This window comes from Arachis hypogaea, chromosome 17 (genome assembly GCF_003086295.3).
Source record: "Arachis hypogaea cultivar Tifrunner chromosome 17, arahy.Tifrunner.gnm2.J5K5, whole genome shotgun sequence".
In the NCBI taxonomy this organism is placed as follows: domain Eukaryota; kingdom Viridiplantae; phylum Streptophyta; class Magnoliopsida; order Fabales; family Fabaceae; genus Arachis; species Arachis hypogaea.
In genome coordinates this window covers 99993420-100065508 of record NC_092052.1, presented here as the reverse complement: position 1 = coordinate 100065508, position 72089 = coordinate 99993420, and the positions used below count along the sequence as shown (strand labels likewise).

At 39.2% G+C, this 72089-nt stretch overlaps 3 non-coding genes across 3 annotated transcripts; all 3 read right to left on the bottom strand.

The window, feature by feature from the left end:
• Positions 1-6456: 6456 nt before the first annotated feature.
• On the bottom strand, positions 6457-6564 carry LOC112767666 (small nucleolar RNA R71). Its single transcript, XR_003185107.1, has one exon. It is a non-coding gene; the product is annotated as a small nucleolar RNA R71 (small nucleolar RNA).
• A 19017-nt stretch (positions 6565-25581) lies between these two features.
• LOC112767899 (small nucleolar RNA R71) lies at positions 25582-25690 on the bottom strand. Its single transcript, XR_003185338.1, has one exon. It is a non-coding gene; the product is annotated as a small nucleolar RNA R71 (small nucleolar RNA).
• A 4551-nt stretch (positions 25691-30241) lies between these two features.
• Positions 30242-30345, bottom strand: LOC112767915 (small nucleolar RNA R71). The gene has a single exon (XR_003185355.1). It is a non-coding gene; the product is annotated as a small nucleolar RNA R71 (small nucleolar RNA).
• Between the last annotated feature and the right edge of the window lie 41744 nt (positions 30346-72089).

The following is a 72089-nucleotide window of genomic DNA, read 5'->3' as shown; positions in this document are numbered from 1 at the left end:
TGAGAGTGTTTATCATTTGGGTATGGGAAACTTGGACATTGGTTGATGTAAAAGTGTAAATTTTATTTTTGTTGGAAATTTTGGGAATTGGGTACATGCTTATGCATTAAATATGTAAAACCATATGCATTGATATGTTTGTATATACTTTAAGGAAAAAAATGATAAAGAAAAAGAAAAAGAACATATATATATATATATATATATATATATATATATATATATATATATATATATATAAAAGAAAAAAATATATAGAAAAAGAAAAAAGAGAAAAAGAAATAAAAAGGGGACAAAAATGCCCCAAGGTAAAGTTCAATAAAAATCAATGCATATGGAAGGTGAATTAAAAAGAATGCATGAGTATGTGAAAAAGTGGAAATCATGGGTAGCTAGTTTGTGTATTAGAATTGCATAGGTTGTTATATGTGTTTGGTGAGAGCTTAGGATAATCAAAGATTCAAATTTCAAGCTCACTTGACCATATGCATCCTACCTTGACCCTAGCCCCATTACAACCTATGAATAAGTCCTCATGATGAATGTATGCATGCATTGAATAAGTGTTGATTGTTAGATAAAAAACAAATCTTGGAAAGCATGAGTAGAAGAGAACTGAGTGATCAACCCTATACACTCGAGCGACTAGAGTGCAAACACTTCCAGTGAGGGTTCGATGCTCAATTTCTTGTTCCCGGCTTTTATGAGCTTTCTTCTTGCAAGTCTACTTGTACTTCATTTTGATATTTGAATGGGTAGAGTTTGTGAGTCGTCATATGACCTTTGCCCTACTTGCTTATATATGTTCTTGGGGATTGATATACTTTTAACCAAGTAGGTAGAATCATATTGCATTTAGTTGCATTCATATAGATAGGTGCACATAGTTTATTTGCATTGAATAAATGTTCATACCCCTTTTCTTGTCCTTCTTTATTCTTAGCATGAGGACATGCTTGGTTTAAGTGTGGGGAGATTTGATAAACCTCGATTTTGTGGTTTATCTTGTGCTTAATTTGGGAAATTTTATCACCTTTTCTCACATTTATTCAATGAAATAGCATGGTTTTGCAATTCTCCCTTGATTTGTGCTTAAATGTGAAAACATGCTTTTTAGGCCCTAAAATTGGTGATTTTGATTCACTTTAATTCTATTCAATGCCTTGATATGTTTGTTGAGTAAATTCAGGTTCATAAGGCAAGTATTGGATGGATGAAGTGAGGAGAAAAGCATGCAAAGTGGGAGAACTCATGAAGAAATGAAGGAACCGTAAAGTTGTCAAGCTTGACCTCTTCGCACTCAATCGACCATAATTTGAGCTATAGAGGTCTAAATGAGGCGGTCCTAGTTGCGTTGGAAAGATAACATCCGGAGCTTCGAAATGATAAAAAATTTTCCATATTTTGCTTTGCGTATAGTGGCGCGCACGCGCCATGTACGTGTGCGTGCCGATGCTGCACATGGCCCATTAAAAGTGAAATGGTGGTCAGCGATTTGTAGCTCATTTTGGGCCCAATCCAACTCATTTCTGATGCTATTGAACCCAAGGATTGAGGGGGGAATGAACCAAGTGTCATAGTTTAGTTTTCATCATGTTTTAGGGTAGAATTTTAGAGAGAGAGGCTCTCTCCTCTCTCTAGATTTAGGATAGAAATTAGGGTAAAGTTAGGTTAATCACTCTCAAATTTCTCTTTCAATTCTTGTTTTGATTTTAATTCTCATTATATTTTAGTGTTCTATTGTCTTTGCTCTTCTAGTTTTACTTGTTAATTTCTTATTTTGCTCTTTTATGTTGATGAACAATTGTTGGATCTTGATTTCTCTTAATGCAATTTTATATTTCCATGTCTCTTTTATGTTGATCTTGATTTTTATTATTGATTTCTTGCTTATGTTAGTTATAGGTTTCCTTAATTCTTGCATTTTATGATGCTTACTTTCCTTGCACACTAGGTGTTTGTTAAAATGTTTCCTTAAGTTTTTGAGTAGTTTTCTTTACTCTTGGCCTAGGCTAAGGGAATTAAGTGACCTTGAGTTATTGGGTCTCAATGAATTGGTGATTTGAGAACCCTTGGTGATCAATTGATACTCATTGACACTAACCCACTACTAATCTAATTAGTAGATAGGTTGTGACTTATGGGTTGATGTGATCAAAGCCATTTGATGTACTTCAAGTCTAGGAGTAGATATTACGTACTTAAGGCTTTTGGAAGTAGACTTAATGATCTTGGCCCCTCATAATTATCAATGTATAGTTTGTTGACAAGGATGGTGATCTCAATTACCTATTGATGAGCGGATAATTTATACGCTTTTTGACATTGTTTTTAGTATGTTTTTAGTAGGATCTAGTTACTTTTAGGGATGTTTTTAATAGATTTTGTGTTAAATTCACATTTCTGGACTTTACTATGAGTTTGTGTGTTTTTCTGTGATTTCAGGTATTTTCTGGCTGAAATTGAGGGACTTGAGCAGAAATCAGATTCAGAGGTTGAAAAAGGACTGCTGATGCTGTTGGATTCTGACCTCCCTGCACTCAAAGTGAATTTTCTGGAGCTACAAAACTCGAAATGGCGCGCTTCCAATTGCGTTGGAAAGTAGACATCCAGGGCTTTCCAGAAATATATAATAGTCCATACTTTGGCCAAGAATTGACGACATAAACTGGCGTTCAACGCCAGTTTTCTACCCAAATCTGGCGTCCAGCGCCAGAAAAGGATCCAAAACCAGAGTTGAACGCCCAAACTGGCACAAAAACTGGCGTTCAACTCCACAAATGGCCTCTGCACGTGCAACACTTAAGCTCAGCCTAAACACACACCAAGTGGGCCCCGGAAGTGGATTTATACATCAAATACTTACTCATGTAAACCCTAGTAGCTAGTTTATTATAAATAAGACCTCTTACTATTGTATTTTGACATCTTTGGACACCTGGTTCTTAGATCAGAGGGGCTGGCCTCTCGGCCATGCCTGGACCTTCACTTATGTATTTTCAACGGTAGAGTTTCTACACGCCATAGATTAAGGTGTGGAGCTCTGCTGTTCCTCAAAGATTAATGCAAAGTACTACTGTTTTCTATTCAATTCTTCTTATTTCGCTTCTAAGATATCCATTCGCACCCAAGAACGTGATGAAGGTGATGCTTATGTGTGACGCTCATCATCCTTCTCCCTTATGAATGCGTGCCTGACAAACACTTCTGTTCTACATGAAATAAGCTAGAATGAGTATCTCTTAGATCTCCTAACCGGAATCTTCGTGGCGTAAGCTAGAATGATGGCGGCATTCAAGAGAATCCGGAAGGTCTAAACCTTGTCTGTGGTATTCCGAGTAGGATTCAATAATTGAATGACTGTGACGAGCTCCTAACTCGCGATTGCAGGGCGTTAGTGACAGACGCAAAAGGATAGTAAATCCTATTCCAGCATGATCGAGAACCGACAGATGAATAGCCGTGCCGTGACAGGGTGCGTGAGCATATTATTCACTGAGAGGATAAGATGAAGCCATTGACAAGGGTGATGCCTCCAGACGATTAGCCGTGCCGTGACAGGGCATTGGATCATTTTCCTGAGAGATGACCGAAAGTAGCCATTGACAGTGGTGATGTATCACATAAAGCCAGCCATGGAAAGGAGTAAGACTGATTGGATGAAGATAGCAGGAAAGCAGAGGTTCAGAGGAACGAAAAGCATCTCCATTCGCTTATCTGAAATTCCTACCAATGATTTACATAAGTATTTCTATCCCTATCTTATTAATTAATATTCGAAAACCACATAACTGTTTTATATCCGCCTGACTGAGATTTGCAAGGTGACCATAGCTTGCTTCATACCAACAATCTCCGTGGGATTCGACCCTTACTCACGTAAGGTATTACTTGGACGACCCAGTGCACTTGCTGGTTAGTTGTATCGAAGTTGTGACAATTTATGAATGTGTAATCACGATTACGCGTACCAAGTTGCTCACGTGCCAGGAATAGTTTGAGCCTGGACATCACAATTTCGTGCACCAAGTTTTTGGCGCCGTTGCCGGGGATTGTTCGTGTTTGGACAACTGACGGTTCATCTTGTTGCTCAGATTAGGTAATTTTCTTTTTGTTTTGTTTTCAAAAATTTTTCAAAAAGCTTTCAAAAATTTTTCTTTTGTTTTCGAAGAAAAAAAAATAAAATAAAATAAAATAATAAAAATAATGTTTTCAAAAAATAAATTATTCTATGGCTTCAAGATTTTTAAGAATGAATTCTAGTGTTTCATGAAACATGTTGAATCCTATCTGGCTGTAAAGCCATACCCAAACTGCTTTGGGATTGGTATTCAACTAATCACTCCAGTCCATGTAATTATATGCTAAAGCTTGGCTGGCTATTAAGCCATGCCTGACCCTTTGATTGGAGCTTTAGAGCATAAGATTCCTGGAATTCATATTAAAAATTTTGGAATCCTTATTTTTCTTTTTCAAAATAATTTTTCAAAAAATATAAAATAAAAATCCAAAAAAAATTTAGAAAATCACAAAAATAAAAAATATTTCATGTTTCTTGTTTGAGTCTTGAGTCATATCATAAGTTTGGTGTCACTTGCATATGCATTTTGCATTTTTCGAAAATATCATGCATTCATAGTGTTCTTCATGATCTTCAAGTTGTTCTTGGTAAGTCTTCTTGTTTGATCTTGATGATTTTTTGTTTTGTGTCTTTCCATGTTTATCATATGCATTCTTGAATTCTTAGTGTCTAAGCATTAAAGAATTCTAAGTTTGGTGTCTTGCATGTTTTATTTGCATTAAAAATTTTTCAAAATTATGTTCTTGATGTTCATCATGACATTCATAGTGTTCTTGGTGTTCATCTTGACATTCATAGCATTCTTGCATGCATCACATGTTTTGATCTAAAAATTTCATGCATTGCATCTTTTTTGTGTTTTTCTCTCTCATCATAAAAATTCAAAAATCAAAAAAATATCTTTCCCTTTTTCTCTCATCAAATTCGAAAATTTGGATTGACTTTTTCAAAAATTTTTAAAATCAAATTGTTTCTCATGAGTCAAATCAAATTTTCAATTTGAAAATCTTATCTTTTTCAAAATCTTTTTCAAAAATCAAATCTTTTTCAAAATTCTTGGTTATTTTCGAAAATTCCAAAAAAATATTTTTCAAAAATCTTTTTCTTATTTTTATATCAAATTTTCGAAAATAACATAATCAATTAATGTTTTGATTCAAAAATTTGAAGTTTGTTACTTGCTTGTTAAGAAAGATTCAAACTTTAAGTTCTAGAATCATATCTTGTGATTCCTTGTGAATCAAGTCATTAATTGAGATTTTAAAAATCAAATCTTTTTCAAAACTAATTTCAATTATATCTTTTCAAAAATATCTTCTTATCTTATCTTTTTCAAAAATATCTTTTCAAAATATCTTTCCTAACCTCCTAACTACTTATCTTTTCAAAATTGGTTTTCAAAATTTGTTTCAACTAACTAACTAACTTTTTGTTTGTTTCTTAACTTTTTCAAAATCACCTAACTAATTCTCTCTTTCTAATTTTCGAAAATATCTCCCTCTTTTTTCAAAAATTTCTTTTTTATTAACTAATTATTTTTATTTTTTATTTAAAAAAAAATTCGAAAAAAATACTAACCTTTTTCAAAAACTATTTTCAAAAATCACTAACTCTTTTTCAAAAATTGTTTTCGAAAATTCACTTCCCCCTCTCATCTTCTTCTATTTGTTTATTGATATACTAACATCTTTCCTTCAACTCTCCAAAAATCCGAACCCCCTCTCTCTCTGAGTTCAGATTTTCTTCCCTTCTTTTCTTCTACTAACACAAGGATCCCCATATTGTGGTATAAAAGATCCATATTATTATTACTATTTTTTCTGTGCCATCTTCTTTGTCATATGAGCAGGAGCAAGGACAAGAACATTCTTGTTAAAGCAGATCCAGAACTTGAAAGGACTCTGAAGAAAAAATTAAGAGAAGCTAAAATACAACAATCCAGAGATAACCTTTCAGAAATTTTCGAACAGGAAAAGGAGATGGCAGCCGAAAATAATAATAATATAAGGAAGATGCTTGGTGACTTCACTGCACCTAATTCCAATTTACATGGAAGAAGCATCTCCATTCCTGCCATTGGAGCAAACAACTTTGAGCTGAAACCTCAATTAGTTTCTCTGATGCAGCAGAACTGCAAGTTTCATGGACTTCCATCTGAAGATCCCTTTCAGTTCTTAACTGAATTCTTGCAGATATGTGATACTGTTAAGACTAATGGAGTAGATCCTGAAGTCTACAGGCTCATGCTTTTCCCTTTTGCTGTAAGAGACAGAGCTAGATTATGGTTGGATTCTCAACCCAAAGACAGCCTGAACTCTTGGGATAAGCTGGTCACGGCTTTCTTAGCCAAGTACTTTCCTCCTCAAAAGCTGAGCAAGCTTAGAGCTGATGTTCAAACCTTCAGACAGAAAGAAGGTGAATCCCTCTATGAAGCTTGGGAAAGATACAAACAGTTGACCAAAAAGTGTCCTTCTGACATGCTTTCAGAATGGACCATCCTGGATATATTCTATGATGGTTTATCTGAGTTATCAAAGATGTCATTGGATACTTCTGCAGGTGGATCCATTCACCTAAAGAAAATGCCTGCAGAAGCTCAAGAACTCATTGACATGGTTGCTAATAACCAGTTCATGTACACTTCTGAAAGGAATCCTGTGAGTAATGGGACGCCTATGAAGAAGGGAGTTCTTGAGGTTGATACTCTGAATGCCATATTGGCTCAGAATAAAATATTGACTCAGCAAGTCAATATGATTTCTCAGAGTCTGCATGGAATGCAAGCTGCATCCAACAGTACTCAAGAGGCATCTTCTGAAGAAGAAGCTTATGATCCTGAGAACCCTGCAATAGCAGAGGTGAATTACTTAGGTGAACCTTATGGAAACACCTATAACTCAACATGGAGAAATCATCCAAATTTCTCATGGAATGATCAAAAGCCCCAGCAAGGCTTTAATAATGGTGGAAGAAACAGGTTTAGCAATAGCAAGCCTTTTCCATCATCAACTCAGCAACAGACAGAGAACTCTGAACAAAATGCTTCTAATTTAGCAAATCTAGTCTCTGATCTATCTAAGGCCACTGTAAGTTTCATGAATGAAACAAGGTCTTCCATTAGAAATCTGGAAGCACAAGTGGGCCAGCTGAGTAAAAGGATCACTGAAACCCCTCCTAGTACTCTCCCAAGCAATACAGAAGAGAACCCAAAAGGAGAGTGCAAGGCCATTGACATAAGTGCCATGGCCGAACCTGTGAGGAAAGGAGAGGACGTGAATCCCAAGGAGGAAGACCTCCTGGGACGTCCAGTGGTCAATAAGGAGCTTCCCTCTGAGGAACCAAAGGACTCTGAGGCTCATCTAGAGACCATAGAGATCCCATTGAACCTCCTTATGCCCTTCATGAGCTCTGATGAGTATCCCTCTTCTGAAGAGAATGAGGATGTCACTGAAGAGCAAACTGCCAAGTTTCTTGGTGCAATCATGAAGCTGAATGCCAAATTATTTGGCATTGATGCTTGGGAAGTTGAACCTCCGTTGTTCATCAATGAACTAAGTGATCTGGATCAACTGACATTGCCTCAGAAGAGACAGGATCCTGGAAAGTTCATAATACCCTGTACCATAGGCACCATGATCTTTAAGGCTCTGTGTGACCTTGGTTCAGGAATAAACCTCATGCCCCTCTCTGTAATAGAGAAACTGGGAATCTATGGGGTGCAAGCTGCTAAAATCTCATTAGAGATGGCAGACAGCTCAAGAAAACAGGCTTATGGACAAGTAGAGGACGTGTTAGTAAAGGTTGAAGGCCTTTACATCCCTGCTGATTTCATAGTCCTGGATACTGGAAAGGAAGAGGATGAATCCATCATCCTAGGAAGACCTTTCCTGGCCACAGCAAGAGCTGTGATTGATGTTGACAGAGGTGAAATATTCCTTCAATGGAATGAGAACTCCCTTGTGTTTCAAACTCAAGGATCTCCCTCTGCAACCATGGAGAGGAAGCAGAAAAAGCTTCTCTCCAAGCAGAGTCAACCAGAGCCCCCACAGTCAAACTCCAAGTTTGGTGTTGGGAGGCCACAACCAAACTCTAAGTTTGGTGTTGAACTCCCATATCCAAACTCTAAGTTTGGTGTTGGAGAGTCTCAACAAAGCTCTGCACATCTGTGAGGCTTCATGAGAGCCCACTGTCAAGCTATTGACATTAAAGAAGCGCTTGTTGGGAGGCAACCCAATGTTTATTTATCTAACTATATTTTTCTTAGTTATGTGTCTTTATAGGTTCATGATCATGAGGAGTCACAAAATAAATATAAAAATTGAAAACGGAATCAAAAATAGCAGAAGAAAAATCACACCCTGGAGGAGCATCTGTCTGGCGTTCAAACGCCAGAACAGAGCATAGTTCTGGCGCTGAACGCCCAGAATGGGAGCATCCTGGCGCTGAACGCCCAGAACAAGCATGGTTGTGGCGTTCAACGCCAGAAATGGCAGCAAAGGGGCGTTCAACGCCCAAAATGGGCACCAACCTGACGTTGAACGCCCAGAGTTGTGTGCAAGGGCATTTTACATGCCTAAATTGGTGCAGGGATGTAAATGCCTTGACACCTCAGGATCTGTGGACCCCACAGTATCCCCACCTACCTCATCATCTCTCTTCCCATTCATGATCATCCCTTCTACTTTCCATTTACCACTCACATCCATACACCCACTACCTTCAAAATTCAACATCTCTCTCCCACCCAATCCCACCCATATGGCCGAATACACACTCCCATCTATCTCCTCCATATTTTCTTCTTATTCTTCTATTCTTTCTTCTTTTGCTCGAGGGCGAGCAACATTCTAAGTTTGGTGTGGTAAAAGCATAGCTTTTTTGTTTTTTCCATAACCATTGATGGCACCTAAGGCCAGAGAAACCTCTAGAAAGCGGAAAGGGAAGACAAAAGCTTCCATCAAGGGTCTATAGCTCAGTGGTAGAACATTTGACTGCAAATCAAGAGATCCCTGAGATACCTCAGGGGATACATTTTCTTCCACACAATTATTGGAAGCAACTAAGGGTGGAACATCAAGAGCACTCCATCATCCTTCATGAAATCAGAGAAGATCTAAAAGCAATGAAGGAGGAGCAACAAAGACAAGGAAGAGACATAGAAGAGCTTAAGGACATCATTGGTTCCTCAAGAAGGAAACGCCTCCATCACTAAGGTGGATTCATTCCTTGTTCTTATTTCTTCTGTTTTTCGTTTTCTATATTATGTGCTTATCTATGTTTGTGTCTTCATTACATGATCATTAGTAGTAGCAACTATGTCTTAAAGTTATAAATGTCCTATGACTCCATCACCTCTCTTAAATGAAAAATGTTTTAATTCAAAGGAACAAGAAGTACATGAAGTTTTGAATTTATCCTTGAACTTAGCTTAATTATATTGATGTGGTGACAATGCTTCTTGTTTTCTGAATGTATGCTTGAACAGTGCATATGTCTTTTGAAGTTGTTGTTTAAGAATGTTAAATATGTTGGCTCTTGAAAGAATGATGACTAGGAGACATGTTATTTGATAATCTGAAAAATCATAAAAATGATTCTTGAAGCAAGAAAAAGCAGCAAAGAACAAAGCTTGCAGAAAAAAAAATAGGCGAAAAAAAAAATAGAAAGAAAAAGAAAAAGCAAGCAGAAAAAGCCAAAGCTCTTAAAACCAAGAGGCAAGAGCAAAAAGCCAATAAACCTTAAAACCAAAAGGCAAGGGCAAATAAAAGGATCCCAAGGCTTTGAGCATCAGTGGATAGGAGGGCCTAAAGGAATAAAATCCTGGTCTAAGCGGCTAAACCAAGCTGTCCCTAACCATGTGCTTGTGGCGTGTAGGTGTCAAGTGAAAACTTGAGACTGAGCGGTTAAAGTCAAGGTCCAAAGCAAAAAAAGAGTGTGCTTAAGAACCCTGGACACCTCTAATTGGGGACTTTAGCAAAGCTGAGTCACAATCTGAAAAGGTTCACCCAATTATGTGTCTGTGGCATTTATGTATCCGGTGGTAATACTGGAAAACAAAGTGCTTAGGGCCACGGCCAAGACTCATAAAGAAGCTGTGTTCAAGAATCATCATACTGAACTAGGAGAATCAATAACACTATTTGAAATCTGAAGTTCCTATAGATGCCAATCATTCTGAACCTCAATGGATAAAGTGAGATGCCAAAACTATTCAAGAGGCAAAAAGCTATAAGTCCCGCTCATATGATTGAAGCTCTGTTTCATTGATAGTTTGGAATTTATAGTATATTCTATTCTTTTTATCCTATTTTGATTTTCAGTTGCTTGGGGACAAGCAACAATTTAAGTTTGGTGTTGTGATGAGCGGATAATTTATACGCTTTTTGACATTGTTTTTAGTATGTTTTTAGTAGGATCTAGTTACTTTTAGGGATGTTTTTAATAGATTTTGTGTTAAATTCACATTTCTGGACTTTACTATGAGTTTGTGTGTTTTTCTGTGATTTCAGGTATTTTCTGGCTGAAATTGAGGGACTTGAGCAGAAATCAGATTCAGAGGTTGAAAAAGGACTGCTGATGCTGTTGGATTCTGACCTCCCTGCACTCAAAGTGAATTTTCTGGAGCTACAAAACTCGAAATGGCGCGCTTCTAATTGCGTTGGAAAGTAGACATCCAGGGCTTTCCAGAAATATATAATAGTCCATACTTTGGCCAAGAATTGATGACGTAAACTGGCGTTCAACGCCAGTTTTCTACCCAAATCTGGCGTCCAGCGCCAGAAAAGGATCCAAAACCAGAGTTGAACGCCCAAACTGGCACAAAAACTGGCGTTCAACTCCACAAATGGCCTCTGCACGTGCAACACTTAAGCTCAGCCCAAACACACACCAAGTGGGCCCCGGAAGTGGATTTATACATCAAATACTTACTCATGTAAACCCTAGTAGCTAGTTTATTATAAATAGGACCTCTTACTATTGTATTTTGACATCTTTGGACGCCTGGTTCTTAGATCAGAGGGGCTGGCCTCTCGGCCATGCCTGGACCTTCACTTATGTATTTTCAACGGTAGAGTTTCTACACGCCATAGATTAAGGTGTGGAGCTCTGCTGTTCCTCAAAGATTAATGCAAAGTACTACTGTTTTCTATTCAATTCTTCTTATTTCGCTTCTAAGATATCCATTCGCACCCAAGAACGTGATGAAGGTGATGCTTATGTGTGACGCTCATCATCCTTCTCCCTTATGAACGCGTGCCTGACAAACACTTCTGTTCTACATGAAATAAGCTAGAATGAGTATCTCTTAGATCTCCTAACCGGAATCTTCGTGGCGTAAGCTAGAATGATGGCGGCATTCAAGAGAATCCGGAAGGTCTAAACCTTGTCTGTGGTATTCCGAGTAGGATTCAATAATTGAATGACTGTGACGAGCTCCTAACTCGCGATTGCAGGGCGTTAGTGACAGACGCAAAAGGATAGTAAATCCTATTCCAGCATGATCGAGAACCGACAGATGAATAGCCGTGCCGTGACAGGGTGCGTGAGCATATTATTCACTGAGAGGATAAGATGAAGCCATTGACAAGGGTGATGCCTCCAGACGATTAGCCGTGCCGTGACAGGGCATTGGATCATTTTCCCGAGAGATGACCGAAAGTAGCCATTGACAGTGGTGATGTATCACATAAAGCCAGCCATGGAAAGGAGTAAGACTGATTGGATGAAGATAGCAGGAAAGCAGAGGTTCAGAGGAACGAAAAGCATCTCCATTCGCTTATCTGAAATTCTTACCAATGATTTACATAAGTATTTCTATCCCTATCTTATTAATTAATATTCGAAAACCACATAACTGTTTTATATCCGCCTGACTGAGATTTGCAAGGTGACCATAGCTTGCTTCATACCAACAATCTCCGTGGGATTCGACCCTTACTCACGTAAGGTATTACTTGGACGACCCAGTGCACTTGCTGGTTAGTTGTATCGAAGTTGTGACAATTTATGAATGTGTAATCACGATTACGCGTACCAAGTTGCTCACGTGCCAGGAATAGTTTGAGCCTGGACATCACAATTTCGTGCACCACCTATGTCTAGCCAAGAGTACCTTTCCTTTATTTTATTAGTTCTTGTGTTTACTTTCTTGTTATTATATTTTCTTGTCAATTATCAAAATCAAAACCCCCCTTACATCTGCATAGCCAATAATTGATCATTTTATTGCAATTCCTTGTGAGACGACCCGGAGTTCAAATACTTTGGTTAATTCTTATTTGGGGTTTGTTACTTGTGACAACCAAATTTAATTTGATTCGAGGATTGACTATTAGTTTGGACTATACTAACAACGGAATTATTTTGTGGAATTCCAAACCGGTATAAATCATTGCATCAAATTAATGGCGCCGTTGCCGAGGAGTTGCAATGGTGTTATGTTATTGGCTATTGTATATATGTTAATATGCTTCTTTGCTAGTTTTTGCTTGTTTTAGGAGTTAGTGTTTATTAGTTCTTACTAGTTTGGTTTTTATTTTCTCTTGCTATTATGAATTATCAAAAGATAGAGAAGTTTGCTTATGCCCTTGTTCTTACATCCCGAAGGCTCTGACCCTACTTCCAAGCCCATACTATTAAAGTCCGCACTAATCAACCAATGAAAAATATCCTACAAAAATGGACTTGGTTAGGAGAATTTTACAATGGGCAGTAGAACTGCCTGAGTTTGATTTAAGATAAATAACTCGGACAGCCATAAAATCACAATATCTTGCTGAATTCATCAAGAAATACACCGAAAGTCCCAAAAACCCTTCTACATAGAGTCTGTATGTAGATGGGTCATCTAACAAATTTGGAAGCGGAGCTAGTGTCATTCTAGAAAGTGATCAAGGAACTCGAATAGTACTATCCTTAAAGTTTGAGTTCCCTGCTTCTAATGACCAAGCAGAATATGAAGCTCTACTTGCTGGCTTGAAGCTGTCTAAAGAAGTAGAGGCAGAAAAGGTGGTGGTGTTCAGTGATTCGCAAGTAATAACTTCACAAATTAACGGCACCTACCAAGCTAAGGACCCCACTATAAAAAAATACTTGGATGAGACACGAGAACGACTAACACACTTTTTAGAAAGTGAGGTCCAACATATAACTCGGGAATCCAATGCCCGAGCTGATGCTTTATCAAAGTTAGCCAACACCAAGCTAGGAGGCAACAATAGAAGTCTCATCCAAGAGACTCTACAAACATCATCCATATCAAAGGAAGAGGAAGTACTGACTGTATACAATCAACATTTAGGGTGGATGACCCCCAAAGTCAATTACCTCAAATTTGACATGCTCCCCAAAGATGAAAAGGAGGCCAAAAGGCTCGCAAAAGAGTCACAAAATTATACACTAGTCCACAACATCCTACACAAAAGAGGAATCTTAACACCCCTCCTAAAATGTGTCCTGACCTCCAGCACAAAGGAAGTCTTGGAGGATGTACACAGTGGCATATGTGGAAACCACATAGAAGCTTGGTCACTAGCCAAAAAAGTGATCCAAGCTGGCTTTTTCTAACTGACTTTACAGAAAAAGGCGGCTGAGTTTGTCCAAACATGCCCGCCTTGCCAGAAACATGCCAATTTCCATGTGGCGCCCCCCGAAGAGCTTATCAGTGTTACCTCACCATGGCCATTCATGAAATGGGGTCTTGATCTACTCGAACCATTCCCACAAGTATCAGGCCAAGTCAAATATTTCATAGTAGGGATTGACTATTTTACTAAATGAATTAAGACAGAGTCCTTAGCAACCATCACTGCCCAAAGAAGTCAGAAATTTTTGTATAAGAACATTATCACAATGTTTGGAATTCTATACTCCATCACCATGGACAATGGAACTCAATTTACCGACTCAACATTCAGAAATTGGTGTTCGACTTGAAAATAATATACCAGTTCACATCCGTGGAGCACCCCCAGACCAATGGACAAGCTGAAGCTACCAACAAAGTCATATTAGCCAGGTTAAAACGCCGATTGCAAGATGAAAAAGGAGCTTAGGCAGACGAGCTTCCTCAAGTCTTGTGGGCATATCGAACCACTCCACATTCTACACTGGGAGAATCACCCTTTTGACTTGCATACGGAATGGAAGAATTGATCCCCATAGAAGTCGCTGAAGAATCACCTAGATTCTTAGTTTTCAATGAAAGAGCTAACACCTAGGCTCAAAGAGAAGAGCTCGACCTCTTCTGTAAATTCTGAGAAAGAGCTCGGATTAAGGAAGAGGCTCTGAAGCAAAGGATGGCTCAAAGATACAACAGAGAGGTGATCAAGAAAAACTTCACCACCAATGAGCTCGTCCTAATTCGAAACGACATTGGAGTACAGAAGTCAGGTGAAGAAAAGCTAGCTGCAAACTGGAAAGGACCTTACAAAATAGTAGAGATCCTAGGCAAAGGTTCCTATAAGGTGTTCGACCTCCAAGGGTGAGAGCTCCCAAGGTCTTGGCACGCTTGTAACCTAAAAAGGTACTATAGCTAAAAGCCTTGTACCTAGGTGCACTCTTTTCCCAAATAAAAAGGGTTTTTTAATGAGGCACCAATGCAAGGGCTAGGGGCACCCAAGCCTTTAGTAAATGATTCTGTAAAGGAATTTCTTAAACATTAATAAAAGATTCCTGCTTTATTTCTTTTCAAAGTTTCCTATTTCAAACGCATCAACTTAAGCTTGACAAACTGCAAAAATCATTGCCCAACCTAAAGTTGTCAGCAAGATAAAGCGATGAGGTACAAGTTAATGTAATAAGTTATACAAATAACTCGTACAAAGCAACCTTAAACAGGTCGGATAAAAAACAGAGTTGTAAAAATAACTTAAGTTAGGACCGATTACATAAAGTCGAACACACGTAAGAAAATTAATAAAATCGTCAGGGATTCGAGGGTCAAACCAAATCGTGCCTTACCATAAGTATTCACCAAAAGGATACTTTGATGAAATTTCGAACACTGCTTAATAAAAGTTGTAAACTACAACTAAACAATAAAAGTAAAGTGTCCAAAAAACTACCAACTATTACATAAAGAAAAGTGTCATAAGTCCCCAGGCCGGGCTACCAAACAAATATAGAAGGCAACAAAACTCAAGACTTCTCACCCATAAGAGGATTGAGGGCCTTTACTGTTATAGCATTTTTTCCCTCAACAGAAGGAGAGGGAGGAAGCATGGAAACTGGCATAGCTTAAATGATCTCCGGCGCAGGAGTCAAAGTCTCCACATTAGCTGCTTCGAGTTGAGCTCCCAAGGCGGATGTTTAACCGACCTGTGTCCCCGACGTCTTTGGCTCCACGGGAACCTCCTCCTCATCGTCTAAGTCAGGCATAGGAACTATTTGCCATCCACTATAACATTGTTCACACTGAAGAGAGAAAGATCAAGGTCGGGAGCTAAGACCCTGACTTGAGACTCTAAGTTGTTGAACATCTCATCCAAACCTAAAGCAGCTAACTCCTGGGACTCGTCAAGCTCCACCTTCAGCTTCTTCACCTCTTCCTCCAGTGCTAGTCTCTTCCCAAACACGCGAGTATAACTCTCTTGATATTTCTTGGCCTTCTCTTCGGCCAGAGCGGCAACCGCTTTCGACTTGGTGGTCCTCTCCCGGGGTTTCTCCAGGTCGGTCTTCAAGGTCTCTCATTCTTGCTCCTGCTCCTTTTTTTTCTCACTGAGCCGCTCCACATCTGCCCGAGCAGTCTCTAAGGCACTGGTAGTAGCTTGAATAGGAGATTCCCTCAATTCCTTAGCAAGCTGAAAATAAACTCCTACAGTGCGAAGCTCCCGACGTGCCAAGGTTTGAAGGTGGTTTTGGATTGCCACGTCATCCATACTCACGTGGTGACGAGGAAGTAGGTTCACTTCGGCCCAAGCAAAAGCATCAAAGTTTTTTGTATAAATGATTTCTACTTCCTCCACCCTCTGTTTCTTGGAAGGAGGCTCATTAAGGGATGGAGGAGAAAGAGTGGACCTGGATGATATAAGTCGGGAAAGAGGAGTAGGGATATCGACTTGTGGGCCGAAAGACCTTACTTTGACTTTTTTCTAGGAGAAGATTAGACTGAGATCCTGACCTCTTTCTATGAGGACCTTTCACCGACTTCTTTCTGCTGTTGAAGACTCTGTGCCACCACTGACTTTTTTGTGTTTCGCAGATATCTCATAGAAGATTTAGTAGCCATACTTTCTGCAAGGAAAAGTAGAACACAATCTGAAACAATAAAAGTATAAACAGCAGAATTAACCAAGTAAAGGAAAGAAAACTACCAAGGTCGGACTTTAGAAGACTGGGGTCTCCCAGGTATCTTTTCGTATCCAAATGGGGAATTTGACCCCAAGTACCCAACAAAAAATCTATCACACCCCTTTCTATATCATCTAACTCGGATATGTCTACCTTTACCGTTATGAGTGTATCTTGCCAGTACAAAGGAAATTAAGGTTCTTGGTTTTCAGAAAGAAAGAAAGGTTGGGTATCATCGGCAGCTCAAACCTTAAAGAAATGATTCTTGAAATCATGAAAAGATTCATCAAAGATAGAAAAAATCTTCCGACTTTGCACAGCTCGGAAGGATACCCACCCCGACTTCTTTGTGGAGCTATATGGCTTTGTTGCTACAAAAAGATAGAAGAAGACATTCGAGCTAGGTCGGACATCCAGCTCCCGACATAGGATCTGGTACATTTTCATGAAAGCCCAAGAATTTGGGTGCACCTAACTAGAGGCAAAGTTGAAAGACCGCATCACCTCCTTCTCAAAATCGATAAAGGGAAACTGGACACCCAATCTAGTAAAGAAGCAATCGTAGATGTAGAAAAAAGGTTGTTCGGATTTCTCCAAAGGAGGGAAGCACACTCTCTAAGAGGTTAGAATCTTAATGGTGCAAGAGTTCTATGCTAATGCATGGGTTACAAAAAACCATAACACTAGTATGAACCCACATCCCAAGAATTGGAGCACTATGGTCTATGGGAGAATCTTAGATTTCAGCCCAGAAAGTGTGAGGTTGGCGTTCAACTTGCCTCTAATGTAAGGAAACCCACATCCTTACACTAGAAGAGTCAACTTTGATCAGAGACTGGATCAAGTGCTCTCAGACATCTGTGTGGAAGGAGCACAGTGAAAAAGGGATTTCCAAGGTAAGCCCATAGCTAGAGGATGTTTGGAATTCATCCAACGTTTTATCATCCATACTAGCAATCGGTCAGAAGTGAACCTTGAAAGAGCCATCATGATCCATTGCATCATGATTAGAAGTGAGGTGGAAGTATATGAGGTGATTCCTAAAGATTTATACAAGATAGCTGAGAAGCCTTCTACCCAAGCAAGGTTGGCATTCCCACACCTCATCTGTCATCTATGCAATTCAGCTGGAATTGTCATAAAAGGAGACATCTTCATTGGGGAAGACAAGCCCATCACTAAGAAGAGGATGGAGCAAACTAGAGAGCATACACAAGAGCCCGTGCAACCGCTTCAGCATGAGATCCCTAAGATGCCTCAAGGGATGTATTTTCCTCCTCAAAGCTATTGGGATCAATGGCATACTTCCATGGGAGGATTGAGCTCTAACATGAATCAGTTGAGGATGGAGCATCAAGAGCATTCAACCATCCTTAATGAAATTAGAGAAGACCAAAGGGCTATGAGGGAAGAACAACAGAGACAAAGGAGTGACATTGAAGAGATCAAGTACTACATTGGATCCTCAAGGACGAGTACTAATCGCCACCAATAAAGGTGAATTCGTTCTGTTAATCTCCTTTTCTTTTGTATTTTTCTGTTTTCTATTATGCTGTATTGTCTGTTCTCTTGTTCTTGTTGCATGATCATTTCTATCTATATCTTAAAGTTATAAAATGTTCCATATATCTCTCACCTTGCTTAAAAAGAAAATTTTATTTGAAAAGAATTGAGAGATACATAAATTTTAAGTTTATAATAAAAATAGTTTAATTATCTTAATGTGATGGCATTGCTGTTATTTTCTGAATGTATGAATAAACAGTGCATATTTGAAGTTGAAATTTTAGAATGTTGGCTCTTGAAAGAATGATAAAAAGAGAAAAGTATTATTGGTAATCTGAAAAATCTAAATAAATTGATTCTTGAAGCAAGAAAAAGCAGCAAAAAGAAAAAGAAAAAGCATATTGCAAAAGAAAAAAAAAATATGCATGCGAAAAATAATAAAAATAGTGAAAAAAATAAATAAATAACAGAAAAAGCCAATAAGCTCTTTAAACCAAAAGAAAAGAGCAAAAGGCCAATAACCCTTTAAACCAAAAGGAAAGGGTAAAAGGATCCAAGGCTTTGAGCATCAATGATTAGGAGGGCCTACAAGGAATAAAATCCTGCCTTAAGCGGCTCAACCAAGCTGTCCCTAACCATATGCTTGTAGTGTAAAGGTGTCAAGTGAAAAGCTTGAGACTGAGTGATAAACCACTATTTTATGATTTATCTTGTGCTTAATTGAGTGGTTTTTATCAATTCTTCACCCACTTATTCATATAATTTGCATGGTTTTACAATTCCTTCCTTATTATGTGATACATGTGAAAACATGTTTCCTAAGCCTTAAAAATATTATTTTTAATTATCTTTTATTACCATTCAATGCCGTGATCTGTGTGTTAAGTATTTTCAGGCTTTATAGGGCAGGAATGGCTTAGAGGACAGAAAGGAAACGTGCAAAAGTGGAAAGAACGCACAAAATGGATTTTTGAAGAAAATGGCAGCGATGCGCATGCATGGACGATGCGGACACGTGCCTAGCACAAAGCATGAGTGACGCGTACGCGTGACAAGGAAAACTTCCAAATGGCGCACACGCGTGACCTACGCGTACGCGTGACAGACGCCACGTGCAGAAAGTTGTAGAATTTGCCCCCAGCGATTTCTGGACCTTTTTTCGGCCCAAATCCAAGCCCAGAAACACATAATGGAGGCTGGAGAATGGGGGAATCAAATCATTCATTCAACATTCGTCAATTACAAAGATAATTTTAGAGGTTTTTAGATGTAGTTTTCTAGAGAGAGAGGCTCTCTCCTCTCTCTTAGATTTTAGGATTAGGATTTCTTCGTTTTCTCAATTCCAGGTTTAATGTTCCTTTAATTTAATTTCTCTTCTACTTTCAATTACTCTATTACTTTAGTTTGTTTATTTTCCTAATTTGGTTTATGGATTCCTATGTTTAATTTGATTTTCTATTTAATACAATTCGAGGTATTTCAGATTTATGGTTTCTTTATTCTATTTATGATATAAATAATTTGGATTTTTCCCCTTTTGGCTTTGGTTGAGTAATTGGTGACACTTGAGTTGTCAAACTCAGCTGTTGATTGATTATTGGAAATTGCTGATTGATTTGGATCCCTCTAAAGCTAGTCTTTCCATAGGAGTTGACTAGGACTTGAGGAATTAGATTGATTAGTCCACTTGACTTTCATTTGTTTAGTAAGGGTTAACTAAGTGGGAGCAATGACAATTCTCATCACACCTGATAAGGATAACTAGGATGGAATTTCCAGTTCTCATACCTTGCCAAGAGTTTTTCTAGTTATTAATTTACTTCCTTGCCAATTTATTTCCTTGTTCCCTATTTCAAAAACCCCAAAAATATACATTTTTCCATAACCAATAATAAATCATACTTCCCTCCAATTCCTTGAGAGACGACCCGAGGTTTAAATACTTCGGTTTAATTTTATTGGGTTTACTTTAGTGACAAACAAGCTTTTGTACGAAAGGATTTTAGTTGGTTTAGAAACTATACTAGCAACGAGACTTTATTTGTGAATTTCTTTACCGACAGAAAATCAGTTCGTCACTGAGCAGTTAAAGTCATGATCCAAAGCAAAAAGAGTGTGCTTAAGAACTCTGGACACCTCTATCTGGGGATTCTAGCAAAGCTGAATCACAATCCGAAAGGGTTCACCTAGTTAAAGTGTCTTTGGCATTTATGTATCCGATGGTAATACTGAAAAACAAAGTGCTTAGGGTCACGGCCAAGACTCCGAAAGCTGCGTTCAAGAATAAAAAAGAACTGAACTAGGAGAATCAATAATATCATCTGGATTCTAAGTTCTGAAAGATGCCAACCATTCTGAGTTTCAATGGATAGTGAGATGCCAAAACAATTCAGAAGCAAAAAGCTACTAAGTCCCGCTCATCTAATTGAAACTGAGCTTCATTAGAAACTCTGAGATTTATTGTATCTTATTCTTCTATTTATTCTACTTTATTTTTAGTTTCTTGGGGACAACCAACAGTTTAAGTTTGGTGTTGTGATGAGCGGATATTCTATATGCTTTTTAGCATCATTTTCATATAGTTTTTAGCATGTTTTGTTTACTTTTTATTAAGTTTTCATAGGTTTTAGTGTTAAATTCACATTTTTGAATTCTACTTTGAGTTTGTATGTTTTTGTACAATTTCAGGTATTGTCTGGCTGAAATTGAGGAGTTGGAGCAAAAGTCTGATTCAGAGACAGAGAAAGCACTGCAGATGTTGTCCGGATTTGACCTCCTTACACTCAGAAGAGCTTTTCTGGTGCTATAGAAGTCCAAATGGAGTGTTCTCAATGGCTTTGGAAAGCTGACTTCCATAGCTTTCCAGTAATGTATAATAGTTCATACTTTACTTCAAATTAGAAGGCCCAAAACTGGCGTCCAACGCCAGCCTCCTGCACCATTCTAGGCATCCAGCGTCCAAAGGAGAAGACCAGCATCTAAACACCCAAAGAAGACCCTTATCCAATGTTCAACTCCTTAGAGGCCTCCTAACACGTGGATTTCATCAAAGCTCGGCCCAAACACTTACCAAGTGGGCCCCAGAAGTGGATTTTAGGACTAAAAGACTGTTTTACCTTTTCTTATGCAATCCTTAGTCATTAGTTTAGTATTTAAGGGATATTTTACATAATCATAGAGGACTTTATGCCATATTTTCATGTATCATTGTGTTTTCATATCAGTATGAGTTTTTAAACCTCTTAGGTTGAAGGGAGGAGCCCTGCTGAGTTCTATGAATTAATAAAAGTATTACTGTTTCTCTTTAATCCGTGTTTAATTTAATTCTAAGATGTATATTCGTTCTTCAACTTGATGAATGGGATGATTCGTGACAATCAGCTCCGTACTAAGACCACGTGCCTGACAACCACTCGTGTTCTTCTTGGGTTCGTGTGAATACGTGACTGGAAAGCATCGAACCGCCAGCTTGATTATACATCTCTTAGATGGCTAATCCACGACTTCGTTGGGGACTTCTCGAGACACCAGTTCAGCTGAGGTATTGGGAGATTAGGGTCTCTGTGGTAGAGGCTAGAACCCAAAGGCGCAGCATTCTCTGATCCGGAAGATCTGACCTTATCTGTGGCATTTTGAGTAGGATCATTAAGGAGAATGGAATGCAGAAGCGTCACCCTCAATTAGAATGGATTCGCACTAACCCTGGGGTTCAGATCTGGAAGAGTATTGGCGGCTACTCAAACCAGTGGCAATCACATACAGCCTGCCATTGAAGAAATCATTCCCAATTGAAGAAGACAGTAAGACCAAAGTTAATCCAGAAGGACAAAGCAACTCCAAGCCTTAACCATATTTTTATCCCTGATTATCTTCAATTCACAAAGTATTTTATACCCTTTTTCATTCCTTTTATGCTTTTAACGAAATTTAAACCAATAACTCTTCTATCCGACTGACTAAGATCTGCAAGATAACCATAGCTTGCTTCAAACCACAATCCTCGTGGGATCGACCCTGACTCGCTCAAGTATTACTTGCACGACCAAGTGCACTTGCTGGTACATTTGTACGAAGTGTGAAGATTCGTGCACCAAGTTTTTGGCGCCGTTGCTGGGGATTGTTCGAGTTTGGACAACTGACGGATTATCTTGTTCCATAGATCAGGTATTGTCTTTAATTTTGTTAGAGTCTTTTATTTTATTTTTTCTTTTTTTCGAAAAAATTAAAACCTTTTTCAAATTTTTTTTCTTTTCTTTGTTTAATCTTTGTTCTTGGTTTGAGTCTTTTGCTTTTGTTCTTATTGAGTTTTTTGAATTCTGAGTATTTCTTTCAAAAAATTTTCAAAAATAGTTTCTTTTGTTTGATTCTTGTGTCAATCTTTAAGTTTGGTGTCTGCTTGTGTTTTTCTTTTACAATTTTCAAAAATTTTGTTCTTGGTTTTCAAAAATTTTAAATTTGGTGTCTTTTGCATGTTCTTGTATTCTTTGAATTCTTTGACTTTTGTTCTCGGTGTTCTCCTTGATCTTCAAAGTGTTCTTGTTCTTCTTCTTATTTTGATCTTAAAATTTTTAAGTTTGGTGTCTCTTTGTATTTTTCTTGTTAATTTTCGCACACTAGGTCCCTTTAGATCTAAAAGTTTTAAGTTTGGTGTCTTTTTTTTTTGTTTTTCTCTTTCCTCATTAAATTCAAACATAAAAAAATATCTTTTCTATCTTTAATTTAATTAAATTTTTGAAAATTACATTAAAATTCAGATTTTAATTTTAAATTTTTATCTTGTCTCATCTTAGTTTTCAATTTTCAAAATCAAATCTTTTAAAAAAAATCATATCATTTTCAATTCTTATCTTATCTTTTTATCTGTCTTTAAAATTCAAAAATTTAAAATTCAAAAATCTTATCATATCTTATTTCAAATTTTAAAATTCAATTTCAAAATTCAAAAATTAAATTTCAAATTTTAAATTTCAAGATTAAACCTTTTCAAAAATCAAATCTTTATCTTATCTTGTTTACTTTTTCAAAATTCAAAATTTAAAAATTTAAAAATTTAATTTTCAAATTTCAATTCTTAATTTTCAAATCTTTTTAATTTAAAACTTATCTTTTCTTTGCTTTCTTATCTTATCTTACCTAACTTATCTTATCTTTCTTATCTTATCTTCTTTTAAATTTTAAAATTAAATCTTTTTCAAATCTTTTTAATTCTTATCTTATCTTTTTGACTTTTTTAATTATTTTTAAATTCAAATCTTCTCTAATCTTCTATCTTATCTTGTTTTCAAATCTTTTCTAATTAGTTACTATTCTTCTCTCTCTTCTTTTTCAAAACTTCCTAACTGATTCTTCTCTGTCCTAATTTTCAAAAATCCTTCTTTTATTTCTCTCTCTTATTTTTTGAAATTTATAATTTTTATTTTCAATTCCTTTTAAATTCATTAACCTTTATTTTCAAAATAAATAAATAAATAAATAAAAAACAAAAATATTTTAATTCTTGTTTTTTTTCTATTTCTAATTCTTCTCCTCTCTACTTCTATTTATTCGAATTCTTCTTCCCCTTCTTCTATCTACATTCTTCTATCTTCCTCTTCTTTCTTCACATCTCACTGGAAGTTCTCTAGACCCAAATCAGGCATAGAAGCTTCCTTCCTTTCTTCTTTTCTTGTTTATGACCGGGAACAGGGATAAAGAACCTCTCTTTAATATTGATCCTGAACCTGAGAGGACTTTAAGGAGGAGCTTACAAAAAATTAAAGCACAACACTCCGGAAGAAACCTTTCTGAAAATTTTGAACAAGAAATTGAAGACATGGCCGAACCTCAAGAAGAGGCAAGAAAGGTTCTTGGTGACTTCACCATGCCTACCTTTGACTTTTATGATAGAAGTATGATAAACCACTATTTTATGGTTTATCTTGTGCTAATTTGAGTGGTTTTTATCAACTCTTTACTTACTTATTCATATAAATTGCATGGTTTTACATTTTCCTTCCTAATTTTGTGCTTTGATTGAAAACATGTTTCCTGGGCCTTTAAATTTGCTATGTTTAATCCTCTCTTATTACCATTCGATGCCTTGATATGTGTGTTAAGTGATTTCAGGGTTTATAGGGCAGAAATGGCTTAGAGGATGGAAAGGAAGCATGCAAAAATGGAAGGAATACAAGAAGTTGAAGGAGTTGCTAAGCTGTCCAGCCTGACCTCTTCGCACTCAATCGACCATAACTTGAGCTACAGAAATCCAAATGAGGCGGTTCTAATTGCGTTGGAAAGCTAACATCCAGGGCTTCGAAATGATATATAATTTTCCATAGTTTCCTTGAAGATAAATGACGCGCATGCGTCATTCTGTAGAAATTTCAGCGACCTACACGTATTTGAATTCGCCCCCAGCAATTTCTGGGCTGTTTCTGACCCAGTTTTCGGCCCAGAAAACACAGATTAGAGGCTATAAAGTGGGGAAATCCATTCATTCATTGACACAAATTCATAATTCATAATTTTAGGTCTTAGATGTAGTTTCTAGAGAGAGAGGCTCTCTCCTCTCTCTTAGGTTTTAGGATTTAGGATTTCTCATAGCTTTAGGATTGTTTCTTCTTAATTCCAGGTTCAATGTTCCTTTAATTTAGTTTTTCATCTACTTTTATTTATTCCAGCATTCTAGTTTATCTATTTCCCTTTATTGATTACTTTATGTTGCTATTTGATTTATGAATTCTTATGTTTAATTTGATTTTCTATTTAATATAATTTGAGGTATTTCAGGTTTAAGATTGCTTTCTTTTATTTATGTTATTGATGCTTTCAATTTAATTTAGATTTCTTCTCCCTTTGCTTTGGTTGAGTACTTGGTAACACTTGAGTTATCAAACTCAGTTGTTGATTGAAAATTGGAATTTGCTGATTAATTTGGATCCCTCTAAAGCTAGTCTTTCTGTAGGAGTTGACTAGGACTTGAGGAATCCCATTAATTGCTCCACTTGACTTTCCTTTATTTAGTAAGGGTTAACTAAGTGGGAGCAATAAACAATTCTCATCACAATTAATAAGGATAACTAGGATGGGATTTCCAGTTCTCATACCTTGCAATGGTTTTCATGATAATTAATTTACTTTCTTGCCAATTTATTTTCCTTGTTCACTATTTCAAAAACCCAAAAAAAAAAAATACTTTTTCATAACCAATAATAAACCATACTTCCCTGCAATTCCTTGAGAGATGACCCGAGGTTTAAATACTTCGGTTATCAATTTTATTAGGGGTTTGTTACTTGTGACAACTAAAACTTTTGCACGAAAAGATTTCTTGTCGGTTTAGAAGCTATACTTGCAACGAGGATTTATTTGTGAATTTCTAGACCACACAAAAGTCCTTTCGCCAAAGTATCTCTGCACCTGCCATTGGAGCTAACAACTTTGATCTTAAGCCTCAGTTAGTCTCTCTTCTACAACAGAATTGTAAGTTTCATGGACTTCCACTAGAAGATCCACATCAATTCCTGTCGAAATTCTTACAGATCTGTGATACTGTTAAGACCAATTGAGTGAATCTTGAGGTCTATAAACTTATGCTCTTTCCCTTTGCGGTAAGAGACAGAGCTAAGATATGGTTGGATTCTCAACCAAAAGAGAGCCTAGACTCTTGCGAGAAGCTGGTTAATGCTTTCCTAGCTAAATTCTTTCCCCCTCAAAAGATGAGCGAAATCAGAGTGGAAGTTCAAACTTTCAAACAAAAAGAAAGTGAATCCCTCTATGAAGCTTGGGAAAGATACAAGCAACTGATCAGGAGGTGCCCTCCTGACATGCTCTCAGAGTGGTCTATCATAGGAATTTTCTATGATGGTCTTTCTGAGATGTCTAAGATATCATTGGACAGCTCTGCAGGTGGATCACTCCAGTTGAAGAAAATACCTGCAGAAGCTAAAGAACTCATTGAGATGGTTGCAAATAACCAATTCATGTACACCTCTGAGAGAAATCCTGTGAACAATGGGATCCCTCAGAAGAAAGGAGTTCTTGAAGTTGACACTCTAAATGCCATATTGGCTCAGAACAAGATCTTGACCCAACAGGTCAATATGATCTCTCAGCATTTGACTAGAATGCAAACTGTAACTGGCAGTACTCAGGAAGCTTCTTTTGAAGTAGAAGCTTATGATCCTGATCAACCCACCATGGAGGAGGTGAATTACATGGGAGAACCTTATAGAAACACCTACAATCCTTTATGAAGGAATCATCCTAACCTCTCATGGAAGGATCAATAGAAACCTTGGTTTCAATAATAATCAAGGTGGAAGGAACCATAATAGGTTCAACAACAGGCCACCATTCCCATCTTCTCAAGGGAATATGGAGACTCCTAAGTAGAGCTTCTTTGACTTAGTTACTATAGTCTCCAACCTCTCTAAGACCACCCATAGTTTCATAACTGAAACAAAATCCTGCATTAGAAATTTGGAGATTCAAGTTGTTCAACTGAGCAAGAGGATCCCTGAGACTCCTCCTGACACCCCTCCTAGTAAAACTGAAGTAAACCCAAGAGAAGAGTGCAAGGCCATCACCACTGAGGCTGAGGACAAATTTGGAGAGGCTGGAAAGGCATTGAACGCTAGTGAGGAAGCCTTCACTGGGCGTTCAACACCCAAACTGGCTAAGAGGCTGGCGCTGAACGCCAGTGAGGAACCCTTTACAGGGCATTCAACGCCCAAACAGATAGGGAAGCTGGCATTGAACGCCAGCCAGGACATCCATGCAGGACGTTCAACGCCCAAAATGGTAAGGGAACTGGCGTTTAACGCGAGTAAAGGTATACAGCATGGGCGTTCAACGCCCAAAGAACTATCAGAGCTGGCATTGAATGCCAGTAAAAGCACACCCTCTGAGTGCTTAATACCCACTCAAGAAATCCCTATCCAAGAACTAAAGAAAGCCAAGGCTCATATAGAGACCATAGAGGTTCCTTTACATGCACTTCTACAAAGCATGAGTTCTGATGAACACTCATCCTTTGATGAGGATGAAGACACTAGGGAAGAGCAACTTGCTCAGTACCTAGGAGCTCTCATAAAGTTGAATGCCAAGCTATTTGGTAGAAAGCCTATGGAGGAAGAACCTCCAGTGCTTACCAAAGAACTCAATGCTTTGGTTCAGCAGAAGCTACCTCAGAAGCTTCCAGATCCTGGACGCTTCCTGATTCCTTGCACCATAGGCACCATGACCTTTGAGAAGGCTCTGTGTGACCTTGGGTCAAGAATAAACTTCATGCCACTCTCTATAATGGAGAAGCTGAGAATCTTTGAGGTACAAGCTACAAACATCTCACTAGAGATGGCAGAAAAGTCAATGAAGAAGCCATATGGCTTAGTTGAGGATGTCTTGGTAAAGGTTGAAGACCACTACATCCCTACAAACTTCATAGTCTTGGACATAGGAGAGGATGAGGATGATTCTATCATCCTCAGAAGACTTTTTCTAGCTACTGCAAATGCCATGATTAATGTGGCAAAGGGAGAAATAGTTTTCCAACTAGGAGAGGAGTGCATCTTGTTCAAGATGTCCAATCCCAATTCTCTTACTAAAAAAAAAGAGATAATAGTGTGTCACAACCATCTCTTTCAGTGCTAAGCTGTACTAAACCCCCAAACTTCAATTCTAAGTTTAGTGTTGGACAGCCATTAACAGGCACTGAAAACAAAGGTACTAAGAAGAAAGTACCTAAAGGCTAGAGGGACAATGAAGTCCCAACTGAAGGCCTCTCACCTGGCATGAGAGTTGTCTTCACCAAGAAAACAGTCATACCATATACAGTGAGTTGTCTTCACCTTGAAGCTTCGAATTCACTCCCTCACTATGCTCCTTGATTGCTTCTCCACATTCAACAATGGGAGTGCCTTGATTGCATGAGCTTAGGCGGGAGGAGACCATGTTGCGAATGGCTTCCACCACGATGGCAATCACGGCTTCTATCTTCTTGAACTCCTTTTGTGTCTCTTCTTGCCTTTGGAGGTAAGAGCTAATGTCTCTTTATTGTTCTAGCATGAAGGCATGAAGAGATTCATCCATCGGAGGTAGTGGTGGAAGAGATGGTTCATTGTTTGAGGGAAAGGGCTCATAATTAGAAGGTGGTTCTTCTTGGTAAGGTATGGAGGTGGTGTATGATAAAAAATTATTTTATGGTTTATCTTGTGTTTAATTGAGTGGTTTCATCAAGTCTTCACCCACTTATTCATATGATTTGCATGATTTTACAATTCCTTCCTAGTGTTATTCTATGGTTGAAAACTTGCTTCCTAGAGATCTTTAATTTGTATATTTTAATTCTCCTTCATACCATTCTATGCCGTGATCCGTGTGTTAAGTGTTTCAGGCTTTATAAGGCAGGAATGGCTTAGAGAATGGAGAGAAAGCTTCAAAAAATGGAAGGAACATAAGAAACCAAGGAGATAACCAGCGAGTACCGACGCGCACGCATGGCTTACGCGAGCGCGCAAAATGGAGAAATTTGCAGCGACGCGTGTGCGTGTCTGACGCGTACGCGTGGATTGGAGTTCTGTAAGATGACATGTGCGCGTGCCTGACGCGTACGCGTGAGAAAGAAATTTTCCAAATGACGCGCACGCATTACTGACGCATACGCGTGACATGCGCGATCTGCAGAAATAACAGAAAACGCTGAGGGCGATTTTGGGCCGAGTTTTGACCCAGTTTTTGGCCCAGAAACACAGAATAGAGCTAGGGAACATGCAGAGACTCAACACACATTCTCATTAGCATAATTTTAGGTTTTTAGATCTGAATCTAGAGAGAATTCACTCCTCCTCTAGGTTTTCTTTACATTCATAGTTCTATGGTTTTATTACTTTTGCTTTGGATATTGAAGAGTCATCATCTCCGCTGAAGATACTATTCTAGTTTGTTTCCTTACTCTTTTATTTATTCCATATTCTTAATTCTTGTTTAGAGTTACAATTGGATTATTTTCATGGATTATTAATGCAAAGGATTACTTTTACTTTTAATTAATTTTGAATTCTTATCTTATTTACATTATTATGTCTCTTTTCTATTCCAAACTCCCAATAATGAAGATGGTATCCATGTCAATAGAGTAGATTCCCTACTTGACATGGGGCTGATTAAGAGGAGACACTTGAGTTGGAATGCTCAAGTGATTAGTTAATTTGGAAGTTGTTGGCTAATTCTGTATTTACTAACGCTAGACCTTCCCAAGGGAGAGGACTAGGATTTGTGAATAAGAGTTAGCTCAATCACTTGACTTTCCTTTATTTAGTAAGGGTTAACTAAGTGAAAACAACAACCTCTTATACTACACTTGAGAAAATCCCAACAAGGATAGAACTTTCAATTAATCATTCCCCTAGTCAAGGCTTTTTATTTTGAATAATATAAATTCCTTTTAATTTTCATTACACTTAATTACGATTGTTTATTTTCTGTTATTCAAACTCAAAACCTCTTGGAAAGCTCCTGATAAATAAATTAGCATGCTTTTTAGCAACTCGTTGGGAGACAACCTGGGACTCATAATCCCAGTATTTTTATTCTAAATTTTTGTGACAACCTTTCTAAATTGATGAGGCGGATTTTTGCTGGTTAAGGGTTATACTTGTAATGCTGTTCTTATATTATAATCTCTGAATTGGTCAAACTTACGCCACGCATCAATTTTTGGCGCCGTTGCCGGGGAGTTGCAATAGTGTGCTAAATTATTAATTAGTGTACATATTTTTATTTTTATTTGCATATTTTATTTTATTTTATTACCATGAGTTGTATGTTTCTGTCATTGAATGACGCGTTTGTTGCCTGATCCGAGCTTAGCCGCATTTGGCCCTGAAATTGAAAGAACTATTTCACATATTAGGCGAGCTCGGCATCGGTTAGCCTCTGAGGGTGAATTTGAACCGATCTGAGGAGGAAACAAGCTCCTTTACTACTGATTCAGTTGATTCACGTGCAGATAATATGGCAGCACCTAGGAAGATTACTCTCAAAGAAGCTGGAGCCCCAGATTTTACACTGTAGCCGTATTAAGTGCATCATCCAACTCTGGCTGCAGATTTTGAACTGAAGACTGCACTAATCAACTTGATGCCCAAGTTTCATAGCTTACCTGCTCAGGAGCCTATCAAGCACCTAAGGGATTCTCAGACAGCCTGTTCTACTGTTAGGTGTCATGGTGCAAATGAAACTTCTATTCTATTAACCACCTTCCCGTTTTCTCTTGAGGGAAAGGCGAGGGAGTGGTACTACTCCCAACCTGAAGCAACTGTCACCAACTGGGATATGCTCAGGAGAGAATTCTTGGAAAAATACTTTCCAGTTGAAGTTACAGATAGATTGAGAAAATAGATCTCCTGCATTGTTCAAGGTGAATCAGAGACTCTCTATGAGTAATGGGAGTGCTTCAAGAATCTTTTGGACGCATGCCCCCACCACATGATTGACAAGTTGGTATTGATCAGCTACTTCACTCAAGGCATGAAGCCTCAGGATAAAACTACACTAGATGGCGCTAGTAATGGTTCTCTGAAAAAGTACAAGACCGCAGATGAAGCATGTGATGCCAGGGTATTTTGGCCAGTTTCACTGACCTTTTCTTTACTGTTTTTAAGGTAGTTTCATGCATTTTCTTAGAAAATAAGCTAGTTTTGGGTAGATATTCACTTACATCTTGATTCAAGCATACATTGTGCATTTTACATGATTTCATGAGAATTTTGCATGAATTATATGACAAATTAGAGGATGCATGTCTCATGATTTGGATTAGAACTTTGATGCACTTTATTGCTTGATTTCAGGACAAAGGAAGCAAGGAAGAACCATGTTAGCAGCCACGTTAGTCTAACTAACGTGACCACTAACGTGGAATGGGAGCTAGCTTGCAACGTTAATGAGAAAAGTAATCACCAATAACGCTCTCGAAGCCATCATAACCCACGTTAAGAGTCACGTTAACTAAGTTAACGTGAACTCTAACGTGAAAGAAAGAAAATGGAGCCAACGTTAGTAACACTTACCTTTGTCACTAACGTTGGACCAAGCTCATAAGTGGCCACGTTAAGAGCCACGTTAACTTAGTTAACGTGGACTCTAATGTTAAGAAGCAAAAGAGAAGCCAACGTTAGTGACATTCACCTTTGTCACTAACTTTGGCCAATCCTCCATAAGCCACGTTAACTCCCACGTTAACTTAGTTAACGTGGAAGCTAACATGGAAAGAGTAATTGATAGCCAACGTTAGTGACACTTACCTTTGTCACTAACGTTGGGGTGAACCACCAAGAGCCACCATGAGCAACGTTAACTCCCACGTTAACTTAGTTAACGTAGAAGCTAACGTGGATAAAGAGATGATGAGCCAACGTTAGTGACACTCACCTTTGTCACTAACGTTGGAGATGGCTAGCATGACTATGTTAGAAGCCACGTTAACTTAGTTAACATGGACTCTAACGTGGAAAAGGGGCACATTGGAACGTTAGTGACAAAGGTAAGTGTCACTAATGTTCTCGAAGAATTGGCACTGCTACGTTAGAAGCCACGTTAACCTAGTTAACGTGGACTCTAACGTAGGGGCAAAGGAGGACTCTCCACGTTATTGGGAAAGGTAAGTCCCAATAACGTGTGCGAAGGACTAAGAGGCAACGTTAGTGGTCACGTTAGTGCCACTAACGTTGAAGTCAACATGATCATATTGGACATGAAAGAGAGTCACACTTACCCAATCATATTGGGAAGACCATTCTTAGCTACAGCCAGAGCACTCATAGATGTGGAGCGAGGGGAGCTAATCTTGAGGATCCATGATGAACAGCTCACCTTCACTGTTTTCAAACACTCACAAAAAACAGATCAAGAGAACAAGGAACCAAGGAAGGATCACAGTGAGATACTGAAGGAAGAAACAAGCACTGAAGCACAACCAGCACATCTGGGAACTCCCTTGATTGATGAACAAGGCAAACAGCAAATGCCACAGCTCAAAGAAAATCAGGAGGAACCTAAACCACCAGAATCATATGAGACCAGTAACCACATTTCCTTAGAGGAGGAGGTCACAAAGAGTAAGACAACATCACAAGGAACAAAGAAGAAGGTACCAAGGAGGTGGAGGAACAAGAAGATCCCTACCGAGGAGTTCTCTCCAGGGGATAAAGTGATCTCAGCTTACTTCCCAGATATCCCCCCTGATCTCCCCATTGTACCATCTCAGTTACCTAAGGTCTTCACTATCAACAGAGTTCTCTCCTTGGAACATGTAGAGATCATTGATACAACCAATGGATATAGGTCCACAGCAAGAGGGAAGGACTTGAAGCATTATCAACCTCCCTGATGAAGGAGAAACGTCAAGCTAGTGACGCTAAAGAAGTGCTTCATGGGAGGCAACCTATGTTTTATATGCTTTTAGAAAATAATGAATAAGTCAATATTCATGAATTCTAACCCAAACTTGACAAACACTTGGTGAAATCCTTATTATGCAATATATAATGAAGAATAAGTGGTGTTCAAAGCATGCTAAGAAAGCATGAATGCAATTCACAGCATGCTAGTCTTGGAGCCTTGAACAAAAACTTTTCCATCACAGTGCTACAAACTAAGTTTGGTGTCACCCAAGGTGCCACCAATGTGCATATAAGGATACACAGTTAGTTAGTTAGTTGGTGTTCATGAATAAACAATCTAGTTCTTTTTCTTTATTATTCAAGCCATAAAGTTTAATTTCTCAATGATATTAATTTTTCTTATTTTATTTTTATAGGAAAAAGGAAGGAGCATTGAAGGGGATTGATTGGACAATTAAGTGAGGAAGGAACTTGAGGATTGGAAGCAAGCAAGATTGGCACGGATGCGAGGAAATGCAAGAGGACACAAGGAAGACAAATAAGAAGGGGAGCATGGGCACCCACATGAGTAAAAGGTGGTGGAGTTCCTTCTTTGATCCATCTTTTTCTATGCTTTAAATAAGGAAGATCTTGTATGAAATAAAACATGCTTCCATGTTAGTTTGAACCTTTTTCAATTCTGTCTTTTAAACTTTTTGTTGCTTAGGTCTAGAATTGCTAGTCTGAATGTCATTACTGCATCATTTCCTTACTTAATTGTATGCTTGTCCTTTCTAAATCAAATGAAAAGAGAATGAGTGTTTTATAAAAGACCAGAGTGGAGTTCATACTATGGAGTAAGTTCCTGAGTTTGTGGTGTGGTCATAAGTTAGCTAAGTTGGTTCAACCACAAGGTGGGAAGACAACTATCTGTCATGAATCATATGCTTGAACACACCCCATGAGACTAGCTAAATAACAAGATCCTAATAAGAAAAAGGAAAAGAACAATCAAAGTTGAAGAATAAAAGAAAAATAGCAAGAAAAGAGGCTAGGCACCAAGGGTTTGAGTTTTGAGGGATGTGTCTGTGGTGTTCTTATACCAAGGATCTGCTTGGATTACTAAGCTCTCAGAGGTGCTTTATCACCTAGTAACTTGGGTTAACTAATCCGGTATTATCAGCTGAAAGTCTACTATCAAGAGCAATCTTTGCTACAGAACATTTAGTTGCCCAAAGAGGTGCTGGACACCAAGACCTCAAGGAAAGAAAATAAACAAACCATGTGCCTGTGGTGTGTATATATGGGGGAGAGACTTGAGGAAGTAAGTCCTTAGGGGTGTCTCAACACCTAGCACCTTGAACCAACTGGGTCGGGAGTGTTGGCTGAAAGCTTATTCTAAAGAGTTTCCCTCTTACAGAGCACTTAGCCTAAGAACACAAATAAGCCCTGAAATGACAACAAAAGGATCAATGAATAAAAATCTCATGGGATGCAATCAAGTGAGTATTCTAGAACATGATAAAGGTCTGAAAGCCAATGAAGGAATGAACCTAAGTTGCTATGCATGAAACCACCATAAAACCAGGAACATAACTTCCACAAGAATGACTCATTTCTCTTGGCATTCCATTCATCATTCTCTTGTTCCAGTACTTGCTTAGGGACAAGCAAGCTTTAAGTTTGGTGTTGTGATGCCAGGGCATTTTGGCTAGTTTCACTGACCTTTTCTTTACTGTTTTTAAGGTAGTTTCATGCATTTTCTTAGAAAATAAGCTAGTTTTGGGTAGATATTCACTTACATCTTGATTCAAGCATACATTGTGCATTTTACATTATTTCATGAGAATTTTGCATGAATTATATGACAAATTAGAGGATGTATGTCTCATGATTTGGATTAGAACTTTGATGCACTTTATTGCTTGATTTCAGGACAAAGGAAGCAAGGAAGAACCACGTTAGCAGCCACGTTAGTCTAACTAACGTGACCACTAACGTGGAATGGGAGCTAGCTTGCAACGTTAATGAGAAAAGTAATCGCCAATAACGCTCTCGAAGCCATCATAACCCACGTTAAGAGTCACGTTAACTAAGTTAACGTGAACTCTAACGTGGAAGAAAGAAAGTGGAACCAACGTTAGTGACACTTACCTTTGTCACTAACGTTGGACCAAGCTCATAAGTGGCCACGTTAAGAGCCACGTTAACTTAGTTAACGTGGACTCTAACGTTAAGAAGCAAAAGAGAAGCCAACGTTAGTGACATTCAACTTTGTCACTAACTTTGGCCAAGCCTCCATAAGCCACGTTAACTCCCACGTTAACTTAGTTAACGTGGAAGCTAACGTGGAGAGAGAAATTGATAGCCAACGTTAGTGACACTTACCTTTGTCACTAACGTTGGGGTGAACCACCAAGAGCCACCATGAGCAACGTTAACTGCCACGTTAACTTAGTTAACGTGGAAGCTAACGTGGATAAAGAAATGATGAGCCAACGTTAGTGACACTCACCTTTGTCACTAACGTTGGAGATGGCTAGCATGACTACGTTAGAAGCCACGTTAACTTAGTTAACATGGACTCTAACGTGGAAAAGGGGCACATTGAAATGTTAGTGACAAAGGTAAGTGTCACTAACGTTCTCGAAGAATTGGCACTGCTACGTTAGAAGCCACGTTAACCTAGTTAACGTGGACTCTATCGTAGGGACAAGGGAGGACTCTCCATGTTATTGGGAAAGGTAAGTCCCAATAACGTGTGCGAAGGACTAAGAGGTAACGTTAGTGGTCACGTTAGTGCCACTAACGTTGAAGTCAACGTGATCATATTTGAGTTAGGAACGTTAGTGAAAAAGGTGATTGTCACTAACGTTCTCGAACCCACACTTTCACTTAATATTGACACCATTAACGTCCTGAGTCAAAGTCCCTGCATACTTCACCTCTTCTCTCTGCAAGCAAAGCTAAGCCCAATGAAAAGGATAACTGCTTCAAACTCAAGATTCAGAGGCCCATACCCAAGACTTGAAGAGCCAACTAGAAGATCGGAAGAAGTAGTATATATAGGAGTAGCTTTGAATTAGTTTGGGGGTTGAAAAACTTTAGGGAGCCTTTGGCATAGAACTACTCTCTGTATTTACTTTCTCTGCACTTTTAGTTTTACTTTCATCATGTATTCTCCATCTTGGTTTTCATTTTCCAGAGCTATGAACAACTAAACCCCTTTCATTGGGTTAGGGAGCTCTGTTGTAATTTGATGGATCAATATTAGTTTTCATTCTCATTCTTCTATCTTTTCTCTTGATTTTACTAGAAAGCTTTTGATCTTCATCCAATTGGGTAGTTATCTTGGAAAAGAAGCTATTCATACTTGGATCTCTTCTGAACCTTGAAAGAGGAATGAAGAGATCATGCTAGAAATGCTTTCTCATGCTGGACCAAATTGGGTTTGGATGGATATGTGACTATAATCCTACCGACACTTGATTTGGGAAATGCATGTGGTATAATCAGTGACCATACTTCATCTCTTCTCATGAGAAATTGACCAAGGAATTGGCTATTGATTAAGATTTGAGAGATTGAATTACCAAGAAATTGGAATTCGATCACTTAAGATTGCCAAGGAGATCAATGAATGAATTGATTGAGGAAGAGATGAAAATGAACTTGATCCGGAGAATGCAACATCTCCTGGGCCCAATGAACTCCCCATTTCTGATCTTACCCATTCTCTTTAATTTCTGCCATTTACTTTTATGAGCAATTACCCCATTCCCTTTTAAGATTCTGTAATTTACTTTCCGCATTTACATTCAGCTCTTTATTTCTAGCATTTACTGTTTCTGCTATTTACTTTCCCGCCATTTAATTTTCTGCAAATCTCAAATCAAATTCTGGTTCGCTCAACTAGAACATTCCTCTAATGAAAGTTGCTTGATCAATCAATCTCTGTGGAATTCGACCTCACTCTATTGTGAGCTTTTACTTGACGACAAATTCGGTACACTTGCCGAAGAAAATTTGTTGAGAGACAAGTTTTGTGCGTATCAGCATGGCAACTGATCAGCGACTTAGCTGAGTCCACTAGAAATCACAGGCACAGGAACAGCCACTCAAAGACTGTTGCAGAGGTTTACTCTAGCAGTGAGACTACTACCGTTACACAAGCTATATGTGAGATGACCAACCTACTGAAGCAGATGCAGTTGAATCAACAACAACAACAACAACAACAGTCTCTCCCACCATAACAAAGCCAACACCTGGTCCCCCAAAGAGTATGCGGAATATGTGCTGATTATAGTTATTATACTGATGAGTGTCTGCAACTCCAACAAGAAGACAACACTGTGGCAACTACTCATAACTTCTATGACTACCTGAATCAAGGATACAATCAGCAAGGCGACAACCACAGCCAAGGTGGGAACTATAACCAAGGGTGGAAGGACAACTCCAACCAGGGCTGGAGAGATAATTCTAACCATGGTTGGAGGGACAACTATAACAGAAGAGACAGAGACAACAATGGAAATCAGAGGTGGAATAATAACAACAGATAGCAGAATCAGAAGCAGCCTTACAGAGCACCTCACTTAAGGCAGTCCCAAGGACCCCAGCACAACCAACAATAGGCCCCTTAGGTCACTTATCCTCCTTCCTCATCAAATGACGAGATACTTTGTTCTCTTGCACAAGGACAACAAGACATACATATTACACTGAACTCTACTCTAAATGGTCTGAATGCCACTTTACAAGCTCTCGTCTCCCGGATAGATTTATTACCTGCTTCCACCAACTAGCCTTCAAGCTCTAATGGAATTCCATCTCAACCCTTACCCAATCCCAAGGGTGGCATCAATGCCATCACTTTGAGGTCCGAAACTACACTGCAAGAGAGGACCTAGGAGGAGACAAGCCCACAAGAACACACCCCAGTTGAAGACTTAGTTGAAATGGAAGATGCTGAAGAGAAAGAGGAAGTACAAGACATAGATGAACAAGACATGGCTGAAGAAGAAGTAGCTCAGCCAAGGAATGGAGCACCAACGGACACAGAAGCTGCAAGTGGCGCCATTCCTATCCCATTTCCACATCTTGCACGGAAGTCCAGGAAGCAGATGGAACTTGATCCTAAAATGGTAGAAATTCTCAAAAAGGTTGAGGTAACTGTTCCCCTTTTTGATGTTATTCAGCAGGTACCTTAATATGCAAAGTTTTTGAAAGATTTATTCATACATAAAGACAAAATTAATGAATTAGAAACTATTCCTTTAGGTAGTTCTATATCTACTTTAATGGGAGGTATACCTGAAAAATATAGTGACCCAGGTCCATGCATGGTTAACTGTACCATTAGAGGTGTAATATTTTCTGACTACATGTGTGATTTAGGAGCGTGTGTTAGTATATTGCCATTGTCTATATATGATGCTTTGAGGCTCCCTCCCTTAAAACGGTCGGCAGCTCATTTTGTGTTAGCAGATAAAAGCATTATTACAGTGGTTGGAATTGCTGAAGATGTATTAGTGAGCATTAAGGGGCTCACATTTCCCATTGACTTCTATATCTTGGAAATGCCCCCTAATGACTCAGGAAGACCATCATCAATCCTGCTTGGAAGACCATTCCTGAAGACTTCGAAGTTCAAGCTGGATACATTCTCAGGAACTTACTCCTTTGAGATAGATGGCAGAGCAGTGAGTTTCAGTTTAAATGAAGCTATGAAGCACCCTTCAGAAGATCATTCTATCTTCCAGTGCGACATCATTGATGAAACTGTAGCTGAAGTTCACCAAGAAGAAGTAGAAGAGAAGTACATGAAGCAAGGTCCAAGTATGGGGACACCCTCTGAACACAATGAGGACACTTTTCCATTATCATTAGCTCAAGATAATCCAGAGCCTAGCCATGAGCAGAAATTGGAATTAAAGCCTCTTCCACCCCATCTCAAGTATGCTTACCTTGAGAATAATCAGAAGCTCCCAATTATCATTGCAAGGGAAATCACTTCCCAACAAGAGGAGCAGCTACTTAGTGTGCTCAGAAAACACAAGAAAGCAATTGGGTGGAGCTTGGCGGATATAGTAGGCATCAGCCCTCAAGCTTGTGAGTACAGGATATTCTTAGAAGAAGGATCAAAGCCTATCCATCAACTCCAGAGAAGATTGAATCCCACTATCTTAGAAGTTGTCAAGAAAGAAGTGACCAGGCTACTTGAAGCAGATATTATCTACCCCATCTCAGATAGTGAATGGGTCAGTCCAGTACAAGTGGTGCCCAAGAAGTCTGGAGTCACAACAGTAAAAAATGAGCATGGAGAGCTCCTGACAACTAGAGTGCAGAATTCATGGAGAGTTTGCATTGATTATAGGCGTCTCAACCAAGCTACTCGCAAGGATTATTACCCCTTGCCATTTATTGATCAGATGCTTGATCGCCTGTCAGGTAAATTCCATTACCACTTTTTAGATGGTTATACAGGCTATTTTCAAATTGATATAGCTCCTGAAGATCAGGAGAAGACTACTTTTACATGTCCCTTTGGAACGTATACATACAAAAGGATGCCTTTTGGCTTATGTAATGCACCGGCTACTTTCCAAAGATGCATGATGAGTATCTTTTCAGATCTTATTGAGAAATATATGGAAGTATTCATGGATAATTTTAGCGTTTATCGTGATTCCTTTAACCTTTGCTTGGATAGTTTAGCTAGAGTATTAGACATGTGTGTTAGTTCAAACCTTGTACTGAATTTTGAAAAGTGTCATTTTATGGTAAAACAAGGAATTATTCTAGGACATGTTGTGTCTAATACTAGTATTTCTGTAGATCCAGCAAAGGTATATGTCATTTCTAGTTTACCTTACCCCTCCTCCGTGAGAGAAGTCCGTTCGTTCCTTGGCCATGCAGGTTTCTACAAGAGATTCATTAAGGACTTCAGTAAGGTAGCATTGTCTTTATCCAGACTGCTGCAGAAAGATGTTGAGTTCGAGTTCAGTGAGGATTGCATGCAAGCGTTTGATAAACTAAAGATCGTCCTGACTCAAGCTCCAATTGTGAGAGGACCAGACTGGAGCCAGCCTTTTGAGATTATGTGTGATGCCTCCAACCATGCAGTAGGAGTGGCAGTGCGGCACTGGCTCAGTGCAAAGGTAAGGATCCTTTCGTAATTGCTTATGCGTCTAAGACCTTAGACGCTGCTCAGTCTAATTACACCACCACTGAAAAAGAGCTTTTGGCTATTGTTTTTGCTCTGGATAAATTTCGGGCCTATTTACTTGGTAATAAGGTGGTAGTGTACTCAGATCATGCAGCTCTAAAGTATTTATTAGCTAAAAAAGAGTCCAAACCAAGGTTGATACGTTGGATACTGTTGCTGCAAGAATTTGATTTAGAAATTAAGGATAGGGGTGGTAACCAAAATTTAGTGGCAGACCACTTGAGTCGCCTTGAGCACATTAAGGATGACTCCACTCCTATCAATGATGCTTTCCCATTTGATAGTTTACATGCAGTATCTGAAGTAGTTCATTGGTATGCACCTGTAGCTAATTATTTAGTTAGCCATACTTTCCCTCCTAATTTTACAAAGCATCAGAGAGACAAGCTGAAGAGCGAGTCTATATATTATATATGGGATGACCCATACTTATGGAGGTGTGGTGCTGACCAAGTAATTAGAAGGTGTGTGTCTCAATTAGAATTCCAGTCCATTTTAGAGGCCTGCCACTGTTCTTAGGGTAGAGGACATTTTGGCCCTCAAAGAATAGCTAGAAAAATCTTAAACTGTGAATTCTGGTGGCCCACTCTTTTTAAAGATGCTGCTGTTTTTTGTAAATCTTGTTCCCCATGCTAGAGGTTTGGTAATATATCCAAGAGGGATGAGATGCCTCAACAGATTATGCTTTTCTGTGAAATTTTTTATTTTTGGGGCATTGACTTCGTGGGTCCATTTTCGAACTCTAGTGGTTACCTTTATATACTGTTAGCTATAGATTATGTGTCTAAATGGGTGGAAGCAATTCCTACCCGTACTGATGATGCTAACACTGTTGTTTCCTTTGTTAGAAACCATATTATATGTCACTTTGGATCACCACGAGCAATTGTGAGTGATCAAGGCACTCACTTTTGTAACAGGAGACTAGCAGGATTACTGAAGAAGCATGGGATAGTTCACAAAGTAGCAACAGCTTATCATCCCCAGACCAATGGGAAAGCAGAGGTATTTAACAGAGAAATAAAGCAAATTCTGGAGAAGATAGTCAATCCTTATAGGAAGGACTAGAGTGCTAGGCTATAAAATGTGCTCTGGGCATATCGGACAGCATACAAAACACCCATTGGGAAGAGCCCCTTCCTCTTAGTGTACGAAAAGGCTTGCCACCTTCCAGTAGAGGTGGAACACAAGGCTTTCTGGGCTATGAGGGAGTGCAACATGAATTTTGAGGAAGCTGGTGTTGAAAGGAAGCTGCAACTAGCAGAATTAGAGAACCTTCGCCTAGAAGCATATGACAACTCCAGGCGATACAAAGAGAAGATGAAGGTTGTCCATGACAAGCACATAAAAAAGAGAGAGTTCAGACCAGGGGAGTTAATTCTTCTTTATAACTCTAGACTGAGGCTCATGCCAAGCAAACTGAGATCAAGATGGGAAGGACCCTACAGAGTAGAGAAGGCAGAGCCATACGGAGTTTTTCACCAGCGTCATCCTTCTAGATCCAAATTTATTAAGGTCAATGGACATCACCTAAAGCTTTATCATGGAAAGAAGATGAAGGATCACAAAGAGCTAGAGGTCTTCCTCTTGGAGGACCCACCAATAGAATCAGAATGAGCTTGAAGACCGTCCAACTTAAGGACGTAAAAGCAAAGTGCTAGGTGGAAGACAACCCACCATGGTATGATCGTTCCGTTTCAGTCTTAGTTTTGTTTTATTTTATTCCACTTTACTTTTCTTAGTGACTCTTCTCATAATCTCTGCATATAGTCTACATTTGCATTTGCATTCTGCATAATAAAAAAACTTTTGCACGCAACGCGTGAGCGTCGCTAACGCGTACGCGTCATATGTGCATTCGAAACAAGAAGAAAAGAAGCAGAGAGTCACGCGGGAGCATGGCTGGAGGCGTGCCTTAGGCACAAGCACGCCCACGCGAACGCGTTCCTGACGCGTCTGCGTCACTTGCGAAATCAGCCTTCCACGCGTGCGCGTCACCAACGCACACGCGTGACCCTGCAAAATCGACGTAAATGGGTGTATGGCAGAGAGTTATGATGGTGTTGGGCTGAAATTGTGCTGGAAGCACAAGCCCTAGCAGGCGTACGCGTCTCCCACGCGTCCGCGTCATTTTTCCAAATAAGTCCATTCACGCGTGCGCATTGATGAAAAGGCTTTTTGTGTGGTTTAGAATTCACAATTGAAAGCTCGTTGTAATATAGTTCCTAAACCAAGCAATAGTCCTTTCATACAAAAATTTGTTTGTCACTAGTGCAAACCCCTAAATTTATAAACTGAATTATTGAACCTCGGGTCGTTCTCCCTTGGAATCGCAATAAAGTGTCTTGTTATTGGTTATAAGTTATATTTGGGGTTTTTGAGATTTTAGACACGAAGTGTAAATGGCAATGAAAGTAAACTAATAACTAAGAAAGCTCTTGGTAAGGTTATGAGAATTAGAAGTCCTATCCTAGTTATCTTCCTCAATTGTGATAATAAATTATCCATTACTACCACCTATTTAACCTCTAATCATGGAGGAAAGTCAAGTGAATGAATCAACTTGATTCCACAAGTCCTAGCCTACTTCCAAGGGAAAGACTAGCTTTAGTGGTATCCAAATCAATTAGCAACTTCTAATTATCAATCAACAAAGGAATTAGATAACTCAAGCGTCACTAATTACTCTACCAAAGCCAAGAGGTACAAAATCTATACTAAAGTCCAACCAAGCATTTCATCAAACACTTGGAAGGCATAGAAGGGAAGCAAGGTAAATTGATAACAACAATAAAATCTAACAACTACTTATGGCAAGGAATTAATAACAATAATCAAGAACATAAGATCTACATGAATTACCTCAAATTGCATTAAAAGAAAATAGAATGAACAAGAGTAGATCTACAAACAAAATAGAAGAAAGTAATAACAACAATAGAAAAGTGATGAATGTAACAACATAGAATTGAGAGGTAGAAGAAGAAGAAAGCATGAATTGAAACCTAGATCTAAATTATTGAACTAAACCTAATCCTAATTCCAATCCTAGAGAGAAGTGAGAGCTTCTCTCTCTAAAAACTAAGACTAAAACTAATCCTAATGTGTGTTATGATTCAAGATGATCATCCCCCTTCAATCCTTGGTCTTTTTGAGTGTCTTGGCGCCAAAGTTGACTTAGATTGGGCCCCATAGGCCTTGAAAATTCGCTGGCCACATTTTCATTAAAAAATCATAAATCAGCACCGACGCGTACGCGCACAGCACGCGTACGCGTCCATGGGTAAGTTCGCAATGTGCGCGTAAGCGCCTGGTGCGCGCGTGCATCCATGGCCGAGTTCAACTCTTTGGCTTTTCATGATCTTCTCCACTTGCATGCTTGATGAAGGTGATTTAATGTCGGCAAAGAATAAAAGTGATCGCGTTGTAAGTATAGTTTCTAAACGAACAGAAAATCCTTTCGTACAAACGTTTGGTTGTCACAAATAACAAACCCAATAAAATTTATAAACCGAAGTATTCAAACCTCGGGTCGTCTTCTCAAGGAATTGCATGGAGGTATGACTTATTATTAGCTATGGAAAAGGTATAATTTTTGGGTTTTGAAAGGGTTGAACAAGGAAAATAAATTGCAGGAATTAGTAAATTAATATCTAAATAAATTCTTGGCAAGGTATGAAAATTCGGAAGTCCTATCCTAGTTATCCTTATCGATGGTGATGAGAATTGAGTTTTTTTAATCCCACTTAGTTAACCTTTTCTAAAGCAAAGGAAAGTCAAGTGGACTAATTAGTTAGATCCTCAAGTCGTAGTCAACTCCTAAGGAAAGACTAGAGTTAGTAGAATTCAATTCAATTAGCAAAAATAACAATTGACAATCACGATAAATTTGATAACTCAAGAGTATCCAGTTAATCAATTAAAGCCAAGAATATAAAAAGCTAAATAAGAATCATAAATTTGAAATACCTCAATTTATATTAAATAAAGAAAATCCTAACATGAATGGTTCATAAGCCGATTTGGCAACATAAGTAATTAAATGAAAGCATTAAAGTATCTGAAAGTAAAAGAGAAATATAAAGTAAAAGGAATATTGAACCTGAGAAAGAGCTGAAATCCTAAATCCTTTAAGAGGAGTCCTAATCCTAAAACCTAACAGAGAGGAGAGAACCTCTCCCTCTTAAAGCTACATCTAAATTATGAAAAGTGAATAATGGAAGACTTCCTCCTGAATGGATGCATTCCCCCGCTTTATAACCTCTAATATGTGCTTTCTAGACTTGGATCTGGGCCAAAAAGGGTTTCAAAAATTGCTGGGAGCATTTTCTGCAGTTGCTGCACGTGGCGTCTGTCACGCGTCCGCGTGGGTCATGCGGTCGTATCATCTGGAGTTCTGCTCTTCCACGCGGTCGCGTCAGGCACGCTTCCGCGTAAGTTGTACTTCGCGCGAGTCACACGTTCGCGTCATGCGCGCGTTCGTGCGGATGTCAGTTTGCGCAAAGCACGCGTTCGCGTCGTCTATGCGGACGCGTCACTTCCAGTTTCTTCAAAAACTCCATTTTGTGCTTTCCTTCCATTTTTGTATGTTTCCTTTCCATCCTTTAAGTCATTCCTGCCCTATAAAGCCTGAAAGCACTCAACACACAAATCACGGCATCGAATGGTAATAAAGGATGATTAATTTTAATATTTATAAAGCATAGGAAACATGTTTTTCACATATATCACATAATAAGGAAGGGAAAGTAAAACCATGCAATTTACATGAATAAGTGGGTGAAGGATTGAATAAATCACTTAAATTGAGCATAAAATATATCATAAAATATGGGTTTATCAACCTCTCCACACTTAAACAATAGCATGTCCTCATGCTAAATCCAAGATAAAGAATAAGGTAAGGTGGTGGAATCTCATGCAATGCATTCTATTCTCAATGCAACTACCTAAATGAATCATGCAATTCTAATTTTTATTCACTTATATATAAAACTTACATGTAGTTAAATTAATTCATATCCTCGAGGAATCATATATGCATGGCCAATCCCTAGATAATGTTAAAGTACTTTTACAATTGAGATGGGTAAAAGTATTTCACAAACTTGCAAGACAATTAACAATTAAGCAGAGATATATGGTGATGAGCTATTAAACCCTCACTGGATTTTGTGTTTACGCTCTAGTCACTCAGTGTTTATTGGGTTAATCACTCTCTTCTTTTTCTATCCTTGCTTTCTAAAACTTTGTTATTCATCTAACCAATCAACAAATATGGAATACAGACATACAAAAATCATGAGGTCTTTTTCAAGGTTGTAATGGGGCCAAGGTAAAAGGTAAGGTATATGTATAAGGCTAAGTGAGCTAATAAGTGAATCCTTGATTAGTCTAAGATCTTACCTAACATACATACTTTATATAATTTTAAGGTTCCTTTACCTATTTACCCAATTTTTCCCACTTTGTATTACAAGCTCATGAATTAAATTTAATTTTGTTCCATGTGCATTAATTTTTTTTATTTTGCATTTGGGGAAAAAAAATTTTATTTTATTTTTTATTTTTTTTATTTTTTTATTTTTTATTTTAAATCTATGCACATGGTAATTCAATTGTTTTGATTCCTCATGAGCATGCTTCCCAAATTTTGTTTTTGAAACAACTTATTCTTTTTAAATTCCTACTTTGTTTCTATCATCCCATGTTCCCATAAAATTCCTTACTCTTAAATTGTATACAATATCTATCTTAACCTAACTAAGGATTCAACTTGGGATCTTTATTTTGTTTTTCTGCTTAAGGCTAGTAATGTGGTTATAGAACAAGAGGGGATTAAAAAGCTCAAGGAGGGCTAACAAGGGTGATGTACAAGGTAGGCTAATTTGGGATAAGTGAGAAAAAATTCAAATAATGGCCTCAATCATCTCTTGGTATGTATCTATATTCTATATCGGACATATAGATTAAAACAAAGTAAAGAACATCAGAATGAAAAAGAAGGGCAAAACACATAGGAATGAAATTTATGGTTTGAATGTAACCATACAACTAAGCTCAAAACTCACAGGCTGTGTGTTTTCCAGCTCAAAAATTATATATCAGTTATGTATGTCATGCAAGTAAAAATTAAGAGTTCCCATTATTCTCAATGTAAATCTTAGGGTGGCTTTTAAAATCTTAGTGTTCTTCCTTGATGAAATGTTGTTAACTAACTAACATGTTATGCTATATATACAAGGTGTGTGGATGTTTGATTCTATTAAAGTCTCTAGTTTACTTCCTTTTATTTTCAATTAAATCAAACTATTATATGCTAAAAGGGGTAAACTATACTAATTAATCCACATATTCTATAACTAATAAGTTTAGAATTGCAAACTAAGCTAAATGTCTAAGATATAAACTAAAGTGCAAAATGCAGAAATAAAGTAGAAATACAACAAAAGAACAATGTATAAGTACAGAAAAATAAAAATAAAAATAAAAATAAAGATAAAAATACAGAAAAATAAACAAAATAAGATAAAAAGAGTCTGTAGTGGTTCACCAAAAAGATACGCCAGGGATGGCGACCTCCCCACACTTAAAATATAGAATCGTCCTCGATGCTCACTCAAGCTGGGTATGAAGAAGTGCAATCACCGGAAGGATGGGCTGCTGGTGTCTCGGTGGAAGCCTGAAGGTCTGCAGACTGGATAAGTGTTGGAGGATCTGTCTGCTGCAGTGGAGGTGCTGACTGTTGAGGAATCTCTGGGTCTGCGGCCTGGATCTAGTGTGGCTCCACATGCTGTGGTGCAGCCTACTCTGGTCCAGCCTGCTCAGCCTCTCTCTGTGCATGTGTCTCCTCCTCATGCTCGTCTGCCTCCTCCTCAGATGGCTCTGATGATGTGTCAGGCTCGGAGGGGATGTCGCCGCCGGATCGGATCATCAACTTGAGGTGCTCATAGTGTCGCTTGTTGCGACGCTCAGATCTCTCATATCACCACTGGTTGCGGCGCTCCATCTGGTCCAGCTGCTGAAATAGGCGGTGCACGAGGTGGTAAACGGGCTCTAAGGCAGGTGGAGGTGCAGTGGTGGTAACTGGTGCAGCAGTGGATGAAGAAGGGGCAGCTGAAGGTGTGGCGGTCTCATCAGAAGTGGTAAGGAATGGAGGTCTGTGACCTAAGGCCTGAAACTTCCTGCTGTGGGGGATAATCTTCTTGCAGTTTGCAGCAAGTGGCTTCTCATCAGCAAGCTCCCAAGGCACGTCAGCTCGACGGCCGAGCTAGGTGATCGGATGAGGGAAAGGGAGAGTGCCTCTCACATGGACCCCGGCCATATAGTACTGGATGAAACGGGGAAGATACAGGTCCTTACCCTCCATCACACACCAGATGAGGGTGATCATAGCAGCATGCAGCTCTGTCTCATGAGTGCTCAGCATCACATAGTTGCTAGAATCTGGGGCCAGAGCCGAGCTTCATCATTCAGATAAATCAGCTTGATTCCCTTAGGCATCACTGTGTTCTTTCCTATGACCCATGGGACAGTAGGATCAAGGGCTATTCTCTGCTTGACAGCATCCCAGTCAAATCTCATGAAGCACATATCCTCTTCAGCCTTTTGGTAACCGTCAGGCTGATCAGACTTAGGCTGAAGGTGGAGGATGTCCTCAATAGCTTCCTTAGTGACCAAGATCTATTTCCCTCTGAGGTGCACTGCATCCAGGGAAGTCTTGAAATAGTTGCAGTGAAACTCTCTGACCCAGGAAGCATTGACCTCTGTCAAGTTTCTCTCCAAGAAGAACCAGCCTCTCTATTTTATCTTTTCGGAGGTGTACTGCTGTAGTTCTTTTGGAATTTTTAGAGTTCTCTCCAGGTACAGGTTCCTAGAAGTGGCAAACACTGGATACTTTAGCTCACAGTATCTGTTTGCAAATTTAACTGGATCATTGGCAGTGAGGAGCTGGTCAGCCTTCTCCTGCAGGGTAAAGTGCTTTTTCCGCCAGGAGTTGTCATGCATAATGTCGAGGATGGACATAGAGGATTCGCCTCTTTTTCTTTTGCCAGTGGTTACTTTGCCCTTTCCTTTGCACTGAGGATCAGACATCCTGAAAAGCAAGAATTCCAGGATATAATTGAAGAACAAAAGCAAGAAAACAAGTTGGCAAATAGAATAATAGCAATATAAGCACAGAGTGGCAAAAGAGCAAGAGAAAGCATGAAATGAGTTAAGTAAATGTGCATTATGGACTGTATTTGAGTTAAAAATCTGAGATGAAAAATCACAATCCAAAATATCTTAAAAGTAGAATTCATGTTAATTAAGAAAAACAATAAACATGCCTTGAGTTAGAAAGTTAAAGTAGTGAGTTTAAAACTGAAAAGTGAGGTTTGAAAGTTAGATCGGTAAGGATTGAAAAAGAGGTTAGAAAGTGGAAAGAAGTGAATTAGGAGAAAGAAAATTAAAGTGAGTGGCATGATAAATGCTTCCTAGGTAACAATAAATTCACAAATTTTAAGAATAATCAACTCATATTCAAGCAAAAATATCAGGTTATTGATGATAATGCAGAAGGATAGAAAAGTTGCAAACTGACATGAAATCATCAATAGTGCAAGTTATTAACTAGGGGGTCCAAAAGGAATAAAAATGCTAGCCCGAGCAGTCATGAATTGGTTTGATTGTAGCCAAGTAAGGCAAGATATGAAGTTTCCAAACTCAATACATGAAAATAATTTGCAAAAAATTAGGCAGCATTCCGGCTAAAATTGGATGTTCCCAAGTAACAAATAGCAAGAAAAAACAGTTCATATGAAAAGAAATTGCTACAAAGGATTACAAACAGTAGGAACAGTAAAGAACAGTCTTAACAACAGCATGAAACGTGAAAGAGCAGCATATGAACAGTATGAACATCACAGCAAAATCAGAATTGCGAAATAGATAAAACAAGTAGCAAGAACAGTGCAATTATCAGGCCTAAATCCACTAACCACATCCTAGCTACCTAACCACCTAGAATCCACTACAAACATGCATCTCTAACTAGCCTAATTCTGAACAAAAATTGAAAAACTAACTAAGGAATCGAAAAAGAGGAATCGCAGTATGGCGGAACCTGGTGTGTAGAAGGACAAATGTATGGAACAGAGATGAGGGCAGTTAGATGGTAGTGGTGACGCAGCGGCACTGGGAGGAGCACGGCGGCGCGGTGGCAAAGCAGGGACGGTGGCAGGGATTGGGGTTTGTGGTGTTGGGTCAGGGTTGGGCGAGGGTTGTGGGTTGGAGGGGGGTTGTGAGGGTGGGGGTGGCGCTGGTGAAGGGGTGGTCGTGGCTGGCCGCGTTGGGGGGAAGCGGTGGTTGAGGGACGAAGAGAGAGAAGAAGGAGAGGGAAGGAAGAAGGAGGGGGAGAAGAAGGGCGTCGGCGGTCGGGGTGGTCGGCGGTCTGGTCTGGCGCGGTGGTCGGAATGGTGGCTGGGAGTGGTGGTGGTTGGGTGGGGAGAAGAGAGAGGGCAGGGGGGTTGGGAAGGAGAATGGTGACGCGGGGGGGCTAGGGTTTCGCGTGGTTGGGGTTAGTGTTTTTGAATCCATGCGAACGCGTGGGGCACGCGATCGCGTGACTAGGGTGAAATAGGTTCGACGCAGTCGCGTGAATGACGCAGTCGCATCGGTTGGGTAGAAGATGGGTGGCACGGACGCGTGAGGCACGCGACCGCGTCGCTGTGAATTGTGCTAGACGAACAATTCCAGCGTTGTTTTGGCGCAACTCTCTGTTTCCATTTAGGGGGCCATAATATCCACGCGACGCGGACGCGTCGCTCACGCTTTCGCGTGGGATGAGTGTTTTGCAAGTGATGCGTTCGCGTTAGGGATGCGAACGTGTGGGCCGTTTTGTGCTAAACGCATACCAGCCGCACGATTCCAGCCCAACTTTCTGGGCGTTGGATCTTTATGCCGATTTCCTTCTCACGCCCACGCGTGGCCTGTGCGCTCGCGTGGGGTGATTTTTTTTATATGCAATTATGCAGTATGCAATATGCAATGCTAATATAGATGCTATGAATAATATCCAGGTTAAATGAAATTAGAACAATAAAAACAAACAAAAATAAATAAAATTGAAACAGGAACGATCATACCATGGTGGGTTGTCTCCCACCTAGCACTTTTAGTTAAAGTCCTTAAGTTGGACATTTGATGAGCTTCCTGTTATGGTGGCTTATGCTTAAATTCGTCCAGAAATCTCCACCAATGTTTGGAATGCCAATGGCCTCCGGGGTCCCAAACTAGGCATGTAAAGCTTCTGAGCAGCTTCAAACAGATTCTTAGGCTCCTGGGGTGACGAATGTCAGATTAGATTCCAAGATCCCAAACTTTGCTTTTAAATCCGCCCTTGGCTTGATCTATATTCTTCCATCCGGGCGGTTTAGAAATTGGATTCTCACCAAGATGACCAAATGTCTTCCGAGACCCATTCAATTGCACTTGATACCAATCCGTGCACTTCGAATTGAAGCGTGGAACCTTATTGAATCTTGCACACCAGCTCTAAGTACGAGCCATTTCCCTCTTACTCTTAAAACGACAGAGAGCTCTAAGCTGGCCATCTGTTTCAAGCAAACCATATTCAAGTGGAAAAGTAAAGATAAAGGTTAAGGATTGTACCCGCTTGAAGCTTGTATTAGGTGGTAATGCCCTTGAGATAGGTGTTTTCAGTGGTTCTGTAAGCTCTACTCCCTTGTATTCTTCTGTGAATTCCTCCACTTCTTCACAAAATTCTTCAACTGCAACTGCATCCTGATCAAAGTCTTCTATGTCTTCCTCGTCACTCAAGTCATACGTTGGAGGTTGAGAGAAATCTACCTCGATGTCATCTTCGTATTCACTTGGATAAGGTTCTTCAGGCTCAAGGAGTTCAGTTGCAGGTTCAAGTTCATGACTAGGAGAGCTTAATTCATGATTATCACTGCCTATGGAATCAATTTCTTGGTCTGTTTCGCCCAATTTTTCACGAGGTATATGCATTGGAGGTTGTGCACTATCCTCCTTGGCATCAAACTCGAACGTCTCGGCGGAATCCTTTACAGTTTTTGATTCCCATGGAGGTTCAGCATCTCCTAAATCTTCAACCACTTCTTCTTCTACAACTATTATGGCTTCCTCCACTTGTTCCAATACAAAGCCATACTCCTCATTGTCCACCGAAGTTTCTAGTGTCTCCTTCATGCTACACTCTTCTTTTGATTCTCCACATGTAGCCATGGGAGTACTTTGAGTGCTCAGATGTCGGAAAGCTATTATATTTACTACCTCGGTTAAGGCGGTAGTGAGTTCCAGTACGTCTCTTTGCATCTTCACTTGCCCTTGAAGAAGAACACGAAGGTTGTCATTCATTGGAGATTGGGGTGGATATGAGGGTTCATTGGTTAGGAGAGAGGGTTCATAATAAGAATGTGGTGGTTCTTGGGAGTAATTGGATTGGGATTGTGGTGGATAAGGGTCATACGATGGTGAATGGTAAAAAGGAACTTGTGAGTGTGGTGGTTCAAAGCTATGTTGAGAGGATGGTCTATAAGCACAGGGTGGGGCTTGTTGGTAATTACAAGGGGTCCACCATATCTATCAGCTTGGTATGCATTGTAGAGTGGTCCTTGCCCATGATATCTTGGAGGGTGTTGTTGCCTAAAGGGTTGATCAAATCCTCTTGGCTCCATCCATCTTTGATTGCTTAGACCTTGATGCATATTCTTGTTATAGCTTGCATTCCTTTCAACAAAATTAGAACTAAACTCAAAGCGAGAGGGGTGAGAATTCATAGTGGCTAATAGAAATAAAAGGGAAAAATAAAAACAAATAAACAAGTAAAAGAAAAATATTTACAATAACCAATAGTAAGGCACACGTTTGCAATTCCCCGGCAACGGCGCCATTTTGAGGAAGGTGATTTAATGCGGCAAAGAATAAAAGTGATCACGTTGTAAGTATAGTTTCTAAACCAACAGAAAATCCTTTCGTACAAATGTTTGGTTGTCATAAGTAACAAACCCAATAAAATTTATAAACCAAAGTATTCAAACCTCGGGTCGTCTTCTCAAGGAAATGCAGGGTGGTATGACTTATTATTAGCTATGGAAAAGGTATAATTTTTGGGTTTTGAAAGGGTTGAACAAGGAAAATAAATTGCAGAAATTAGTAAATTAATATCTAAATAAATTCTTGGCAAGGTATGAAAATTCGGAAGTCCTATCCTAGTTATCCTTATCGATGGTGATGAGAATTGAGTTTTTTTAATCCCACTTAGTTAACCTTTTCTAAAGCAAAGGAAAGTCAAGTGGACTAATTAGTTAGATCCTCAAGTCCTAGTCAACTACTAAGGAAAGACTAGAGTTAGTAGAATTCAATTCAATTAGCAAAAATAATAATTAACAATCATGATAAGTTTGATAACTCAAGAGTATCCAGTTAATCAATTAAAGCCAAGAATATAAAAAGCTAAATAAGAATCATAAATCTAAAATACCTTAATTTATATTAAATAAAGAAAATCCTAACATGAATGGTTCATAAGCCGATTTGGCAACATAAGTAATTAAATGAAAGCATTAAAGTATCTGAAAGTAAAAGAGAAATATAAAGTAAAAGGAATATTGAACCTGAGAAAGAGCTGAAATCCTAAATCCTTTAAGAGGAGTCCTAATCCTAAAACCTAAGAGAGAGGAGAGAACCTCTCCCTCTTATAGCTACATCTAAATTATGAAAAGTGAATAATGGAAGACCTCCACCAGAATGGATGCATTCCCCCACTTTATAACCTCTAATATGTGCTTTCTGGACTTGGATCTGGGCCAAAAAGGGTTTCAGAAATTGCTGGGAGCATTTTCTGCAGTTACTGCATGTGGCGTCTGTCATGCGTCTGCGTGGGTCATGCGGTCGCGTCATCTGGAGTTCTGCTCTTCCACACGGTCGCGTCAGGCACGCTTCCGCGTAAGTTGTACTTCGCGCGAGTCACACGTTCGTGTCATGCGCGCGTTCGTGCGGATGTCAGTTTGCGCAAAGCACGCGTTCGCGTCGTCTATGCGGACGCGTCACTTCCAGTTTCTTCAAAAACTCTATTTTGTGCTTTCCTTCCATTTTTGTATGTTTCCTTTCCATCCTTTAAGTCATTCCTGCCCTATAAAGTTTGAAAACACTCAACACACAAATCACGGCATCGAATGGTAATAAAGGATGATTAATTTTAATATTTATAAAGCATAGGAAACATGTTTTTCACATATATCACATAATAAGGAAGGAAAAGTAAAACCATGCAATTTACATGAATAAGTGGGTGAAGGATTGAATAAATCACTTAAATTGAGCATAAAATATATCATAAAATATGGCTTTATCAATGCTTCCTTCCTTGCTCCCTTGATTCATTCCTAGCCTTTTTCAACCTGAGATTGCTAACAAACACATCAAGGCATATTATGGAATCAAGGAGAAGTTAAAGTTATCTAATCAAAGATCAAAAAGCATGCTTTTTACACTCAGGCACAAATAAGAGAGAGATTACACAATCATGCCAAATCATTGGCTAAATGTGAGAAAATGTTAACAAAATACTCTAAATCCAACACAAGATAAACCCTGAAAATGTGGTTTATCAACCTCCCCACACTTAAACCTTAGCATGTTCTCATGCTAAATTAAAAGGGAAACCCTATCTAATGCAAACTACCTATGGTGAATGCAAATACTTGGTCAAAACAATTCAACTTCCATGAGAATATACATATAAGCATAAGAGCTAGAGTAGTAGGCATCAAGTTCAAACCACAATTGTGTTGAATTATCAAAAGAATTTCAAACCTGCAAGAATATAGATAATAGTGGTGAATACATATAATTGAGCTATTGAACCCTCACCGGATGTGTATCCGCTCTATTCACTCAAGTGTTAGGGGTTATTCACTCAATTCTCTCCTAATCACATTTTCCAAAGTTTGTTCTTCATCTAACAATCAACAATCATCCAATGTATGCATTCATTCATCATGAGGTCTTTCTCGTAGGTTGTAATGGGGTTAGGGTCAAGGTAGGATCATATATGGTCAAGTGGATTAGAGATTTGAATCTTTGATAAACCTAGACTTTCCCACCTAACCTATACAATGACCTATACAAATTCTAATCTATCCTAACCAACCATCCTTCACTCTTTACACATTCATGCATTTCTTTTGATTTTTCTAACACTTATGCATTGATCCTTATTGAGCTTTGCTTTGGGGTATTTTTTCCCTTTTTTATTCCTTTCTTTTTCTTTGTTTCTTTCTTTTCCTATTTATTTTCTTTTCTTTTCTCTTCTTTTTGTTTTTTTTTTTCTATTTTTTCAATGCATAAGGTCTATACATTTAATCAATACATGAGTATGCACCCAATTTCCCAAATACAAATGCAAAACATTCTTTTATCCCAACCAATGTTCCTAATCTCCCCAAACTTGAATATAAGACACTCTCACTAGCCTAAGCCAATCAAAGATCTAAATCAGGGACTTTATTATTTTCCGCTTTAGGCTTGTAATGTGCTAAAATAAGAATAATTGGGTTAAGCGTAGGCTCAAAATTGGTTAACAATGGAGGATAGAAGGTAGGCTATTTTGGGTAAGTGAGCTAATTAAAATAATGGCCTCAATCATATGAATGCATGAATACAAGGAATAAATGGACATATAGAATCAAGCAAACCAAGGATCACAATCAGAGGAAGAGAACAATCACACACAAGAATGGAAAATGGGTGGTTATAAAATGTAACCACATCAATAGGCTCAAATCTCACATGCTTGTGTTCTTGGCTCAATGCATGTTTCACAAAATATGAATTCAAGCAATTGGTTATAAAATATGAATGCAAGTTTCAAGAGTTTTCAATCAATTGGGTTGTGCTCTCTAGATGGATTCCTTGGAAAAATTTCATCATTTTGACTAAGCATTGTTGTGATTGGAAAGGTTCAAAGATTCCTTAGTTTACCCTTTCCTTTTCTAATCAAAACATGTTTACATGCAAAAGGGTTTAACTAGGTCTTAAGAATTCCAAAATAATTTCTAATCACAACCACAAGCTAAAAGATAACTATATAAGAAAAAATCCAACTAAAGTATGAAATCTAGCATCCAAAATACCTAATCATCCAAAATGACAAAGTATGCAACAACTAAGGCAAAAGTATCCAAAGTAATCCAAAACAACCAATATATACAACAGTGTGCGAAATAAGATAACTAGGAGAATATAACTAGGAAATATGCCAAAATGTTCACCGATCCACCAATGGTGCCAATGGCAACTTCCCCACACTTAAGATCAAGCATCGTCCCCGATGCTAATCCTCAGGCTCAGGGAGAGGTATGCCAGTCGACTCTGGCTCTGGCTGTGGCTGGGGCTGTGGCTGAGGTGTCTCCTGAGTGGCCTGGGTCTGTGGTGCAGTCTCCACATGAACCTGCTCCGCCACATAAGTATCCCCATGATGTAAATCCGCATGCTCCTCCTCGTGGGTTTCCTCATCAGAACCAGAGGACTCTGGAAGAGGGACAGCTCAAGGCCCTGGGCCACAAACATCTGGTCAATCCGATCTAGGCGATGCATGATCTGATGGTTGCTGCGCTCCATGAACCGGAAAAGACGCTGAACCAGTAAGTAAGTCGGCTGAGGTGCTGGTGGTGGTAAAGGAAGTGCTGCTGCAGCTGCTGATGTAGAGGGTCTTGCTGGGGCTGATGATGAGGAAGGTCCAGCTCCCTCCTCTGCTGCTCTAGCCCAAGATCGGCGCTTGGAAGGAGGCTTTTCGTTCACCCAGGACCCCCATGGAATGGTCTCCGGCTCCTTCTCAGGGAGCGGTGGGGGCGGTGACACGTCCTCTGGTAGTCACAGGACACTAGCCCGCTGAATCATCTGTGTGACAAGGACGGGGAATTGAAAGATACCTCTGATGTGGGCGAGCCACATGAACCGCCTGATCAGCCGGAGGAAGTAGACCTCTTTCCCCTCTAGCACACAGCTGATCAGGATCAACATAGCCACAGGGATCTCTGAGAAGTGAGTAGTAGGCATGAGGTAGTGGGCAAAAATCTGCTGCCATATTTTGGCCTCCTTGCTCAGATAGATAAAGCGCATCCCCTTAGGTGCTTTATTTTCCGCATCCATGACCCAGGGAGCCTCCGGGGTAGCTACCACTGCCCTCAAGGCATCAAAATTGAAGGTCATGCAGTGGAGCTCTACCTCGGCCTGCTCAAAGGCATCAGTATCACCTGTCTTGGGCCTACAAGTAAGGGCGTCCTCAATAGCCTGCTCCGTGATGGGCACCTAAATACCTCTAACTAGAACCGAGTCAAGGGTGTGACGGAAGAAGTTGTAATAGAATTCCTGCACCCAAGACCAGTTCACCCGGCTGAGCTCTCGATCCACAAAGTCCAAACCCATCCTTTCAATGCGATTATTAATTGTTTGCCTCAAGTCAGATGGAAGGGCCAGCTTCTTTACAATGTTCAAGTTCTTTGAGTTATAACTTGGGAACCGAAGTTCACAGTAGAGATTCGGGAACTTCAGTGAATCCTGGGCAGGCAGTGATTGATTTTCTCGTTCCACCACATCAATAGGAATTTTCGAATAATCCACATAGGGAGAGAAAGTGGAATCTGGGGTCCTTTTCCTCTTTCTGGAGATGGCCTTGCCTTTCCCTTTTGCTGACATCCTAAAAAGTAGAATAGAACAGAGTATAAGCAATTAAACAAGTAGCAAGAAGCAAGGGAAAGCATATTCAGGATGTAAGATGAAAGACAAGTAATCATGATGTGAACCAAAATTGAAAACTTGGAATGTAAGCAGGCACAAAAAACATAGCCATAGACCAAGAATTCAATATTTCATCCAATGTAACATAAAACTCATGCATTAGGGATATTCATCATCACACCTCAAAAGAATAGTTAGAGAGTTAGGTGAACTGAAAAGTGAAGTTAGTAGCTTAGACAAGTTAGTGAGTTAGAAAAAAAATGAAAAATGAAATTGAAAGTTAGTGGTATGATGGAGAATAGCCTAATTAACAGAGAATTGAAGAAATGGTACAACAAGCATGTTCACATACGAGGGAAGTGCAGTCATTGATGATGAAATATGAAATTGCAAGAAAAGCAATTAATTGGAAACAAGTCATCATTTAAATCCATGGTCATAATTGATGCTCAAATTTGAAATGCAGGTTGTGTAACACAAATCAAAATACAAACGAATTTGAGTGAAAGTGAGTTACACAATGGTGATACACCAATTATGTTGAAAGAATGCACATTGGAAAAGGAAATTGCAGACCGTGGTCCAATGAAACATTTAAGTGTTTTCCTGAAGTTCCTTTAGGCATCACTAATAGGGGAACCAAAATGCAAATAGAAAAGCTGACCCAAGTGTCCCGGGGGTTGAACTTGGTGTCGGTTTGGCAAAAATCACTTTGAAAAAGCCAAGTTCAAGCCGAAGTGGGAATGTGAAGTTAAAAATAGTTTTGGGAAAATTGGGCAACATGAGGACATAATATTGGACGTTCCCAGATAGGCAGAAAATAACAGGAAAGTCATATGAATCCACAAGACAATAACCAAGTAATAGTTACACATCCAGGCAGCAGCAACACAATTACATAGTGAGAAATGCAGCAGGCAGCAACAAACAGGGCAGACTATGATCATACCATTTAGCAGTCAATCAACATAAGCTCAGTTAGGTAAACAAATACGACGCAATTATCAGGCCTAGAGTCCTCTAACCACATCCTAGCTACCTAACAGTAGAAATTTCTATCTATCCTAACAATCAAAAGTTAAATTCTAACTAACTAATTACTATGGACTAATAGTAAGGTAAGAAAAGAGAATGAAAGGAAGCAGAGTAGAGCCAGTGAAGAGAAACCTAGAAGCAGAGTGAAATGGAGTTGGGAAGGCAGTAGGGATGAGGCGGGGCAAAAATGCAGTGGCCGCCTCAGATGGTGGCGGCAGTGACCCCACAGCGGCGTAGCAGGCGCCGGCGCAGTGGCGGTTGAGGGAGGACAGAGAGAGTGAGGAAGAGAGAGAGAGAACGAGGGTGAGGGAAGAGAAGGGAGCGGCGACGATGGCAGGCAGCCAGCACGGCGGTTGGAGAGGTGGTTGGGGGAAGGGCGAGGGTCTGGAGAAGAGAAGAGGGTAGGGTTAATGCATCTGCGCGATTATTCGTCGCGCCTTAGGGTTATCCCATTTTTGGAACTGACGCGGGTGCGCACAGTGCGTGTCCACGTGCATTGAAGATTTTTGGGATGGACGCGGGAGCGTCATGTGCGCTCATGCATGACTGGAGGAAGTAGCAAGGACGCGCACGCGTACTATACGCGTGCGCGTGCTATGAGTTGGGCTGAAGGCCTAGTGCTGGCCCAGCACTAGCATAACTCTCTGGAAAAATGTATGGGTTGGTGCCAGCCGCTTAGGGACGCGTATGCGTAGTGCATGCGTCCACATGCATGGCCATCTGGGCTAGTGGCGCGCAAGCGCGATGCGCGTGCTCGTATACTGTGCGCGTCCGCGTGGGTTGAGTTGGGCTAAAAGATCAACGTTCGCACAAGAGAGGCCCAACTCTCTGGAAAATCTATGGGGCTACATCCGCACATGGACGCGTGCGCATACAGCATGCGCGCGCGTCCTCCTCCCCCCTCCCCCTTTTTTTTTTGAGGAATACTACAAACAGCCAAAAATCTTCCTAACACCAACTATAGTTCAAGATCAACTAAGATGCAAATTTAACAAAAATTTCAAGTGCAAACAAACATAACTTGCACTTTAAGCAACTAACAACCAAAATATTAAAATAAAATTGTATGAAGAGGAAAAACTACCTACAATGGCAACTCAAATCTACAAGAGAGTGGAAAGAGTTTACCATGGTGGGGTGTCTCCCACCTAGCACTTTTAGTTTAAGTCCTTAAGTTGGACATTTGGGAAGCTCTTGTCATGGTGGCTTATGCTTGTACTCATCCTTGAATCTCCAAGGATTATTGTTCTTCAAACGGTTGACAGAAATTCCAACCTTCTTCACCAAGGTTGGGTGGAGTTCCACCTACGATATGAGCACCCTTAGTTGGTCTACATGCTTCGATCTGGGATCCCATATCTTATTTTTGCACCCGTCTTCTTGTTGATTGTCATGATTCTTCTCTTCGGGTGGTTGATGTATAGAATTCTCTTTAGCATAGCAAGACTCCTTCCTAGACCAACACAAAGTGGTTTGCTTCCAATCATGGTTCCCACATTTTGAAGCTTTGACCTCAATGAGCTGGATTCCAAACTTCCATCCACTACACAACTCCTTTCTACTCTTAACTCCACAGAGAGCTCTAAGTTGACCATCATTTTCAATCAAACCATATTCAAGTGGGAAAGTAAAGCTTAGGGGTAAGAATTTTACCCACTTGAACGTTGTGGATGGTGACTTGGGGAGGGAGACCTCCCCACACTTAGACAATGCGAGGTCTACTTCTTTAGGCTCTTCCTTGACTATCTCCACCTCTTCGCAAACTTCTTCAATTTCAACCTTTTTCCTTTTATCACTTGGCTTGGTGTTGTCTTCAAGAACTTCGATTTCTTGGCCAATGGAAGGTGATTCAATTTTGGATAGGAATTCATTGATGAATGAATCCGTCTCTTGATCAACCTCTTCATATTCTTCAATCTCGATATACACCAACTCAACTTTGTCCCCTTGGTAGTTTTTTTTCCGATTCGCTCTCTTTCCCATTACTCACCAAGGGTAAGGGAGGTTGTGCACATTCTTCTATAATTTCAACTTCATGTCCAATGGAAGAGGACTCAATGTTTGATAGGAAATCATTGATGATTGAATCTATCTCTTGATCACCCTTTTTATATTCTTCAATCTTGATATGCTCCGAAGGTTTTCAAGTCGTCCATGGTGGTTCCGCATCTCCTAAATCTTCAACCACTTCTCCCCTTTCTTCAATAACCCTAGGCTTCTCTAATTGTTCCAACACAAAATTTCACTCTCCCTTCTTCTACACCGGATTTTCCAATCTCTCTCTCATGCTTTGGTCTTCTTTTGGTTTTCCACATGTGGTCACGAAGACACCTTGAGTATTCAAATATTAGTAGGCTAAAGTGTGCACTACCTTGGTCAAATTGGTCACAAACTCTAGAGTGTTCCTTTGTATGTCTGCATGGCCTTGAAGTAGCAATGTAAGAGAGTCATCTATTGGGGCTTGGGGTGGATAAGAGGGTTCATCATTTTGGAGAGAGGGTTCATAGTAGGAAGGTGGTTCTCCATGGTAAGGGTATGGAGATGGTGTGCATTGAGGTGGTACTTCATAGTAGTCTTGATAGGGTTGTGGTGGTTTTAAAGGTTCTTGCTCATAATAGTCATAAGAATATGGTATGGGTGATTAGTCATACAATGGATGTGGATCATAGGAAGGTGTTTGGTAATGAGAGGCTTGTGAGAATGGTTGAGGTTCATGTTGAGGATAAGAATCATAGGCATATGATGGTGGTAGTTGATTTTCACATAAAGTTTTACCATAGCCATTGAATTGACATGCATTAGGATGGAAATTAAACCTATACGCATCCGGAGGTTGTTGCCAATAGGAGTGATCAATTCCTTGAGACTCCTCCCATCTTTGTTGGTTCCATCCGCAATGAGTGTCATCATTGAAGTTCACATTTCCTATAGCACAATTAGAACCAAACTCATAGCCAAAGTGAGAATTCATAGTGGAAAAACAAAATAAAACTAACAAAAACTAGAAACAAGCAAAATATAAACCTCTTTGCATTATTCACATATATACAATAACCAATAACATAACACCATTGCAATTCCCCGGCAACGGCGCCATTTTGATGAGAAGGCTTTTTGTGTGGTTTAGAATTCACAATTGAAAGATCGTTGTAATATAGTTCCTAAACCAAGCAATAGTCCTTTCATCCAAAAATTTGTTTATCACTAGTGCAAACCCCTAAATTTATAAACCGAAGTATTGAACCTCGGGTCGTTCTCCCTTGGAATCGCAATAAAGTGTCTTGTTATTGGTTATGAGTTATATTTGGTGTTTTTGAGATTTTAGACACGAAGTGTAAATGGAAATGAAAGTAAACTAATAACTAAGAAAGCTCTTGGTAAGGTTATGAGAATTAGAAGTCTTATCCTAGTTATCCTCCTCAATTGTTATCATAAATTGTCCATTACTACCACCTAGTTAACCTCTAATCATGGAGGAAAGTCAAGTGGATGAATCAACTTGATTCCACAAGTCCTAGCCTACTCCCAAGGGAAATACTAGCTTTAGTGGTATCCAAATCAATTAGAAACTTCTAATTATCAATCAACAAAGGAATTAGATAACTCAAGTGATAAGCGGATAATTTATACGCTTTTTGGCATTGTTTTTAAGTAGTTTTCAGCATGTTTTAATTACTTTTTAGTATATTTTTATTAGTTTTTATTCAAAATTCACATTTCTGGACTTTACTATGAGTTTGTGTGTTTTTCTGTGATTTCAGGTATTTTCTGGCTGAAATTGAGGGACCTGAGCAAAAATCTGATTCAGAGGCTGAAAAAGGACTGCAGATGCTGTTGGATTCTGACCTCCCTGCACTCGAAATGGATTTTTTGGAGCTACAGAAGACCAATTAGCGCACTCTTAATTGCGTTGGAAAGTAGGCATCCTGAGCTTTCCAGTAATATATAATAGTTCATACTTTGCCCAAGTTTTGACGACGCAAATTGGCATTTAACGCCAAGTCTTTACCCTATTCTGGCGTTAAACGCCAGAAACAGGTTGCAAATCGGAGTTAAATGCCAGGAATAGGCTACAACCTGGCGTTTAACTCTAAGAGAAGCCTTTATACGTGTAAAGCTCAATGCTCAGCCCAAGCACACACCAAGTGGGCCCCGGAAGTGGATTTCTACACTATCTGCACTTAGTTACTTATTTTCTGTAACCCTAGCTACTAGTTGAGTATAAAAACAACTTTTTTCGAGACTTACTATGTACCTCATGACATTTCACATCTGAATTTTTTATCTTTTACGGCATGAGTCTCTAAACCCCATGGTTGGGGGTGAGGAGCTCTGCTGTGTTTCGATGAATTAATGCAATTACTACTGTTTTTCATTCAATCACGCTTGTTTCTATTCTAAGATATTCATTCGCACTTCACTCTGATGAATGTGATGATCCGTGACACTCATCATCATTCTCACCTATGAACGCGTGCCTGACAACCATCTCCGTTCTATCTGCATTAGCTTGAGTGTGTATCTCTTAGCCTCCTTGTTCACGATCAGAGTCTTCGTGGTATAGACTAGAATTATTGGTGGCCATTCCTGAGATCCGGAAAGTCTAAACCTTGTCTGTGGTATTCCGAGTAGGATCTGGGAAGGGATGACTGTGATGAGCTTCAAACTCACGAGTGTTGGGCGTAGTGACAGACGCAAAAGAATCAATGTATTCTATTCCAACATGAGTGAGAACCCACAGATGGTTAGCCATGCGGTGACAGTGCATTTGGACCATTTTCACTGAGAGGATGGATGGTAGCCATTGACAACGGTGATCCACCAACATACAGCTTGCCATGGAAGGAGCCTTGCGTGCGTGAAGAAGAAGACAGTAGGAAAGCAGAGATTCGGAAGACAGAGCATCTCCAAATCCTCAATCTGTTCTCCATTACTGCATAACAAGTATTATTTAATTTATGCTATTTACTCCTCATAAACCCAATCACTTTTATTACTAATTTCCTGACTAAGAATTACAAAATAACCATAGCTTGCTTCAAGCCAACAATCTCCGTGGGATCGACCCTTACTCACGTAAGGTATTACTTGGACGACCCAGTGCACTTGCTGGTTAGTGGTACGAGTTGTGAAAAGTGTGATTCACAATTCGTGCACCATCAAGCGTCACTAATTACTCTACCAAAGCCAGGAGGTACAAAATCTACCCTAAAGTCCAACCAAGCATTTCATCAAACACTTGGAAGGCATAGAAGGGAAGCAAGGTAAATTGATAACAACAATAAAATCTAACAACTACTTATGGCAAGGAATTAATAACAATAATCAAGAACATAAGATCTACATGAATTACCTCAAATTGCATTAAAAGAAAATAGAATGAACAAGAGTAGATCTACAAACAAAATAGAAGAAAGTAATAACAACAATAGAAAAGTGATGAATGTAACAACATAGAATTGAGAGGTAGAAGAAGAAGAAAGCATGAATTGAAACCTAGATCTAAATTATTGAACTAAACCTAATCCAAATTCCAATCCTAGAGAGAAGTGAGAGCCTCTCTCTCTAAAAACTAAGACTAAAACTAATCCTAATGTGTGTTATGATTCAAGATGATCATCCCCCTTCAATCCTTGGTCCTTTTGAGTTTTTTGGCGCCAAAGTTGACTTGGATTGGGCCCCATAGGCTTTGAGAATTTGCTGGCCACGTTTTCATTAAAAAATCATAAATCAGCACCGAGTTTTTGGCGCCGTTACCGGGATTGTTCGAGTTTGGACAACTGACGGTTTATTTTGTTGCTTAGATTAGGAATAATTTATTTTTGTTGGTTTAGAGTCACTAGTATTGCATCTGCTATTTTCTTTTCAAAAATACTATTTTTCTTTATTAATTTTTAATTTTTCTTTGAGTCTTCTGTTTGAGTTTAGATTCATATTTTAAGTTTGGTGTCAATTGCATGTTTTTATTTTCCTTTAAATTTTCAAAATTTGTGTTCATTGTTCTTTCTTGATCTTCAAGTTGTTCTTGCTAATTTTTCTTGTTTGATCTTTAGTTTTTCCTGTTCTATGTCTTTTCTTGTTTTTCTTGTGCGTTTTCAAATTATCAGTATTCAAAAAATTTTATATACATTAAATACCTTTTTTTAAAAACACGTTAAATTTATAGCTCAGTTGGCTAGAGCGTTGTGCTTATGTTCTTGGTAATTGGGTATCTTCCTTTTAAAACTTTTTCAAAAATAATTTTTCTTTGATTAAATCTTGTGTCAAACTTTTAAGTTTGGTGTTCTCTTGTTATTTTTCTTTAATTTTCGAAAATTTATTTTTAGTTTTCTAAAAGTTTTAAGTTTGGTGTTCTTTTTATGTTCTTGAGTCTTTGAATTTTATTCTTGTTGTTCTTGTGAGTCTTCAAGGTGTTCTTGAGTCTTCTTTATATTTTGATCTTAAAATTTTTAAGTTTGGGGTTTCTTGGTGTTTTTCCTCCAAAATTTTCGAAAAACAAGGAGCATTAGATCTAAAAATTTTAAGTCTTGTGTCTTTTGTGTGTTCTTCTCTTTCTTCATAAAATTCAAAACAAAATATCCTTTCCTTTAATTGCTCATAATTTTCGAATTCATTAGGTTGATTTGGTCAAAATTTTTTAAATCATAGCTTTTTCAAAATCTTATCTTATCTTTTCCAATCTCGAATTTTAAAATCATACCTTTTTCAAATCCTTTTAATTAATTACTTATTTTAATTTTCAATTTCCTTTTTGTCTATTTTTCTAATTTTCGAAATTATAGTTAATTTTTTTATTTTATTCTATTGCATTTTCCTTTTAATTTTCGGTATTCAAAAAAAATAAAACAATTTTAAAATAAATAAATAAATAAATAAATTTTTTTATTACAATCCACATCATCTCCCTTTCTCCATCGTGGATCTAAGTGGAAATGAACAGTCCAGAAAGACTTTGGGGTCATATGCTAATCCCACTACTGCTGCATATGGGAGTAGTATCTGTATACCTCCCATCAAAGCAGGCAGTTTTGAGCTAAATCCTCAGCTCATTGTCATGGTGCAGCAAAACTGCCAGTATTCCGGTCTTCCACAGGAAGAACCTACTGAGTTTCTAGCACAGTTCTTGCAAATTGCTGACACAGTACGTGACAAGGAGGTAGATCAGGATGTATACAGGCTGTTACTATTTCTGTTTGCTGTAAAAGATCAAGCTAAAAGGTGGTTAAATAACCGACCCACAACAAGCATAAGAACATGGAAACAGTTATCAGACAAATTCCTGAATCAATATTTCCCTCCAAAAAGGATGACATAGCTAAGGCTGGACATCCAAGGCTTTAAACAAGAGGATGATGAATCCCTTTATAATGCCTAGGATAAGTACAGAGGGATGCTAAGGAAATGCCCCTCTGAAATGTTTTCAGAGTGGGTGCAATTAGATATCTTCTACTATGGGCTTACAGAAAGAGCTCAGATATCTCTAGACCACTCATCTGGTGGATCTATACACCTGAAAAAGACTATTGAAGAGGCTCAAGAGCTTATTGATATAGTTGCTAGGAATCAGCATCTGTACATAAGTAATGAGTCCTCCATGAAAGAAGAAGCTAAGGCAGTATCAACTGACTTTAGTCCTCAGAAACAAGTTGCTGAACTCAATCAGCAACTATCTTCTATAACAAGGCAGTTAGCAGAATTTAAGGAGATGCTACAAGAGACCAGAATTGCTAACAAGGATATGAAATCACAATTGAATCAGACTAAACAGCAGTTATCAAAACAGATAACAGAAGAATGCCAAGCAGTTCAATTAAGAAGTGGAAAAATACTAAACACTTCAACTCAAAGCAGCAGAAAGCCAAGAAAAGAACAGCTGACAGAGGAGGAGCAACCTGCTACCCAAAATCCCTCTTAGGACAGTAAGAGCCCAGTGAGGAATATGTCTGGTGATCAAACACCAGAAACAGGTGAAAAACTGGCATTAAACTCCAATTCCACATCCAGTTCTGGCGTCCAAACGCCAGAAAAGGGTAGGAATCTTGCGTTAAACGCCCAATCCATGTCCAGTTCTGGCATCCAGATGCCAGTGAGGGATCAGACACCTACAAGTGCTGATACTAGCTCCCTCAAGAAGGCTTCTCAACCTGCCTCTGTAGGAAATCAACCTGTAGCAACTAAGGTTGAAGAATATAAAGCCAAAATACCTTATCCTCAGAAACTCCGCCAAGCAGAACAGGATAAACAATTTGCTCGCTTTGCAGACTATCTCAGGACTCTTGAAATAAAGATTCCATTTGCAAAGGCACTTGAGCAAATACCCTCTTATGCTAAGTTCATGAAAGAGATCTTAAGTCATAAGAAGGATTGGAGAGAAACAGAAAAAGTTTTTCTCACTGAAGAGTGTAGTGCAGTCATCCTAACAAGCTTACCAGAGAAGCTTAAGGATCCCGGAAGCTTTATGATACCATGCACATTAGAGGGTACTTGTACCAAGACAGCCCTATGCGACCTTGGGGCAAGTATCAATCTAATCCCTGCATCTACTATCAGGAAGCTCGGCTTGGCTGAAGAGGTCAAACCAACCCGAATATGTCTTCAACTTGTTGATAGCACCATTAAATATCCATCAGGCATAATTGAGGACATGATTGTCAAGGTTGGGCCATTTGCCTTTCCCGCTGACTTTGTAGTGCTGGAAATGGAGGAGCACAAAAGTGCAACTCTCATTCTAGGAAGACCCTTCCTAGCAACTGGACGAATCCTCATTGATGTCCAAAAAGGGGAGGTGACCTTAAGAGTCAATGAGGACGAGTTCAAGCTGAATGCTGTTGAGGCAATGAAGCATCCAGACACATCAAAAGATTGCATGCGTGTTGATATTATTGACTCCCTGGTAGAGGAGATCAACATGGCTAAGAGTCTCGAATCAGAGCTAGAAGATATCCTTAAAGATGTCCAGCCTGATCTAGAGGAATCAGAGGAAATAAAAGAGCCTCTGAAGTTTCCTCAGGAAGAGGAGAAACCTCCTAAACCCGAGCTCAAACCACTACCATCATCCCTGAAATACGCATTTCCGGGAGAAGGTGACACTTTTCCGGTGATCATAAGCTCTGCTTTAAATCCACAGAAAGAGAAAGCACTACTTCAAGTGCTAAGGACACACAAGGCAGCCCTTGGGTGGTCCATAAGTGATCTTAAGGGCATCAGCCCAGCAAGATGCATGCACAAAATCCTATTGGAGGACGATGCTAAGCCAGTGGTTCAACCACAGAAGCGACTAAATCCATCTATGAAGGAGGTGGTGTAGAAAGAGGTCACCAAGTTACTGGAGGCTGAGATTATTTATCCCATTTCTGATAGCCCCTGGGTGAGCCCTGTCCAAGTTGTCCCCAAAAAGGGAGGCATGACAGTGGTTCATAATAAAAAAAATAAACTGGTTCCTACAAGAACAGTTACAAGGTGGCGTATGTGTATTGATTACAGAAGGCTCAATACAGCCACCAGGAAGGATCACTTTTCTTTACCATTCATAGACCAAATGCTAGAAAGACTAGCAGGTCATGAATACTACTGCTTTTTGGATGGCTATTCAGGTTATAACCAAATTGCAGTAGATCCTCAAGATAAAACAGCATTTACATGCCCTTTTGGAGTGTTTGCTTACAGAAGGATGCCTTTTGGTCTATGCAATGCACCTACAACCTTTCAGAGGTGCATGCTCTCTATCTTCTCTGATATGGTAGAGAAATTTCTGGAAGTCTTCATGGATGACTTTTCAGTATTTGGAGACTCATTCAACTCCTGCCTTAACCATCTAGCACTTGTTCTGAAAAGATGCCAAGAGACCAACCTAGTTTTAAATTGGAAAAAATGTCACTTTATGGTGACTGAAGGAATTTTCCTTGGACATAAAATTTCAAATAAGGGAATAGAGGTGGATCAAGCTAAAGTGTAACTAATTGAAAAATTACCATCACCTGCCAATGTTAAGGCAATCAAAAGCTTTCTGGGACATGTAGGATTCTATAGGAGGTTTATAAAGGATTTTTCAAAAATTGCAAAACCTCTGAGCAATCTGCTAGCTGCTGACATGCCATTTGTGTTTGACACAGAGTCTCTGCAGGCGTTTGAAACCCTGAAAGCTAAGCTGGTCACAGCACTAGTTATTTCTGCACCAGACTGGACATTACTATTCGAACTAATGTGTGATGCCAGTGACCATGCCATTGGTGCAGTACTGGGACAGAGGCATAACAAGCTTCTGCATGTCATTTATTATGCTAGTCATGTTTTAAATGATGCCCAGAAAAATTACACAACCACAGAAAAAGAATTGCTTGCAGTGGTTTATGCCATTGACAAGTTTAGATCATACTTAGTAGGATCCAAAGTGATTATGTACACTGACCATGCTGCTCTTAAATATCTACTCACAAAGCAGGATTCAAAACCCAGGCTCATAAGATGGGTGTTGCTTCTGCAAGAGTTTGATATAGAAATAAGAGACAGAAAAGGGACAGAGAACCAAGTGGCTGATCATTTGTCCCGGATAGAACCAGTAGAAGGGGCGTCCTTTCCCTCTATTGAGATCTCTGAAACCTTTTCAGATGAGCAATTATTTGCCATTCAGGAAAACTATGGTTTGTAGACATTGCAAACTATAAAGCTGCAAGATTCATACCCAAGTAGTACAGCAGGCAACAAAAGAAAAAATTAATTACTGATGCAAAGTACTACTTGTGGGATGAACCATATCTCTTTAAGAGATGTGCAGACGGAATAATCCGTAGGTTTGTGCCTAGAGAAGAAGCACAGAAGATCCTATGGCATTGTCATGGATCACAATATGGAGGACATTTCGGAGGTGAGCGAACAGCCACAAAAGTCCTCCAATGTGGCTTCTACTGGCCCACTCTCTATAATGACTCCCGAGAGTTTGTGCGTAACTGTGACAGCTGCCAGAGAGCTAGTAATCTGCCTCATAGTTACGCCATGCCTCAGCAAGGGATCTTAGAGATTGAGTTGTTTGACGTATGGGGTATTGACTTCATGGGCCTTTCCCACCATCATACTCAAACACTTATATTCTGGTGGCAGTCGACTATGTATCCAAATGGGTAGAGGCCATTGCAACACCCACCAATGATACTAAGACAGTGCTGAAGTTCCTCCAAAAACATATCTTCAGCAGGTTTGGTGTCCCTAGAGCACTAATCAGTGATGGGGGCACTCACTTCTGCAACAAACAACTTTACTCTGCTATGGTCCGATATGGAATTAGCCACAAGGTGGCAACTCCATATCATCCACAGACAAATGGGCAAGCTGAAGTCTCTAATAGAGAACTAAAAAGAATCCTGGAACAGACTATAAGTACCCGTAGAAAGGATTGGGCAAGAAGCTTGGATGACGCTCTGTGGGCATACAGAATAGCATTTAAGACTCCTATAGGGACCTCTCCATACCAGCTTGTGTATGGTAAGGCCTGTCATCTGCCCACGGAACTGGAGCATAAGGCCTACTGGGCAACCAGGTTCCTAAACTTTGATGCCAAATTAGCTGGAGAAAAAAGATTGCTCCAGCTGAATGAGCTAGAGGAATTCAGACTCACTGCTTTTGAAAATGCCAAGCTTTACAAAGAGAAAGCAAAAAGGTGGCATGACAGAAAGCTGTCATCTAGAGTCTTTGAACCAGGACAGAAGGTTCTGCTCTTTAACTCTAGGCTCAGATTATTTCCCGTGAAACTAAAGTCCCGGTGGAGGGGACCATATGTGATTACAAGTGTGTCACCATATGGCTATGTGGAGCTTCAAGACATTGATTCTAATAAGAAGTTCATTGTTAATGGACAGAGAGTCAAGTATTATCTTGAAGGCAATGTTGAGCAAGAATGCTCAAAGCTGAGACTAGATTAAAAGCTCAGTATGGTCCAGCTAAAGACAATAAAGAAGCGCTTATTGGGAGGCAACCCAATTTTTACTTATCTATGTTAATTTTCTGTTTTCCATTTTTATTTTATGTTTTCTTTAGGAGGATGATCATGTGGACTCACAAAAATCAAACCAAAATAAAAAATAGCTCACCCTAGAGGAAGAGCTTACTGGCGTTTAAACGCCAGTAAGAAGCATCAAACAGGCTTTTAACACCAGAAAGAAGCATCAAGCTGGCATTAAACGCCAGAAACAAGCTACAGTCTGGTGTTTAATGCCAGAAACAAGCACCAACTTGGCATTAAACGCCAATAAAGGGAGAAAAACTGGCGTTTAATGCCAGAAACAAGCAGCAGTCTGGCGTTAAATGCCAGGATTGCACTCTAAGGGCATTTACACGCTTAAATGGAGTAGGGATGCTAAGTCCTTGACCCCTCAGGATCTGTGAACCCCACAGGATCCCCACCTACCCCACCCTCTTTTCCATACTATCTTCACCACACACATCCATCCATCATAAACCTCTCATACACACTATCACCCTCCCTTGGCCGAACCCACCACACATCTCCATCTCATCCTTTCTTTCTTCTTTTGCTCGAGGACGAGCAAACATTTTAAGTTTGGTGTGGAAAAAACCCCGCTTTTTAATTTTCCATAACCATATGGCACCTTCCATGAGATTAGAGAAGATCAAAGAGCTATGAGGGAGGAGCAACAAAGGCAAGGAAGAGACATAGAGGAGCTCAAGAGCACCATTGGTTCTTCAAGAGGAAAAAGATGCCACCCTCACTAAGGTGGACCCATTCCTTAATCTCCTTGTCTATTTATTTTTCTGTTTTTGTTCTCTATGCTTTATGCTTATTTATGTTTGTGTCTTTATTACATGATCATTAGTGTCTAGTGTCTATGCCTTAAAGCTATGAATGTCCTATGAATCTATCACCCTTCTTAAATGAAAAATGTTTTAATCACAAAATAACAAGAAGTACATGATTTCGAATTCATCCTTGAAATTAGTTTAATTATATTGATGTGGTGACAATACTTTTTGTTTTCTGAATGAATGCTTGAACAGTGCATATTTTTTAATTTGTTGTTTATGAATGTTAAATTTGCTGGCTCTTGAAAGAATGATGAAAAAGGAGAAATGTTATCTGATAATCTGAAAAATCATAAAATTGATTCTTGAAGCAAGAAAAAGTAGTGAATAACAAAGCTTGCGAAAAAAAAGGGCGAAAAGAAAAAAAAAAGAAAAAGCAAGCAGAAAAAGCCAATAGCTCTTTAAACCAAAAGGCAAGAGAAAAAAGCCAATAACCCTTTAAACCAAAAGGCAAGGGTAAAAAGGATCCAAGGCTTTGAGCATTAATGGATAGGAGGGCTCGAAGGAATAAAATCCTGGCCTAAGCGGCTAAACCAAGCTGTCCCTAACCATGTGCTTGTGGCGTGAAGGTGTCAAGTGAAAAGCTTGAGACTAAGCGGTTAAAGTTGAGGTCCAAAGCAAAAAGATTGTGCTTAAGAACTCTGGACACCTCTAATTGGGGACTCTAGCAAAGCTGAGTCACAATCTGAAAAGGTTCACCCAGTTATGTGTTTGTGGCATTTATGTATCTGGTGGTAATACTGGAAAACAAAGTGCTTAGGGCCACGGCCAAGACTCATAAAGTATCTGTGTACAAGAATCAACATACTGAACTAGGAGAATCAATAACACTATCTAAATTCTGAGTTCCTATAGATGCCAGTCATTCTGAGTTTCAAAGGATAAAGTGAGATGCCAAAACTGTTCAGAGGCAAAAAGCTACTAGTCCCGCTCATTTAATTGGAACTAAGTTTCATTAATATTTTGGAATTTATAGTATATTCTCTTCTTTTAATTGGGGACAAGCAACAATTTAAGTTTGGTGTTGTGATGAGCGGATAATTTATATGTTTTTTGGCATTATTTTTAAGTAGTTTTCAGCATGTTTTAATTACTTTTTAGTATATTTTTATTAGTTTTTATTCAAAATTCACATTTCTGGACTTTACTATGAGTTTGTGTGTTTTTCTGTGATTTAAGGTATTTTCTGGCTGAAATTGAGGGACCTAAGCAAAAATCTGATTCAGAGGCTGAAAAAGGACTGCAGATGCTGTTGGATTCTGACCTCCTTGCACTCGAAATAGATTTTCTGGAGCTATAGGAGACCAATTGGCGCGATATCAATTGCGTTGGAAAGTAGACATCCAGGGCTTTCCAGAAATATATAATAGTCTATACTTTGCCCAAGTTTTGATGACGCAAATTGGCGTTTAACGCCAAGTCTTTACCCTATTATGGCGTTAAACGCCAGAAACAGGTTGCAAACCAGAGTTAAACGCCAGGAACAGGCTACAACCTAGCGTTTAACTCCAAGAGAAGCCTCTACACATGTAAAGCTCAATGCTCAGCCCAAGCACACACCAAGTGGGCCCTGGAAGTGGATTTCTACACTATCTGCACTTAGTTACTTATTTTCTGTAACCCTAGCTACTAGTTGAGTATAAAAATAACTTTTAGAGACTTACTATGTAACTCATGACATTTCACATCTGAAATTTTGTTTCTTCTACGGCATGAGTCTCTAAACCCCATGGTTGGTGGTGAGGAGCTCTGTTGTGTTTCGATGAATTAATGCAATTACTACTGTTTTTCATTCAATCACGCTTGTTTCTATTCTAAGATATTCACTCGCACTTCACTCTGATGAATGTGATGATCCGTGACACTCATCATCATTCTCACCTATGAACGCGTGCCTGATAACCATCTCCGTTCTATCTGCATTAGCTTGAGTGTGTATCTCTTAGCCTCCTGGTTCACGATCAGAGTCTTCGTGGTATAGGCTAGAATTATTGGCGGCCAT